The 60948-nt window shown below is 31.8% G+C and overlaps 2 protein-coding genes across 7 annotated transcripts; both read left to right on the plus strand.

Moving 5' to 3' along the window:
* The first annotated feature begins 11722 nt into the window (after positions 1-11722).
* Positions 11723-14950, plus strand: LOC124361260. Its single transcript, XM_046815306.1, has 5 exons — positions 11723-11867; positions 12168-12412; positions 12762-12968; positions 14179-14300; positions 14939-14950. Exons 2-5 carry the CDS (start codon positions 12187-12189, stop codon positions 14948-14950), a joined length of 567 nt encoding a protein of 188 aa, XP_046671262.1. The 5' UTR covers positions 11723-11867; positions 12168-12186.
* Positions 14951-19829: 4879 nt separating this feature from the next.
* LOC124360502 (polycystic kidney disease protein 1-like 2) lies at positions 19830-55361 on the plus strand. 6 transcript variants are annotated; one of them, XM_046814189.1, is made up of 22 exons: positions 19830-19988; positions 21227-21352; positions 24229-24351; positions 25429-25752; positions 26911-27060; positions 28112-28207; positions 29334-29564; positions 30841-30981; positions 31198-31337; positions 32453-32665; positions 34810-34913; positions 36858-36972; positions 38998-39116; positions 39597-39726; positions 43583-43763; positions 46032-46175; positions 46993-47201; positions 47826-47911; positions 48404-48493; positions 50087-50272; positions 50567-50796; positions 54460-55361. In XM_046814189.1, exons 1-22 carry the CDS (start codon positions 19893-19895, stop codon positions 55126-55128), a joined length of 3903 nt encoding a protein of 1300 aa, XP_046670145.1. In that variant the 5' UTR covers positions 19830-19892; the 3' UTR covers positions 55129-55361. The 6 variants fall into 6 exon arrangements, 5 of the variants coding, with proteins under 5 accessions (XP_046670145.1, XP_046670146.1, XP_046670147.1 ...); XM_046814190.1 differs by lacking the exon at positions 32453-32665; XM_046814191.1 differs by lacking the exon at positions 29334-29564.
* Positions 55362-60948: the final 5587 nt, after the last annotated feature.

A 60948-nucleotide genomic window follows, 5' to 3' on the forward strand; every position in this document is an offset into this window, starting at 1 on the left:
TTTTGCTTTAAAAATTTCTCCATTTAAATAGAAGATTTTCATCTTGAAGCAACGCTTGCGAAAATGAAGCTGTTCAAGTTGACTTCAGAAAGCTCTAAATTAGTTTTAAACTTGGAACATCCTATACACTTAGAGGAAGAATCAAATTATTTTATCGGTTTAAGCGGTTTTTATTCTGACAATTTTGTAATAAATATTAGTGAAAGTTCTCCTTATTGTATAGGATTTAGTGAGAAGAACATAACAAAATATTATGGTTTAAACAAAGGATATTATACTTTCGATCAAATAAAAAATTCCCTTAAAAATTATCTTAAAACATTCAAACAATCAGATAAATCTTTAAACTTTGACGAAAACAAGTTTGAAATGCAAAAAAATTATCTCTCTAATAAAATTCAAATAAAATCACCAGTAAGAATAATGTTTTCAGCAATTATTGTAGATTTATTAGGGTTTGTTCAAGAAACTATTGAGCCAAATCAGGTATATTTAGGAAATAAAACGCCAAAATTTAGACCGTTCGATGTAATTGAAGTGCACTGCAATCTCGTTGAACCTAGTAAAGTTTTGAAAATCATACCGAACATTTACACAAAGAATCTGAAATTTTGTACACATTTTTCCCAAATGTTGCTTATGGATCAAAAATCAGTGAAAAACCGAATGAAATCGATTATATTCCAATTAGAAAAAATATGAAAAGAATTCAAATCAAGAATTCAAAAATCGTCTTAACTGTTCAAGACTCTGAGGGAAATTTATTAAATAATGAGAGTAAAACAACAATATATTTAAGATTGAAAAAGGAATAAAAATGAGTTGATGATGATGACAAAATTCAATATTTTTACTAAAAAAACAAGGGTATCGAATCGCGACTCTTACAAAAATTACATCCTGACCCTGTTTTTATCAATGAATCTAGACTTTATACTGAAATAAAAATTACTAGTTAAATTTCTTTTCTATCTAAATGGAGTCAGTTGTAGACCTACTCAATAATCAACTAAAATTCAATAACAAACATATCTTTACGATTGTTGACGAAAACAATGTGATCTGGTTTAAGGCTAAAGACGTAGCAAAAATTCTAGAATATGAAAATACTATGCAAACGATCAGAATAAACGTTGACGAAGATGATAAAAACTTCTATTTTAATCTAAATATAAGGGGGGCTATAAATAGCTTACCTTCAAACTTCCAAAATAACACTGTTTTCGTTAATGAATCTGGACTTTATTCTTTAATTTTGAGATCGCATAAACCAGAAGCGAAATTGTTTAAAAATTGGGTTACGAAAGAAGTATTACCTTCCATTAGAAAATATGGTGAGTACAAACTCAAAAACGAAAATAAGCAGTTAAAAGATGAAATAAAACAGTTACAAATTTCAGGTCAAATGAAATCCTTGAAAATAGAGAATCAAGAATTGCGAATGGAATTAATGAAGAGAGATATGGTATGTAAAGATTTTGATAAGAAAAAACACCATGTTTTTGTGTTAATTAAGAAGAATCACATGTGGGAATGGCCTTATTACGTTATCAGAGCTCAGAAACGAGAAATACCAAACCGATTAAAACATCTAAAAAAAAATTATCCTGAATTAGAGATTTTGTTCATTGATGACGAACCAAATTCTATCAATCTCTACAACCAAATGAAAGAATCTTTGAATATCTTATACAACGGAAATCATTTTACCACAAATATGACAGAATCTCGACTGATTTATAGAATATCTAAATTACACGATGAAAATGTTAAACTCTCGACTTATGATATTTTGTTTGTAAATGTTTAGCATAACTAGGTAGCCATTGTAGAATTCTTTTTTCATATTCACAAGGCATTTCGTTTTTATAACTTTCGCTGAAAATTTTTTTAGCACAATCTTTGCAAAAAGCATCTTTTCTATCTTTACTATACTGCCAGTTATTAAATTCAGAAATATTTTTTATTTCTTTACAAAAGTAACACTTTTTCTCTTCTAAAGTTAATTTGTTCATTTTATCATATAATTCCTTACAATAACAGTCTTTTCTATTCTCTTCTTGACACTTTGTACATTTCTTTTGAGACTCCATTTAAATAGAAAAAATTATTACACAATGAAAATGTTAAACTCTTAACTTATGATATTTGGTTTGTAAATGTTTTTGATAATTATTTAACCATTTTATAGTTCTTCCACATTCACATTGAGTATCTTCATAATATAATCTATGGTGATTCTTCTTCACACAATCTTAACAATATGAGTCTTTCTTATCTCTACTATAGTGATCACTATTAAACTCTGAAATTTTTTTAGTTTCTTTACATTTAAGACATTCTTTATCTTCCAAAGTTAATTTTTCTATTTTATCATACAGCTCTTTATGATACTTCCTATAACAATCTTTACAATTCCATCTTTTCTACTCTTATCTTTATAAAATTCTTCAAAACCTTTTAATTCTTTGCACATTGAACATTTCTTTTGGGCCTCCATTTATATAGAAAAAATCTTTGACTTTCTCAATTCATATTCATAAAACTTTCCGGTTATTTCTTCATTATTTAAATCTTTTATACTATAAGTTACAGGATCTGTGTTATTAATTTGATAAATCACAAAGATTTCTCTTGACCAATTGTTCTTATATTTGTTCGAAAATGTTTGTTTTTTACTAACAATTCTTACATGATCATTGACTTTAAATTTAGTTTTCGTGTGAATTTCTGGTGGAACATACTTGAAAACCGACTCTAATAACTCTTTTTCTGCATCTTTATCTACGTCTTTAGGCTTCATTTTGATTGTGCTATGAACAGTATCGTTATATTTCTTTACGATTTCTTGAAGAATATCGATCCATTTAAAGTTTTTATTAATCTCAAAAAGAACCTTCATTCTTTCATTTTGAGTTCTGTTATATCTCTCTACAATACTTGATTTCTCTTCGTTTTCAGTATGATAAATCTTAATGTTGTATTTCCTCAAAACATCGTTAAATTCTTTATTTTTAAACTCTAAACCCTTATCTGTATGAAGTAGGTTAGGAGGTTTGTGATTGATCCTTATGGCATCTTTTACTATATCTTCGAAAGCTTTTGAAACATCCTTGCCGTTTTTTCTTTTGATAGCTCTTGACCAAGCATATTTTGAGAAAGTATCAATAACATTTAACATATACTTAAATCCATCATTTTGATCTGAATAGTTAGACATTATAACTAAATCTGCTGCCCATAAATCGTCAATTCCTAATGTTATAATTTTTCTCTTTTTAAACTTTTTTCGTACTGGTGCATGAATTTCTCGAGCTTCAATCTCTATCTCATCTTTAGTCTTCAATTCTTGCTTAACAGGTTTTGGATTTGGATTCTTTATAAACTTACTCTTGTTTGTCTTACATTTTGAACATTTTGCAGCAATTCTATACAATCCATTTTGAGTTTGAACGATTTTTGAATCTATATTTTTCGTTTTCTTTTTACACTTGTGACAGTGAATTAAATCATCTTCCATTTACATGTCAAAGTTTCCAAGTTTATTTAATTCGTCTAATATATCAGATTTTGCTTCATAGCCATACGGTACTGTATCGATCTTATTTTCTAGGACAATTCTCTTATCATCTTTAGCGTTCAGTGCCAGCTTGTTTATGGTAACAGTGTACAACTCATGTTTATAGCTTTTGATTACTGTCATCTCCCTAAATTCTTCTTTATCTTCGAACAAACATCTCTTCAAGTTTTCGATATTTATTGTTTTATTTACAACGCTTCTCTTAATTCCTTTACACCTAACTGGGTTTTTATCTAGATATTTGTACGAGTACATCTTAGACCTTAAACCACAAAATTCTTCTAAAACTTCGCTATTTAACTCAGTTTTGAATTTCCCTATTACCTTCTTATTTTTAGTAGTGAAACATTCATGATCTTTTGGATAATCACTTGTATCAAAGTCATCTATATTTTCTTTAATAATTTTAAAAGGATCTCGTTTCAGTTCTAGAAAATAACTGTCTGTATCCATGTAACACAGATTCAAATCTGGATCAAACTTCTTTAATTTGTTGTAATAAAACTCGTACATTAGCAATTTTGAGAGGTCGAGAACTGAAAATCCTATGTAAATCGGTTTGTTAAATTTAACCTTTTGTTTGTACATGTGACTCGCTATACAGTTGTCGTCAAAGATGTTAAAGCATTTGAAATTTGTTTTCTTAGCTTGTTTCATTGAAAATTCTTCATTTCCAAGCTTAATATCACATCTGTTTCTCACATTTTCCATAGATTTTCCAAAAACTGAGTTGTTCATCAGCTTATAAAAGTCCTTTTCAAAGTCGCTTGTAGCTTTGGTTCTCATGTTTGTGTTAAAATCAATGTATTCTTTCATAAAAGGCTTCTGATCGAATGCAATAACTCTATTCACATGTTTCAAAATCATACCTTGTTCCAAATAGAACTTCAAATTTCTCGAATGAACAACGTATTCAGTTTTATCCAGTAGAGTTGTGCAAAGTTTGTTTTTAAAATGTTCTGGAGCAAGAGGTAAATCCTTGTGATGTTCGTGTAAATTCGTTGGATATCCAAGATCAACTTCGAGAATATAGCCATAATCTTCGTCGCCAGTGAGTTCCAAAATTGTTTCTTTCCATTCTTCAGTTGTGTAAGTTTTTGGATCCATCCACTTGATATCACTAAACGGCAGTTTTTGCATTAGGCCATACCCATAAAGGTTATTAGCATCAACGTATAACAAATAGTTTTCGGGCTTTGTCTTATCGAAATCTTTCAAATATTTGTTATTTGCTTTAACATATCGCTTAATACACTGAGAAATGCCCCCGCGAATGCCTTTTTCAATCATCAAATACATATTATAATCGTTAATTAGCTGAAGCTCAATTTTCGTTAATTTTAACATTGCGTCCCATGCGAGACTGGGAGCTGTTAGATAGTGTGCCGGATCGAGTTTATAACAATTAAGGCAAATGTTTCTGAAATTTTCGAATATATCAGCAAGCAATAAAACATCTTGGATATTGTACAAATCAGAGTAATTTCCAAGATTTTTCTCTTTTAATTTGTTCCAAACGCTCAAGTAGTGTTGATAATCTTTCTCAGATATGCTCTCATCTGTCAAAAGTGAATAGAAATCTTGAATTCTCAATTCTTCTGTGTAATCAAGTTTTTCAATACTGTCGATAAATTCATAGGGAAATATTCCTTTTCCAGATAGAATTTTAAAAATCTCGTCGTCGTCATTTGGCTGTCTTTCTATTATCTCATTCAGTCCATCTTGTATAAAATGATTTGTATGTTTGAAGTCTTCTTTCTTGAGGTTTTTAGCTAACTTTTCAATAGACGAGGCCATGAATCTAAACGTGTCTACGAAAGAGAATTTTATGAACTTTCTAGGTTTGTCACCATCAAATTCATACCCGTATCCAGAATTTACAGAGTAATTTATATATCGTTCATCGGTGTTTGCAATCAAATCAACATTACCGTATTGTTTTGCCAATTCTTTTATGTACAAATGCGTATCGTAATTAGACATATTGTGACAGAAAACGGGAATATTCTGAGGAAATTTCAAATTCAGATTACAAATTCTATGAGCTGCACCTCGAAATTTTCCAGTCAAATGACAGTGATCTCTGCATTTTTTGAATGCATCATAAGCAGAACTCCAATTATCTGGTAAAAACCCTAAAGTTTTTTCAGTGTCTTGATACGATATTTCTTCACAAATGTGGCAAAGATTTGAATTTTGATACGAAATTTCTTCTTCGTCAGTCAATTTCATGGGCTTCATGTTCTTTGAATTATATTTTTTAGCTATGTACTTCGATAATTTATTGAGTTCTTCAAACAATTTTGCAGGAACGTTCGGCAACTCTTCTTCATTTTTTGCTCGATAACATATCGGCTTGTACATACGATTGGTCACATTAGACACTAAATATAGAGTAAAACCATAAGGAATATGCTTCTGAATCTTGGTTGTAGTCGATTTTTGCGGATTGTTTTTGCATGTGGGAATCTTCTCTAATATGCTTTCAAAATCCATATAAATAACGTACGGATGGCTAAATTTCTTTTGATAATTAGTAAATTTAGTTGTTTGACCTGGAAATGGCATAATTGGCTTACAAACTTCATGATTTTTACAAATTTCTAAGTGATCTGTTAAATCTCCAGATTTGTAAAAATGGCTTAAACATCTTCGACACAAGAACGTCTTGTGAGCATTTTTTGATATCTGTGAACTCGCTAATCTACTTAAATCTGTTATCAAAACATAATGGGATTTATCATCTTGTTTAACATACAATAAATCAACTTCTAACTTGGCGTCATAAACTTCTGAAATTTGCAACGGTACTATGTGTAGTTTTTCATCAAAAGTATAGACATTTACAGACATTTTCGGATACTTGTACTTTGCTTTGCTGCTTCGTTTTTCAAATAATTGTATATCTTTTAAAGACATAGGATAGTCGAATCCAGAAAATATCTCATCGTTCACGAATTTTTCGTATTGTTTTGCTCTGTCAACATGAGTCTCGGGTTTTTCAATAGCGCATCGGATAGAGTAAATAAAGCAATAATCATCTTTATTTTTGATATTTACACAAGCTTTTTTATCTTTGATTTCCTTTGGTAAATCGATATATGATCCTGCGTTCATAAATTCATGTTTATTAAGGCTCAAAACTAGTTGTTTACAACTTTTAAATGTCCATCCGGAACCTTTATTTGGATTATTCGTTTGTTCTCGATGTGTTAATTTATTAAATTGCTTAGTAATAAAGTCGTTTACGTCAAAGATTTCGTCTGCTTTGATAGTAAAATACATTAGACATGTTTGCGGTTCACCATTCACTAAAGTTCGTTCGTATTCACATTCCAAAGAGAGATAGCCCTTCATATTTTTAACATTTTCTTGAAATTTCTCGATTAAACTTTTAATTTCTGACCGCATAATTGAAAGATATTTGTAAATTGACATGGAATTGTCGTTCAAGTTTGTTAAAATGTATTGCTTGAAAAGACCGTGTATTGAGGATAAAACTTCTACATCAATGATATTTTCGGATTTTACTTTAAGAGTTTTATCAATTTCTTCGATCATTTCAGACTTAGTTTTATCGTTTGTTTCTAAGGACAATTTTTCAGCGATTGATTGAATTTTTTCATCATTAAATAGATTGAGATCTTTTTTATCTTCCTTAAAGCTTTTCTTTAATTCACGCAATTTTTCTATATTGTACATCTTTTCGTGACCATCGATTTGATTCTCTTTAGCCCAAGTCCTCAAATAATTTAGTTCTTTATTATAAATTTCTTTGTTCTTCAAATGATTTTTCGAATTGTAATGACGAGTATAGTGATGTTCAAAAATGTCTTTTTTGCAGTATGGGCACTCTATCTTTTTCCGCTCCATATTTAAAGAGCAAAAATTTGTAAACTAAAATTTTGAGAAGTGGTGATTTTTGTGACAACTTGACACAAATCAGCACAATTTCTGGTCAAATGTTTTCATATTGTTCTATTTAAAGAGCAAAAATTTGTAAAATTAAATTTTGAGAAGTAGTGATTTTTGACACAAATCAGCACAATTTCTGGTCAAATGTTTTCAGATTGTTCTATTTGTTATAGAAAAATCTTTTAACTAAATTTAGTTAAAAGATTTTTCTATAATAAATGGCAGCGCTGTTACAAGAGTTGAATAAGGTTGGTGAACTAAGATTCAAAGAATATAAGAAATTAGTGGAATTGGAAGAAAGGAAGAAACATAGAATCTTGAATTTGGAGAAAATGAAAGATAAGTTCGGGATGACAATAATTGCCGAGTTGGAAGATTGTAAAGTACACTTACCGAACAGATTTTTGACTGTTTTGGATGAAAAAAAGATTAAAGAATTGAACAAAAATGAAAAATTACACTTGGTTGTTACTGGAAAGAAGACTATTAAAGATAAAGACTGTGTTACAATTAACTTTGTAGAATAAAGATTTTTTATTAAGATTTTTTGATTTTTTCATTAAAACAGCTTATAAATGTAGAAGCAAACATTGAACAGTAAAACAGCTAAAGATTCGGTTATTTAACATTCGTGCTTTCCTGTTAGATTTTATTAGATTTGTTTATGGTTCAATGGACAGTATTTTACATTGATTTTCTGTCTGTCCCAAAAGTGGTCTAGAACCGGCATATTCATATCTACTCACATGTTTTTACTCACTTTTAAAGTGTTATGAAAAAGATTTTGAGAAGAGACATATAGAAAGCTTACATAATGATATGTTTATATGAACATAATTTCTAATTACTTGCAACCAAATCAATGCTTTTCAGAGAACACTTCAAACTCGTATAATGGTGTTAATCTTGTAAGGTTTTAAATCTATGGAGTTCCAAAATGTAGGAAGTTTGTTATAATGTCAACCAATAGGTTGTCAAGCCACCAGTGTTGTTGAAATGAAACTTCAAAGCTAGTTATACCACTGAAATTTAAATTAGGTGAAACATGAAATCCGAATTCCTTCTGACCGTGCTGGAAGGTATAATTTATTTTCTTTATATAGGGGTTTAGTAAATCCGTTGATTTTTATTTTTGTATGACTTGACAGATAATTTTAAATTTCCTAATATGTATGTATATATATGTTTAAGATTAAATTTTAGGGTTATTTGAGAAGAACGTTGATACTAGGTTTTTAATTTGGTTTTTCAGATTAATGTTAACACTTATAGTGGCAAATGCCATTTAGTAATTTTATCATCAGTAATGAATTTTAAACCAAGATCATGATTAATTTAAAGACTGGATTATAAATAATTGCAGTTTGTTCTAGATATATTCAACTTGCAGATTTTGTAATTACCAATTGAAAGAAGTAATTTATCTAATTCTCTTATGCAGTACCTAGTATTACGCTGTAAGTAATTGCTGAAATCGTTGATAATTACGTTGCTATTGATTATAAACAACTCATTTACAGTGCTTTATTGAAATAATGCGTTTGGAATTGCATGCTGTAATTAAAGGCGGTCCTGACAGAACAGTTGCTGAATCAGAAATTCTTACTTTTGATGCCACTGGTTGTTACGATCCCAATGAACCTCGTGATGAGCAAACGCATTTACAGTGGTCGTGGAGTTGCAACGATACGTCTGAGGATTTTTGCAAATATCGAACTGTGAGTGGTGAGTAGTAGTTAGACCACGCAAATGCTTAGCCAAATTCTATAGAAGGACATGTCCACCATTAAACACAACGTTGTATATGTAGAAATAAAGTTGGGCCTACATGTAATTTGAAGTCCATAGTGCAACTCATTATTGAGATATCCAACAGAAAACATACAGACAGAAGATGAATCTTTCCAGAACTATTAGCAACATCAAAATATATTTCAAGTTTATAACTCTACACATCATCCTTTGCTATCACAGTCTAATGCCATGGAGGAATATGTACCATCATCGAACTATATCTTGTCTATATACGAACGAACCGATGCCATAGAGTATCGAAGGACCCGACAAAACGTATTGAAACTCTTACAAACCAATCCAATAAAGTTACTTCATAACATAACGCGCTATGTTACACGTTAGATGTCACTCATAACACAACGTACTATGTTACACGTTAAAATGACACACATAACAATGTATTATGTTACACGTTAAAATGTCACACATAACATTCAATGTCACATGTTAAAATGTCATTCATAACACTACGTAGTAAGTCAAACATTAAAATATATCTCATTACATAATTACTATGTCACATGTTAAAATGTCACTCAAAAACATAACGTACTATGTTACAAGTTAAAATGTCACTCATAACACGACGTACATTGTTACACATTAAATTGTTCTTCATTACATAAGTACTATGTCACACGTTAAAATTTCACTCATAACATAACGTACTATGTCACCTGTTAATATATAACATAACGTACTATGTCACACGTTAAAATGTCAATCAGTTTGTTCACAAATGCGTTTGTTCTGATATTTTCTCATTGCCATCATGTTTATCCATAAAACGAATATAACATTTTTCGCTAACACTTATTTAGATGCCATGGATGTACATGCACCATCCCCTAACTAAATATTGCATGCAGAAATATGAAGCATTGTGCAAAATTTGAAATCTGTAGGTCAATGTGTTCGTAGGATATCATGCAAACAGACAAATAAGTGGAATTTTGTCAGCTCCCCAGAGTGATGGATTTCGCTAACGCTCACTCAATAAAATTTTTGACGTAACCTTTTTATTATTGATTACTCCAAATAACCCGTGCTTATATTTCAACTGTTGTAAGCCTAAAGCGATCGGAATTGTTCCTCGTTTTCCCATAAACTCAATAATACATTAAAGGTATAGTAGGGTGTATGTAGGATTTTAGTTTGAAGGAGATAAACCTATTCAGTATATATCGTGATCATCCTCTTTACTGTACAAAGTATACAAACAAAAAGTTTGAGATATGGTTAGACGGATTTAATTAAAGAACAAAGTGTCTGTACCGTAAATTTGTTATCCCATGTGCTCATTAATCCACAGAACGCTGTCGCGCTCGTTGGGTTAATGAGGTATCGGTATGTCGGCTGAGGTATTTTGTCAAATACTTGGCTGTTTTTTTCCTTTAAGATCGCCAAACGCATTCTTAGTTGTGACAGGAAATGAGACTAACTGAACAGCGTAACACATCGCGAATTGAACCCAGAGTTCGCGAGATGTTCATTTGGATTGTGTAGACCTGTTATGTATCAGATTAGTGATATTGGTAAAGTTAACATGTGCAAAATATTATTGATAAAAACATACTTTTAAAGGGTGGACTAAAAATCAACTTCTAGTGGATTAAGTAGTATAATGTGAACATGAATTAAATTCATTTCGCTGTCGGCACTGTCATGATTTAACAGTGTGTACACTAAATCGCTTGAACGCACAATAATTCTTTTCAAATTAAACTCTGGTTTATTCATTTAAATAATTAATACTCAATGATAATACCAATGAATAAATAATTATAAAAAGCTTTCCATAGATAAAATAAAAAATCCCAATTAGTTTCTTCAAACTAAATTTATATTTACATTGTTTTAGATGGAAAGAACGATTCCGTCAAACTTTTGGCATGACATTGTAGTCCGCCTAATCATGTATCAAGAAGAGAAGTGGACGTCTTTTGATTTAACTCCATAAAACATTGTTGAAAATTATGAACTGCCTTACGTTTAGTCGTAGGATTATGAATTATATCTAATCTAAAAATATGATTAATAAGCATCAAAACCCTTTTTCTAAATTATTTTTATTGATTATTTAGAAGAAAATTCCAAACCGCTATCTACTAAATCCTAGTACCTTAATAGGTACCTTATTAAAAGGTACATATTCTATAACAAAAGCGTTTAGATAGCCTATTAATTAGATGTTCGAATTGAGACACCTTCCATAAAACTATCATAACAAAGTAACAGCGTAGACATGCATGAGGTTTAACATTGTTCTTATGGAGAAAACCCCAAGGTCATTGGAAAAATAAATGAACATATTATTCAGATACTTCGAACTTCAAAGTTTTTTTTTTTAGTTTAAAAGTCGTTAGGTATGTCCAATTAACAAAATAATAAATATAAAGTGGGGTTGCTGTTTGTGTTTTTCAGTTGGGGTATATCAAATAAATAAGCGATTGTCTGAAGGAAAAATCTATGTATTCACCTTGCGACTAAGCACCATTACTGGAGAAACCAAAAGAAAGATAATTACACAGACCATATCAGTGACAAAGAAACCTCAGCCTCAACTAGAAATAAAGTGAGTACTTCCACATTACACTATGAACTTTAGTGAAACATAACAGGTCGAGAGGTAGTATAGAGTATCAATTATTCACTATAGGATGATGTTGTTGAGGTTGGCTGATGGAACATTGGGACATCTGGAACATTAGAACTGATGGAACATCTTTCCTTCATTAACCTCATTCCAGTGTGTGAACTGAGGTTAATGAAGGAAAGATTGGTTCTCTTTAGACATTTTCCTGTATCTCTTAAGTGCCTAAATTTGAGTTAAGCTTCCATTATTGCGATGCTAATTCATTACACAATGTTTCAGTTGCTTAAAAAATTGTGGTATGAATAATTTCAAAACAAACCCAAAGGAAGTGGTCTACCTAGAGGTAAACGTTTTGAACAAACTCGACATCAACGATGTTACCTGGCAATATTCAATCGGAGCCGGTCCAGAAAATGATGTAAACGATTTGAAAGTACCTGGAGTCGATGATCGTATCCTTATAGTGAAAGAAAACAAGTTGATACCTGGCTCAATCTACACTTTCTTTGTCAGCGCAAAATCCAGTAAGTATTACAATTATGGATCACGATGTTGAAATTAGTATTTTGTAAATCAGTGATACAAGATAGTATGTTCACTTCAATTACATTTGTTCATATTATGAAGTAAGTTGCTTTGAACCATATCTGTATTTGTATTAATCAGATGACGTATTTTTTATAACTAGACATAATTGAGCTGACGTAGAATATGAAACAATAAGAATAACATTAAATGTTAATGTCATGTTTAATTTCAACTGTTTAATATATTTTTTGATTGGTTACAATCTATATAAATGTAAATTCTCTCATTATCTCGTACCTGTGAGGACTTTGTTTATCTAGTTATAACTATTGACAATGTAATCAGATGACGGTGTGGTTGTGGAATCAAACATCAAAATGACAGTGAACAGTGAGCCCATACTAGGTGACTGTAGCATCCAGCCTGTTGCTGGCGACAGTCTGTCAGTGGTCCCACACTATGATATTGCTTGTGTTGGCTTCCGCGATAAAAATAAAATGGGTCCCCTCAATTACGAATTTTACCAAATGTCGTCAAAACATGTAGGACAAGGTAAGCCCGGCACACTTTTACTAGCAAACTTATTACTTCAAGATGCCGTAGATAATTTGCAATAGTTATAGTGTTGGCAGAAAAATGTGCGAAAAAGTGTAATATAATAGTTGGCAAGACATTCTAAAGAGTTTCGCTCATTATTAAAGCGTAGTATTAACTTAAAAACTCCCTTCTGCCCAGTTGGATTGAATGTGATATTATCATATTTTCAGTTTAGTATGTTTTGGCTGGATATTTAAGCTTAGTAAGATAATCCTTTTGCAATAATTATAATAAAAAGATAAAATTTAACGTTAAAATTTCAAAAAACATTTTTTTATTAAATATAAATGAATAAAGACTGTTTTCTACAGTGAGAATGAAATACCTGTATTGTGTTTGCAATGTTTTGATGTGGTGAACAAAAATTAATATAATTATATTCATACAACTTTCAATGAATAGTTTCAATTTTAACATCATCATCCGCAATATAAACACAATTTTATTGTAATCACTAAACCAAATAAACTATTCTTACCATTTGGTTTGTGTCCAATTACAGAAGATTTGATAATGTCCTGTTTTTTATATTGCCGGATTGTGCATTAGTACAGGGTGTTACAAAAAGTATGACCCGATTAAAACTGCTATATTTATTTATTTTTTAATGCCTCACACGTAGGTATTGGGCATTGGTGCCTCATTCTCAATATTCGATCAATGTACTACAGACGGTAGCTAAATTCGTCCAAAATGTTGCACAAGGTCTTCTCCTACTGAAAGTACTGCGTCTGATATTCTGTTTTCAAATTAATCTACATCACAAGCTAAGAGAGAAACACAAACATGTGTTTTGACGTATCATCACAGAAAAGGTCACATCCGGTGTAATGTCAGGTGACCTACGAGGTAATGAATGTAAAGTCATCTTAAATGCCGAAGAGGGTTTTATTAACGAAATGACCACCGGTGAACTATAGGCCAGCGGTAGTAGGGACACCAACTAAGGTTTTTCTGAAACACTAAATCTCAACTAGTGCTATTTTAGTTACTGGGTGACAATTTTTTCAATAGTATTACAAGTGAAAGATTCGTCATTCTTTTATAACACCCTGTATATTTGTGTTATGCGTACACATAAGTATCTTTGACATGCTATTTATTTTCTCCACAAGCTGTTTCAGTCATTATTCATCTATTTACTATAAATTTGAAACGTTTTTAGGCACATTACTAGGTTACAGCATAACAGGAAAATTAGAGAATGTGATTCTGACCGATGAAACTATACGAGTAAAAGTGTCAGACACGTACGGAACGTACGTCGACTACGTGACGACAGTACAGGCAAGTAAAATAATTACCTATTACTAAAACACATATTATGTCTCATGGTTGTTCATTAGTAAACATAAACAAGTTAGACTCAATTTGTATTTCTACAAAAATGATAATAAAGGCACTACGTGTTCATTCAATATTAGGAATGAACATTTTTAATTAAAATATATGTTATACTTTTATTAAATATTTGGTTCAATAAGTATCTGGATTCGAATTACAAATAATCAAAAGATCAATAATTTCTAGAGCAAAATTAAAGTTTGGTTAGGTTGATAGAATACTCAGTAAAATATACATATTCTTAATAATTTCAAAGTAATACTGAAATTTTATCTTATTTGAAGAAATATTGTGAGAAAACACAAAGAGAACAATTAAAATGAAATGATTCTAGAAAAGAAAACTGCGTATTTTAAATATTTAAATATGTATTGAAATATATTTATGTATTAAAATAAACGAATATAATTTAACTACACAACATAGTTGGTAATAAATAATACAGTATAAATAAATTGCATAATATACATAATATATATATATATATATATATATATATTTATTTATTTATTTATTTATTTATTTATTTAACATTTTTGTTAAATTCTGTAATTTAACTCAAATTAATTTTGTAATTCTAGAAACTACAGTGACTGACCATTACCCACTGTTCAACTGTATACACAAAAATCCACACCGTACTCAATGCCTGAATCGTTTCATAACAAATATAATTCGGCAAATGTTGACAAATAGCTCTTAGACACGAACTGGGAACTTGTTATAGAGATCTTGTATTAATAAGACTGTTGATACACTTATTTACATTTTTCAGTGGTTAATCGTAATTTGAAAACGAAAAAATACAAATAAAAAATCTTTGGATTGATTTGCTTAATTCTATTCTATAAAAGGGTAAACTCAGTAAATCATTTAAAAAGAGCCATTTAATAGGCAACCGTGAAATAAAATTTATTATTGGATGCCGAATCCCCTGATACATCGTCCTCTGCGGAGAATATCTGTGATTCTTTCAATAATATTACCTTTGCCTCTGTGGGACCGCGACTGGACGACGTGGACCACGCCGCAGACTCTGTATTCGATTTTCGCTGTTTCTATTGAGGACATTTTTAATATAGTGGCCGGACTAAGACGAAATTCTTCTCCAGGTCGGGATTCTATTAAAAAAATTAATTAAAGATAGCATAAAGCACTGTTGAAACTGCTTTATTGTATCATCAACATTAGTATCAGAACGAAAGAACTCAACGTGGCTTCAGAATTAGTAAAACTACTAGAATACCAACAGCTGGTTTTGCCATGTTATCTCTTATTGGTTACCAGTTAGTACGTGAGACACATTCAGTCCACTTTGACACACTACTGGACAAAGTAAATCACTCCATCTCTATTCATAAGAAAGTTAATGGTGGGTGGGAGGGGGACTTCTAAGACACTCGGTATATGTTATTCTGGTGTGTTTTATTTGATTTAGTAATTAGATAATATTTTGATGTATTATTCTATCTGAAAAGACATAGAATAGAGAACCAGGTTCAGCCTTATATTTAGTAGACGTGTGTATTCAATAAACAGATAAAAACAGTATATAGCCTAGGTTAGGAATAGATTACGATTAGATCTAGCGAGTCATTTACCTCTCTAATAATCGGCAATTGACTTTATTCTTTTAATTAATTATTTAGACATAGTAGTAAAAATTGCCATCAATATTACCGTGCTTTATTTACCGACTAGCAATATTATTTGTTTCATGTTCATTTAAGAAAATGTAAATATTATGTTATTGTGTTATACCCAACTTCATAAACTATTTTATTGTTTCCATTGGTTAAGTACATAATTTTTTAAACTGAGTGTACTTCATATTTTAGTTAGAGAAGATTGAACCAACGTCTGAAGAAACTGAAGCCCTGTTTTCTACTTTGTCAAATCTGGCGTCAATTGGGGACACGTCCGGTAAGAAATGATATAGTAACATTTAAATCAACCTCTGTATGATACTTATTCTACTACAGCAAAAATATTTCATCTTTCTTCAAAACTGTATGCAACAGGTTTATTTTAATATTAGTTAGCCTGTAGAATAGTCAGACAAACATTCGTCTAAGAATTTTATAAAAAGTTGCTGCGATTTTTAGTAGTAATTTATGATAATTTTCTTATATTACTTTTAAGACAGTACTTTAAAAAATTTAATGTATTATGTTGGCCTACTATTTAAATTTAAACTTTTGTGTTTCTTTTAATTTATTTCTTTTATTTTTGTTTTAATGACGAACTAGATTTTCTTATTAATGATGTAATATAATTGGGTTGGGATGTTTTGCGTCGTTGAAAAATTAAATTAAAACTAATTTATCTGCTTAGTTAATCAAACAATTTAAAGTTCAAAATTTTTCAAGGTAAACATTTTGGATAGAATGGCCAGAAATTGGTTTTGGTGATCTGTAAAACTGTTAAAGTGCGTTTTCAAACATCATTTAAAAATTGAGAAAACATGTTTATAATTTAAGAATTACTTTACTGAAAATAGCCACCACATATTTTAAAATGTAAATGTATATAGCCGATAAGATTTGTATAACTGTTATCAAAAATGAATTAAACAGAAAATAATTTTATTCGAAAGGAATTAAAAATCACAACATTTAGGTCATCAATGAAGCATTTATTTATTTAGGTCATTTATATTCAGTTCAAATGGTAGTATTGGGTATTAGTACCTAAGCATACATTTTAATTTAATTTCTCCTCAAGTTGCTCTGCTGTTTAACGTAACGGCTTAGCATACCAATATTTATGTAAATATATTTCTATAACTGGTTGTGTTACTGCGATGTACCTACATTAGCTTTGTTTATATAGGCAGTGTGAGAACGGCAGGAGCGCTCATTGACGTAATGGAGAACGTGTTGGATAAGCGCAGTCTGGTCACCAACATTCTAGAAACCCTGGAAACGGTACGTGTTTTATATAAAGAGTGTCATAAGACAACAATATTTCAAGGAGAGAGACGCCAACTAATGATCGGTCAAAATAACAAAACATGACATGAGCACAAGTTGTTCAGTTTACGAAATATTGGAATTTTTTTGAAAACCAGAAACACTTTTAATCTAGATTAATATTTTATGTACTACTGCTAAAAACTAGGACATCTGTTATTAAATTTTCTTCGACTAAAGTCTTAATGACAGGAAGTGTAGATCAAACTAAAACCAGATGAAAGCCTTAGTTTTCTCATTACAGTGGAAAGTACTGTACCTCATTTACATGTGAGGTATTTGTCATAATCATTATTGTGATTCAAAAATGTGTGTACAAACTCAAGTAGTAAAAAAAACACTGTATTTAATTTATTATTTATTTAATTATTAAAATTTTGTATTTTGCCACTGAATAAAAAACAGTAATTTTAATTGTTTTACTACCTATCAACTCATTATATTGATTTCATTTGGTAAATAATAAGTCCTATTTAAGCCCAAATGAGAAACTCAGTGACTTGTTTATCTGTTCTGGACTCTCCCTCTCCATCACTCTCATCTTCAGGTATTGCGACCACTTCACTGTAAAATGGTGATTGTTCATTTGTCATTTGTGTGTTTACCTGTGCTTACTGCTCAACACGTATTGTTTGTAATTGTATAGTTATGTATACTCTGAAATATAAATTATTTTATTTTTTTATTTTTATTTTTTATAGAGACAATTTACACTTTATTTAAAAACCGATTTTAATGTGTGAGTTCAGTCCTTGATCTAGATTGGGTACACTTTATTTACAAACCGATTTAAGGTGTTTGAGTTCAGTCCTTGATCTAGATTGGGTAAGCGATAGCGGTAGTTCCTCCTCTTTCCAGTTTTAGATCGCAGGTTTTTATGAAAGAGTTTGTGCGAGAGTGACACAACAAAGATCACCTTGCGTTCACGCTTTGTATGTGAGATTAAAGTTCTAGTGCTACCTTCCGGCATTCTATTTTTAAGACTTGAAGAAAAATTTCACATAGGATTTTAAAACCGTAATGATTTAGCTTTCACCTTTAGTGTAACCGTCTTATTTTCCGTTAGTTTAGTTTCTTATTTGTACAATATTAGGTACTATAGTATTCAAGTTACGAGTTGCAATTTGTGTTTTTACTGTATATTTTGTTTATTAGTTATCAATCCTGTGATATCTATGTCCATTAGTAATATTAATCAATCGTACGTTACACGTACCAAAACCTAAAAGAGTACAACGTTAAATTATTTATTACAGGATAAAGTAAGAGACATCTACGACGTCAAACTGTATTCATCCACTCTTAGAAAAATTGCAACCGAAGGAAAATCTCAATTGAAAGATGGAATTGACAGTAGAGGTGTCAAGAGCATGGGCTCTTTAATGTTGTCAATGTCGAAAGGACTATTATCATCTGTTAAGAGCACCAATAAGGAGAATTCCCTTTTTACCGGTGAAGATGTTAATGATATTGCTCTGTACGTTTAGAGATAAGTTTAAATAAGTTAAGTTAACCTATCCTTTGTTTGCCTTTGATGCTTCTAAGTATATTCCAGTTATATTAATACAACTTTTACACGATTAAAAATGCTCATACTTACGCTATGTAGAGTATCCCTTTAATCCCATCCAACATTAATTATACCAATAAAGCCCTTCCATTTTATTCTTTTATGAATCTTGTTTTTGTAAAACCTTTAATTCAACCCACCAAATAAAGTATTAAATTGTCATTCCTTATAGTCTTGACCTCTTACCAAGGATATTTCTTTATACTTTGAGATTTCTTCGTGCCAATACTTGTTTATTAATTCAAGGCACGATTGTATTAGTTTCACAATCTGTTTTCTCTACGGATTGCTTCCATTTAAGATTTGTAATGCCATATTTAATTTCGAAAACAAACGTTTTCATTTTTTCAAAGATATAAATATCGTGATTGTATTGTGATATATATTGTATTGTGATTACAATTATATAATTCATAAATATGATTATTATTCAATGATAAGATCATGTATAGGCCACTAAATTACAAACATTATTCCTATTAATTCCATTGAATTTATCCACAATTCAATTCAATTTACTCACAATACACAAAAATTACTCTTCCCAAAAGGAATCCTGTGTTCATACTTAAAATACAGATAAATTGTCATTTTTATTACCTTTCTTGTGGGCAGTGCTGTTTGCTGTTTTACACTCTTTTATTTCATAGGTTTTTATTTACAAAATAAAGTTTTAGGTGAAAATGATTGAAATTTTAAATCAAACATAATAACTAACTTATATTACGATAAACATTCTCGAATATTGTTTTATAGTGTACCTATCTATAGAGTCCTGTAAAAGGAGTAGAGGGGGTTTCGAGTATAGTATATCGTGTCTGTAATTTACGTTTTTTCCTCTTGTTTACAGCTAACAATACTATATTTAATATTTTAATAGAAAATGTTGTTTCTTATTTTACATTTTTTTCTTAAAACCGAAACGAAAAACATTCATATATTAAAAATATGTATTTTGCCTAATAGCCATAACTTATTTGAACTTTCAGGTCGATGTTAGATTGTACTGATGGTGTAATAAACAGTCAAGATGAGTCGATATTTAAGGCTTCTATTGGCTCACTTGCTAAATTTTCTATCCAAGAACAGGTAACTATGTACAGTATGTGTATAATCTAACCTTAACTTTTGTATATCTGTTATTAATTTAATATGATATTTGAACATTTAGATGCTTAAAATATCTGACAAAAATATTGTTTTCGATTTATGTGCTTTTCTCAACACTCGTCTCTACCTTTGCACATCACAACGCCGTCGTATCATCGTTGGTAGCTGTCGAGTCTATGATGTGTCCTTGCACTATCTCAACACTCGCAAAGAGTTGCACTGGGAAACGATAAATCAATCGTGAGTCAATTTAAATTAAGATTTAAATCGTTAAATCTTCTGTTAATGGCACATCAGATGGACTGCCCGATACGTGTATACCCAAATTTAGAGTCCCATTCATTCTCAATTCAAACCGTTTTATTCCTATAACTGTTAAGCTGTACAATGTGCTCTTACTTAATCGTTTTAAGAACTTATGGTGTAGTTACAACACTTACTGTTAAACCGTACCACCACACCACACTTCGTGGTAAGGATTTCTCGCTACGGTACTCAAGAAAGAGACATCTTATAGGACCTTGCCTGTAATGTACATAGCTGCTTTGCCTCCTTCCACTTTCTCTGATTGTTTCTGAATAATAACTCAATAAACTCATAGTAATTTCGAGTTGTTTCTATACCCTTACACTTATTGAAAATACTCTATCACAGATCCCGTACGAACTAATATCAATATTTTTCACGAATTATTGGGTGGTTCAAAATATCTTTTGTATAATTAATTTGTAAAATTTCAATTTATGACATTTTTATGATAGTAATGAAATCATACATGTGAGAATGATTTCTTTATAAAATATAAAATAAACTAAAATAATAATAATGCAATCGTATTCTGTTTCGTGTTTCCGTCCAGAATGATGTATACCGGGGTTGTACACCCCTTCAGCTGAATCTATTGAGAATATTCCTATCTCCTTTGGCATTATATGTAAGACTACTTTATGGATTTAAAAATCATTCTCCCCTTTTCCAAAATGTGTAGTGAGGAAAAACTAAAAAAAATATTAGATGGGATGAACTCACCCATTGAGTAATTCTTCAAATGAAAGAACGAGACAAAACCAACGTCACAAAAAACAAATTTCTGACCAACTAGTCCTAAGTCCTGTAAATACTTTTACAATCTTTAATTGAAGCTTTCATAACATTTAATATTGCTTGGCTACCCAGTTATGTAACTGCAATGAGAAATCACTGTTTTCTCTGTTTAGTACAAGGAAGGGACTTCTAACGTTGTCCGAACACTGGGTCTTACTGGATTGTCCATTATTAATAATTTGCTTCCGCACGAAGAGGAAACCGTCATAACGTCCAACGATACTCAGATGTGGCTCAAGGTAAGGTGGTTTTAGTTCCTAATGTTCTTAACGCCTTTGCAATCGTATTCTTTGCAATTATCAGAAAATAACACACAAGATGCAATTACTACAGTAAATTGTAACGTACATAATATTATTAAACTGCGGATGAAGGGGGATGCTCCCCAATTGAGATGGATACTGGTAATACTTTTCGTATTATACTTTAAAATGTCTTTTCTATGCTTATAAACATTTCATTCAATAAATTCAAATAATGTGCTTAGATCTAGGAATTATAAAATTGCACTACTTTAGTATTAAACTTAGCAAGAGAAAGAGTCCCAATTAGCTGGATCTTCCGAGTCTCCATATTATGTGATCACGTGATGTTAGGTATAATCTACAAGAACCACAATTTGGCACAACTGTATCACCTCAGTGGTAATTAATGTTTATATTGCAATTCTCATATAGTGTTCCTAATTGCTATTAAAAAAGCACTATGTCGTAGAATTCCTATCCTTGCACTTGTTACCGATTTTCAATTGTGAAATTTTTGGGTTTGGAAAATATTTTGTATTTTTAATTCATAGTTCTTAATATACTTCCCTGAATACAAAAAGACTAGATGCATTATTATTTTTTTGTCACTCCACGTGGAATTACAGGTATTTTAAGTAGGAAATATAGGTAATTTTGTAATTAATACCAAATGAAAATAGCCGAAGATAAATATGTACAATTTGTACAATATGTAATGAGTTTTATAGCAGACCCAAAATCGATTGTACCACCTTAATGCCCAAATTCAAAATCACAATTTATTCAAAAACCGATTGACAGGACAGCTGGAACACATATTCTAACATGTCTCAATGACCTACACGGGTTATGCATACTATGTTAATATGCTTATATATTCAATAAAATATACTGTATACATTATTTTAAAAGAGTAAAAATTAAAAATGTTATATTTAAATCATAATTTCGAAAATAGTGTGTAGAAAAGGTTTGTTAGAGAATACTGTGATGGCTGAACAATTATTCAACTAACTATCAAAAACTAATGAGGATTAGAAACTTTACATGCCCATGTCATACATTCATAACAAAGAACTTTACTAAACACCTACTGGAAACGTCTCTACTAAGTTGCACAAATGAAGTATTCATAAAACTAATAATAATTTCTAATACCTGTTCAGTGTTTTAAAATGGTTTCAGCAAATTCATGGCTTCACTGTTTGTCATGAACTGTAAAAATAATTCAACAGGATTTAACTCATTAACACTCTGCGTAGCCAGTAACATTAGTTAGATAAACCAAGAAATTAGATCACTAGTTCCAATGAATAGTGCAGCGACCACAGAATAACATGGACAGGGCAAGTGCGCCAGTGAGTAAAGCCAGCCGTAGACGGTTAGACCGAACAAATATGGCGGCGACAGAGCGTGAGTCATGCCAGTCCCTATTGCTGCGGCCGGTGCCTTTACACCAACCAAGTAAAATAAGGCAGAATGAAATAAACGATATATATATACTGTACTCTTCTACACCGTGATGTAAAACATTAAACCAAGAAGAGCTAGCAATTTGGGTAAGTAATGAAGATGATGAAGAAATAGAATTTTCTTGATATTTTAGGGTCAACATCTAATAATGCCTATGATGTAATCGAGTACGTAGCATGTTACGTAGCTAGATCACTTACGTCAAAAATCATCTGTGAGCGATGTGTCAAACTTATGACAAGTAGACCTACTCCATAACAGAAAAATAGTTTTATTAATCGTAAAAAACAGAGGTGGACAGATCCAACCATCCCCAGGTGTAACTAAACTGTCCTTGCTTTGTGAATCTACTGTCAAGTATTTCGTTATAACTGGTTATATATCTTCAAAAACATTTATGAGAAACTAAAGCTAAGTGTGATCAGAAAATTTGTTGGCGTCAATTTGTTGAGCATTGTTTCGATCAGGAACCGGAACAAAATCATTTGATTCTGCTGAATATGGATGGATAAAGGCTATAACCATAAAATATTTTACTATGAATTACACCACTACACGAAATGTTTGTACAATAAATAATGAAGACAACACGTAACATAAGTGGTCAACTTTTTAGGATAGTAAATGTTTAAAGATTTAATACAGTGTAATTATGTAGCTGTTGTCTTTTTTAGACGAAACATTTTTTATCCAACAATATAGTTTAACAACATTTTACCTTATTTTATTTGATGAAGTTGTAATCATTGTATGGAAATTACTGCTTAATTATTGTTATTGTACCAGTCTTTTGTATAGTTTCAAATAAATACTTATCGTTGACAATATAGTAATTCGTAATATTTTACCTTGTTGATATTCATTTCTCATGGAAATTAAATTCTTTATTGTAGTTTAGAATTACGAAAATATAATAAACAAACTTAATAAATCAATATAACCTTTTCAGAACCGCCGCAACCCGGCAAGCGGCAATAATGCTTGGAGCAGCGGAATTTAGCGTTTACAGAACCATATTTTCAACTTACTGTAAAATTCAAAGTAATTGAGCTAATTAAAACATTAAATTTGATCTGTAAAATTCAACTCCTTAGTTCAAACTCTCTCGATTACACTTCGCCTCTACCCTAAAAATAAAAAAACAACTTTTTCATGTCAAAATCCTAAATGTAATTGAATCGTTGGAATAGTAAGTATGGTAGCGTTATGATTCTGCGCATTATATAAAACCACACACATAATAATTTTTTACTTTCTTGATTTATTTTTCATTATCTACAAGAGCCAAAAGTTATAAATTAAGGAATCTACCAATCTTGACAGAAGGGAGAAACATAGAGACTTAAGATTGCATCATATGCGTTTTATATCTATATAAATATAAACGAATTTTTAAGGTAGAGAGTCCAGAGAATTTGGCAAATCTGACAGGAATCCCAAGCAATTCATCCACAAAACTTAAAATATCGGAACAGCTCGGAAAAGTGTTAAAAGGAAAATCAGAAAATGTTGCTATGGAGGTAAGTAAATAAAAAAAAAACAAAAAAGTTTTCTAACTAACAATATTCTACTGTAGTAAAATATATGTTGCTAAATAATACCATGTTTAAGATGGTTATCACTGATTTCAGTCGTTCCTTGTAAAAGTTTGTTTGTCATACCATCTAGAATATAGACTCTACGGTACTCTGTGGATCAAACGGATTGATAATATTGTGTACAACAGCTTTGTTTAGTATTATCGTACTAGGGGTCCGACAATGACCGTTGTTTCTTTCTCAGATGAGTTCATAAAATGGCATGAGGGCCAATAACAGCAGGCCCACAGACCAAAGAAAGGAATTTTCTCACTCAGAAGCAAAAAACTATTTGTGGGTTGGTAATTTAATTTAAAGTCTTACGCAATTTATAGTAATGTTTTCATTTCATTTGCCATTAATAAACATGTGTTCTTGGGAACCAAAAGTGATACATTTTCCAAACGTTGGTAATACAGTTTATATGAGTAGCACAATTACCATCCCATACTAACCCGCACTAAACATAAGCACTAATTATAAAATATAATATAAATATAAAAGCGTTACCATTGCGAGAGTAAAATTTTAAGTTCTTTGTTTGAAGGAATTGAAGAAAAGGAGTAGACTATATTATTCAAATGGGCTATTCCTTTATTTTATTGAACTTGGTGAAACCCATGGATAATCAACTAAAAAATATCCTTTACCAAAATCGAGTTAACGGAGTAAACTAAACATTCCAAACTTTTATAATTTGTAACATGACAAGAGTGGACTCTTATTGTTACAAATTTGGATTTTTACAACTCCACCCTAATATTAAGTTCGGGGTTTCCTCAGCTCAATTGTAATTGATATTCTTCTGTGGTTTGGGAACATAAAACGGGAAATCAAGAGTTAAGTACACAGTACAAGTATGACAAGAATACAGTATCAACCAAGGGAATTTGTGGAGAAAACTCATGGATGAAAAGGAGACAAACCATTAGCTCCAAAGACCGGAATAATTGTTGTAAACCATCTTTGGGAACATTTAGTGAGTGTCATGTCTGATTATATGTTGGATTCTTGTTGTAGGTCACAACCATTAAAAATAATCCCTACTGGTGGGATGAGAGCGACAAAGATGTTGCATCTGAAATAATATCTGTACGTGTTTGGGACTCGTCATCGTCAAACATGAAATTGATAGATGAAGTTCCGGAACCACTGGATATTTATTTGAACGTTAAAGATTCTAAATCTGAAACACTGACAGGACACGTAACAATGCCAGACCCCTCTGACAACGACGACCAGAAGGACTCAGCAGTTGTGGTTCACACCTTTGAAGTTCCTCAAGAAAACAGCAATGGGAAACTTTTTGTAGAGTTTACTAATCTAGAAGACACAGAGTTGATGGTAAACACTGCGTTCTTTATAGTTTAAAGAATAATGTAGGATTTCGTAAATACATAAGTAACAATAAATATTAAGCGTTCCATATAACTATAGTATTCGCCATCATAAAGTGTGTTAAGTGACCATTCACACACACAAATTACCCTCGAAAAGTCATCGATGGTGCACACTGACTACCCTCGAAAAGTGATCATTGGGACACATGAGTAACCACGAAAAGTGATCACAGGGACACACTAATTACCCTCGAAAAGCGTATTCTGATATACACTAACGTTTCTTCTAAGATTTAACTAACTCACACTTTAACTACCCTCAAAACATGATCTCTGGCGCACACTAACTACCCTCGAAAAGCGTATTCTGGCGCACACTAACTACCTGCTAAAATTTAACTAATTCACACACTTACTACCCTCAAAACATGATCTCTGGCGCACTAACTACCCTCGAAAAGCGTATTCTGACGCACACTAACTACCCTCGAAAAGCGAATCTCTGATGCACACTAACTACCCTCGAAAATTTAACCCTCTAGTTTACACACTAACCACCCTCGAAAACATGATCTCTGGGGCTCACTAACTACCCTTGAAAAGCGAATTGTGATGCACACTAACTACCTTCTAAAATTTAACTAGTTCACACACTAACCACCCTCGAAAGATGATCTCTGGCTCACTAACTACCCTTGAAAAACGTATTCTGGCGTACACTAACTACCTTCTAAAATTTAACTGATTCACACTAACTGCCCCCGAAAAGCGTATTCTGGCACACACTGATTACCCTTGAATAGTGTCCACTGACATAGTTTAGTTTGTCTTTTTCTCAGAAATTCTGATCACCGGACCGGTTAAATTGACTATCCCCAGTAGATTATGTATGGTATTAGGTATTTTTCTGTAATCGAGGGCAATTGGTAGGGGTCAATAATAACTACCCACGCTCACAAATTCAGAAATCAATTAATAAACAATAATATCCTTTTCTTACATTGTTTTTTTTAAAGTTTTTTTCTAGCAGTTTTAAGAATTAATATTTCCAGACGTCGAACTGATTGAATAGTTTGTGAAAGTTTGAATTGTGTACTTAATGTAGTATCACTGTGTAAAAGCTTATGGTTATAAACTTATATGTTTCTCTATTCTTCTACAGGTGTTGATGTCTATTAATTTACGTCCAGATTATGAATTGATGATGAAAAGTGCGAAAAAGATCACCTCAAAGGAGCCCTCAATCAGTCAAGCGTTCGAGAATGTGACTGCAGATTCATTGCAATTCGTAGCGATACTTCCAGGACCAAATGTATGTACATCAATAAATCAAGTTGTCAGGCTAGACGGGACATTTTTCAATTATTCAGTTCATATTTAAACAGTGTAAAACATCTTCTGAGTGCCAATTTAGTAAACAAGTACTTAAAGATTAAAAATAGTAAACACATAAGTTCCATGTGCCAACTAAATAATTAAAGGCAAGAAGTGAATTTCCACGTCAAATAAAGATTATTTCATAAGCTTGCAAAATTTAGCATCGAAGGACAAAATCTCAAGCTTTTCTTAAAAATCAAAATGCAGTCTGTACTTTGTACGATTAAATTAATTATATACATTATATATTGTATAATGTATAATAGTGATATTGTATAGTTGAAGAGGTAATAATTATTTTATGAAATGCTGAAATAATTCATTATAAAACATAGCACTGACAATAAAGGTGTGGATCAGATTATTTACTCAACTCAAGCTGTTAAACAGAGTAAATTTGGATTATGACCATGTACCATTTGTTTAAGTTGTCCTATGTATTAGGTAGATTTACATTTAAGTATGTTTAGATTCGAAAAAGAGACCGCAGAATTGGCATACCTGTTCATTAAATCTGATGAAACTATTTAAAATGTATTCCCTTTATGTGGTGTAGGTGTTTGCTTTTTGTTTCATACTCACAGCTCTTAACTGTTACAGCTACAAAAGTTACAAATAGTCAATAATCAATTTTTTATTGCGGAGACAAAATAAATTTGTATAGCAAACCCCAAAGCACACTAAAATTCGGACATACAAACCATATCTAGCTCTTACTTAGATGTACATTTTACCAATTGTTTCACATTCATTGATCACCAATGCTTCCCACTTTGTACGGTATACAGTCTTGTTAATTTGTGGTCTCCCAGTTATGTAAATGTAAAATTAGATTGTGGAGGAGATAAGTTAGGTACTTCTGTTTATAATGATGGAGAAATCAACTAGGTTTACCAATTTCACAACTGTAATACTTAGTACAGATACTAGTTTTTATTTGGAAAACTAGGATTTAATATAGTATAAAATCTGGTTCTAATCTACAGGTTTCTCCAAAAGAAACAGTCCAGTACTCGATGGATGTTTACACTATACAATGTAAAACTCGCCAGATTACGTCGTGGTCAAGTCCTGCTTGTACGGTAAGTATGTTATATAATCACTTTTAACTGTACAATATTGTCAGTGCGTACTATGAGACTGACAAGATAACATTACTGGTGAAGCCAGAGAGTATCACTTGGACGAGGCTGAGGAGGTAGAATGTCTAGCATAGCAAGTCACACTTTGAGGCTGACAAGGTTTAATTGTTATTAAGCCTGTGGGTACTGCTATGATAGACTGACAACAAAGCAGTACTGATGAAGCCAGTGAGTATCACTTTGGCAAGGCTGAGGAGGTAGAATGTCTAGCATAGCAAGTCACACTTTGAGGCTGATAAGGTTTAATTGTTATTAAGCCTGTGGGTACTGCCATGATAGACTGACAAGATAGCAGTACTGATGAAGCCAGTGAGTATCACTTTGGCAAGGCTGAGGAGGTAGAATGTCTAGCATAGCAAGTCACACTTTGAGGCTGATAAGGTTTAATTGTTATTAAGCCTGTGGGTACTGCCATGATAGACTGACAAGATAGCAGTACTGGTGAAGCCAGTGAGTGGCAAGGCTGAGGAGGTAGAATGTCTAGCATAGCAAGTCACACTTTGAGGCTGATAAGGTTTAATTGTTATTAAGCCTGTGGGTACTGCCATGATAGACTGACAAGATAGCAGTACTGGTGAAGCCAGTGAGTATCACTTTGGCGAGGCTGAGGAGGTAGAATGTCTAGCATAGCAAAGTCACACTTTGAGGCTGATAAGGTTTAATTGTTATTAAGCCAGTGGGTACTGCCATGATAGACTGACAAGAAAGCAGTACTGGTGAAGCCAGTGAGTATCACTTTGACGAGGCTGAGGAGGTAGAATGTCTAGCATAGCAAAGTCACACTTTGAGGCTGACAAAGTTTAATGGTTCTTAAGCCAGTGGGTACTGCCATGACGATGGCGAGACTTAATTTTTAAACTGTTCTGAAACTGGTGAGATGTCTTGACAAATCTGTAGTTATAACCATAGCCAGTATATACAGAGTGAAAAATGATGAGGGGAACTATTGGAAAACATGCATTTCATTGTCTGTATTTAAAATGACCAAATATTGTTTTAACATTCCATAAAGAATAGAACACACGTTTTGCTGATGATGTAAACAAATATATTTTATATTTTGTAGATTGGGGAAGAAACTTCTAGATCCGTTGTTCATTGCAAATGTTCTCATATGTCCTTTTTTGGAAGCAGTATATTCATTGCTCCCAACACGGTGCATCCTATCAATGACATGTATTTATTCTTATCTTTGAAGGACAATTATCTGGTGTTCCTTATTGTCACGACGTTGTTGATATTATATGTGATACTATTGATTTGGACTCTGGTACAGGACAGAAAGGATAAGGTGAAGGTGAGCTTTCTTGAGTTTTACTTAGTGGCTTTGGATTTTATAGTCTGTTACTTTTATATTAATATTCACTGATTTTTAAACCCAGTTTTTAATGTTACTTTTACTTTACTATTACTTAATGTTACTTTTATTTGCAGGATATCTCTAAAGCAACATGTCTATGAACTAAAGTTGTAAATATTTTATGAAACTAACTGGTTAATAATATTAATAATAATATTATTATTATTTTAATTAACGTATGAGATATGTTTGTCAACAAAATCATTTAAAATATACGAGGCGCAGCTATTTGAAAAACGGGACAATCGTCAGCTCGTCAAACGGCGAAATAATAAGCGGATAAACGGATAACTGATTATCTCCTCAAGTACTGATATCAAAGTCCGTGGATATCAAAGTAACATCGCTCAGTGCAATAGTCTGGTCAGAGACGTTTAAAGTGCACCAAGTGAAAATCGTTTGCCGAGGAAATGATTCGTACAAAGATTGAGCAGCGTGTTGTTAATAAGTTTCTGGTTAAACTTAAAACATCAGCCACCGAATGTTCGAACATATATAATAAAGTGTTCGGTAACTCAATTAATTATGTCGCGGGCTCGAGTTTTTGAATGGCAAAAACGGTTTCGAGTGGCCAAGAAGACCTTGGTGGAAGATGACGAGGTTCCCGGTTGCGCTTGTACTTCAACTACCGACGGAAACATCTAAGAAATTAAGTAAGCTTACACCTAGAGGTTCTTGCAAAGTTCAGAGAGCGAGCTACATAAAACATTCTGAACTGTAGACAAAACAACTCGTGGGTTCTGCACCAAGGTAATGCACTAGTCCATTTCGCCTTATCCGTTCAGAAGGTTTTTGCAAATAAGAAGACCCCAGTGTTGCAAGATCCAGCCTATTCTCCTGATTTAGTATCATGTGACATTTGCTGTTCCCCAAGATCAAAAGTCTACTCAAGGAAACTCATTTTCACAGCGTTGATGATGTAAAACAGAATGCCGTACAGATTTTGAAGGCGCTCTCATAAGATGACTTCCCGCAATGCTCCAACAAGTGGGAAATACGGACGCAGCGGTGTATTGAGTACGTTAAAGAGGATAAATAGGAGGTAATGTAAAACTTCACCAATTTCACTTTTGACAAAAAGTCTTCATTTCGAATAGAAGCGTCTCGTACTTTTAACACCCACATAAAATAATATATGTTTTTTCACTTGACATATAAACTGTAAATTTCACTTGAGCATTCTAACATTGAATTCAATTGAATATCTTTTCAGAGAAAAGTGATTGTTCTCCAAGACAATTATCCAGGAGAAGAATACGCTTACTTGATTGTTGTCTATACTGCGTTCAATATTGGTTCAGGAACTGACGCTAACGTCGGTATACAGTTGATTGGCAGCTATGCAACAAGCAGGGTAAGTTTCTGCTATAGTGTGCAATGTTCAAACCGTTTAATTTTCTTCTACGCTACGCCTTGTAAAACTATAGCAATAAATCAATTCACTGGAAATTTAATTAATATATTTACAATAGTTGCAGTTTTACAATACCTTTTCCTGTTCATGAATGAATCTATTAAATTTATTATAATTGTAATTTTGAACAACCGCAGCGGTTTTATAATGTAACAGGCCCATATTCTGCGCAGCAATGAAAGAAAAGTGTTAAGAAGAAATTCGGACGATTGGTTCCTTATTTTCACACGAAGACATCTCGGCACTCTGGAGTATATGAACATTTGGCACGATAACAGCGGCGTTCACCCTGACTGGTCAGTCCCTTTAATTACTAAAATTACATTTTAAGTATACATCTATACATTATGTTTAATTGATTTTAAAACTCAAGATATCATTCAAATCATAAATAGTAGGATTTACCATCACAATGAAATACATATACTGTGGTACTTTCATGGTGCTGTAGTATAAAACGTATATAGGTCTTGGGTTGGATGAATTTTGAAATTATATGGTCACAACGCATATTTAAATAAAATGTCACCTTTAAATGCAGGATAAATTGAGCGCTATTTTGCCATTTAACAAGGAATTGAACACAGATTAAGTAATAATTTAGACTACCAACACGGTTCACAGGAATATGGTCAAATGAAGTTCTAAGAAATTTTTCAAGTATGAATATGTACATGAGTAAATGGAATGAAATGCATATACTCATTTCCTCAAATACTCCTAAAAATTACATAAAAATTAATTAACCTAGGGACTGTAACACATTTTTTTTTTAAATAACCCCATCAAATACCTATTAAACCACTATAATTGGTTGGAAATGAAACAGTACGACACATTTAACGTTTAATAACACATAAAGCGTTAGGTTTTTGAGAATTTTTCTCTGAAATCAAAGGTAGCGTATTCTCGTTGCAAGTGATTAGAGTGCTTTAATATAGTATTCTATCTTCTCATTCAATGCACAGCGAACCGAAATTTGTTACTACCGCCAACACTGTAAGTCTAAATGTTGTCAGTCGTAATTACCGGATACACCTACTTGTACTTTACCACTTTCATGGCAGCATGCATTGCACAATGATGAACATGCTTTTCTTATTACCACCAACACTGCAATTCTAAATGTTATCATTCGTAATTACTGATTACCTCTGTCTGTACTTTTCCACTTTCATGGCAGCATACAATGTACCTCCATAATCATTCTTCAGACTGACGTGGACACCAGATTTCAGCAGTCAGTTTGTGCCAGTGTCAGATTTCAGACGCTGCACTAAGTGGGAAGATAATATTATACCGGCTAGTTTAGTCAAACCTTACAGTTCAGCATTACAAATATTCATATGTACTCATCTCTACATAGTGCAGTCAGTGTTACCTTAAAATCAATTGTTATGTTACCTTTTAGGTTTTGCAAGAAAATAATAGTGTTTGACATATCACACAATCGCGGTTACACATTTGTGGTGGAGCAATGGCTGTCCGTGTGGCCGGGGGAGTACACACAAATCGTAGTGGATGTCTCAAGTGTCGATGGCGTTTTCGAATGGAAGCGTGTTATAGTTCAGAATATTATATGCAATTTACAGGAGAAGCATTTGTGGTTCAGCATTTTCTCGTCGTAAGTATATGAATCGTCCTACGAGATTTTGTAGATAATTTACCTTTTTACTCCAAATGCTATAACTACAAGTATTTATAAATTTGCAGTAAATACATACTGTAACACATGTACATTATTAGGTTTATTTGTGAATTCAGTGAACTAAGAGGCTGAGGTCATAAGCGTGTAAAGGAGAGTTTGGGATCCTGTTACACAAGACAAGATTATATAATATGTACTTTTTCGGAATGACAAGTCCATGTGCAACCCGTAGTGATTTTATCAATTCTACCAAAAGTCTAAAAGTAGACATATTAAAATTAAATATTTATAAAAACGTGTTTTATAGTTAATCTAACTATATAAATTAAATGACTATTAATAAGTCGGAAGTTATGAGTTGATGTATTTAGTTGATGTAATACATTTAAATAATCAAATTTTCACACATCTGTACGTACAAAACCAAAGTAAAAGAACAGCATTGTCTCTTTTTCGTCCTTCTTTTTTAAGCTTCAGCTTTAAGCTACGCTGGCTTTGATGTACACTGATATTTATTTTATTACACTGGTACCGTATTTATTCTCAAAATACACTATCAATCGTGTCTATGCCTAATGAACTTCCCCAGGATTTGAACCCGTGATCTCTCAGTTAGAGAGGCGAGAATATATCCATTAGTTTATGGAGGAGGACAACGTGGTCTCTTAACAAAACATCTTTTTTCCATGTCATCTATAGATCTATCATGCTTTTCTCTGACATTTATGAAATCTGACAAAGGCCACTCTGTCAGATCTCAGGTTGTCCTTGTGATAATTTGTCTAAAACTGTAACCAAAAAGAGTATTTGTTATCAGAAGTAACGTAACATCAAAACACGTTCAAAACATAAAAAAATATATCGATTTTTAATCGATTAATATTCGTCCAACCTGCGTTCGTTCATCGTTCCGAAAGTTATTCCCGATCACTTAAATGTGTTTGTGCCATGCTTTGTGTATAAAACCCGAAATTAAAAGATAACAGAAATAAAAAGTTATCTTGCTTTGTAAATACTAGTATTTAACTAGAAGTTTAAGGGCGGACCAGTGTTGTGAAGTCCAGTCAATACAGGCTCTTTGTCACAGGCTGTCAGCTTTCTAATAATATGATGCTGTCTTTTACAATCCAATTATTTTCTATTGTTGTTTATTTCCAACATTTCTCACACTATTCCTGGATAATTTTATGACGATTTTGCAAGTACTTTTGATTTTTGAAATAATATTTCATGTTTGTTTCTTTAACTGTAGGCTAGCTGACTTTCCTGTATTCTGATGTTTTGTATGCGTTATGTGTCCACAAAACCCCCGACATTACGAGACACAAAAGAATAAATAATTAATAATAGACTGTACATTTGTATACATTACCTCTAACAAAACCCCCGACATTACGAGACACAAAAGAATAAATAATTAATAATAGACTGTACATTTGTATACATTACCTCTAACAAAAACCCCCGACATTACGAGACACAAAAGAATAAATAATTAATAATAGACTGTACATTTGTATACATTACCTCTAACAAAACCCCCGACATTACGAGACACAAAGGAAAAAATAATTAATAATAGACTGTACATTTGTATACATTACCTCTAACAAAACCCCCCGACATTACGAGACACAAAAGAATAAATAATTAATAATAGACTGTACATTTGTATACATTACCTCTAACAAAACCCCCGACATTACGAGACACAAAAGAATAAATAATTAATAATAGACTGTACATTTGTATACATTACCTCTAACAAAACCCCGGACATTACGAGACACAAAAGAAGAAATAATTAATAATAGACTGTACATTTGTATACATTACCTCTAACAAAACCCCCTACATTACGAGACACAAAAGAATAAATAATTAATAATAGAGTGTACATTTGTATACATTACCTCTAATTGTGTGAGCATCCCGTGTATATTTATCAAATACAGCAGAACAATCTAAGACCGCTTAAATCTTAATTATGTTTAGCAGTATCATTAAGGAAATCTATTAAGGATAAAGCTACATCTAATTTTATCTTAAAGCACTCACATTGGAATATGAATTCAAATACGGTAGTAATAACTTTTCATACTCCTATTGTGTTGTTGCAGCCACCCTAGAGCAATGGTATCAAAAAGTAAGCGTTTGACTATGGCTTTCTGCGTCATCATGATTACATTGTTAACTGGTATCATGTTCTATGGAGTTGCAAAAGGTAAGTACTCGTAGATGAAGCTGCCTAGAATGTACAACACCTGTCGACTCATAGCTATTCATAGGAGCAAATAAAAACACTATGCAGTTCTAAGAAGCGTAAAATGTCTTCTTTATATGCTTACTATGAATGAATTTTTGGATATGCGACTCTCCTCTTCACAACCCTCCTTTACACGATACCACACAATTGTTACTAGTGATAGCATACATATAACTCAAATAATATTCATAGCTTGTCGTATCATTTCTTATTGCATATTTCCAATACAAAAATAAATATTAAAAAAACTTACAATTATTTGTTAGTATTAAGCTGAGTTTACACCAAAGTCGTCCACTAAGTTTTCTACAAGTTACGGCAATTTGTTACTTTTTATACAAAATACGGTAACTATTTCTGTCTTCCACTTGTAGAGAGACAAATCTTCCACTCAATTTTGGTTTCTCGCGGAGTGTCGATAAAGATAAAGAAAGTTGACAACTAAAAGTGAAAGATTTGTTACTGTGCACTTTGTATAATAGTATCACCCCGCCCCACTTAACCCACGTGTGTACTTCAGCAGCAGATGTGTTCGGTAGTTTCGTGTGTGTTTTCGTTGTTTGTGTCAGGATGGAAGGCTGTATGGAAAACGAGAGGACCAGGACCAAAACCAGTGAACTAATTAAACTTTATGGTACAGGCAGCCGCAGACGAAAATAAATTTCGTCTTCGTCCGACATCCTTGACACTACTGCCAATTCTTTGGCAACAAGTTTCCCAGTTCTTACTCTAAATTTGAGAAGACCTCCTTTTAGTTTTCTACAAACAATCTTTTGTCAACTTTGCTGTAAACTCGCCTTTACTATATGATACAGTGAAGTAGCTTTTTGAGAGATTGAAAAGTCTGGCCGAACCGAGACGCTCAGCCTAACTCTATTTACAAGATAAATAAACTTATTTATATTGTTGTTAAAGCTTGTAATGTGTTTAAAATGGAACTTAATGTAATTATTTCGTAAGCTTATTGTAATCATTGTGCATATACTATTTTTATTTAGTTGCTAAGGGGATTCCTGAATGCAATGACTATAAGTCTCAAGTAAATGTTCTTTAAATATAAACTAAGGAACAATGCAGTCAATGGCATATATTCAATATACCAATATGGTGGCCGGCTCCCATTTTGTTAGTTGTAATTATAGAGGTTTTGAGAAAAAATTGTTTACATGTGTTCCAATTCTTATAACTTTGTAAAAACTTGATAAAAATCATTTCAGGCAGTACTTTTTTTTTAAAATTATATAAATAAAAATAATGCTTTTCAAATAAAGTAAGTACTGGAGAACAAATTTTGCAATATTAAAAAGAATAATTAAAAAGTTAATAGTGTGACAACACTAATTACGATCATGCATTTCTAGCAGTACCTACTCAATTTGGGTGGGTGATGGATTATAGTAAAAATAAACGTCGGACAAGTATTCTGTGAAACATAAAGTGAGTAAAGGGCTATACGAGGCAAAAGAAATGCGTATATCCTGTTTTACTCATATTGTAGATAATATAGACAGTATGTTTACTTTTAAATACCACACAGCCTGAGTGAATGCATTTAAAATTGACTCAAACCTACAAAGTATAGATAGGCAAACCTTTTTGTAAATATGTTTGTTACTGGTTACCAAATTAGTTGACAGAAATTTTATTTTCATGGAGTCATTTTGCTTTAGATTAAATACATTTTAAGTAACATTCTACTGATTTTTTCATCCCATACTCCCAAAAACAGATTAAAACTCAATAATTAAGAAGGTGCTTTTTAGTTTGTTTTTGATTTTATAGTACTTCCTTCCTCACAGTTTTGAATCCAAATTTTAGAGATAATGTCAGACTCCACTAATGTATTTTATATAAGTTATATGTGCTAATGCTGACTTTAATTAACTTAAAACTTTATTTCAGGAGGTGCTATTGAGGATGAAGCTACTTATGAAATAAAGCTAAGGCAGATTATCATTGCTGTACAAAGTGCAATCATTGCTTTCGTACTGAGCTCAATAGTCTTCACATGTTTTAAGTAAGAGCATTTTCTTATAACATGCAGAAATAACTGCCCATAGTTCTAAAGAGTTAATCGGCTAATTTTAATAATTTCTGGCCTTTTATTTTCACGTTATACATAAACTATATTATTTTTTAAATAGACTCGTGTTTTTTTACACTGAGTTCCTAAACGGATTTGAATTATTATTTACAGAAGACAACTATGAATTGAATGTAACGGCTTGTAGAAATATAATTAGAAAGATGGCACGTACTACTATCACGTAGAAACTGAATATTAAAGTCATTGTCAGGAAATGCCTTGGGTTAACGATCTGTTTTAGTGACTGATACAGTGAGAGCTTAAAGTGTAAAATCTTACTAAAGTTAAAGTATTTACTATAAAATTTTTAAAAAAATTTAAAAATTGTATCACTACACTTGATTTTTATGAATCAAAATGTAGCCAAGTATTGAGTTTTTCAACATCTTTATGTTAATTTAAACCAGTGTAAACCATTATAAAGATATGTATATAATGTGTTATTGTAATATTTTCAAAAATAAATTCTATTCTATTCTATTCTATTCTAAAGAAATAAGATGATAAGTTAGTTGATGATTGGTTAATGATGGATGTTACAACAGATCAACTGATATAAGTTGGTTAGTACATTCAGAATAACTTCCTGAGCACACGTGTTTTAATAATCAGCTGTTTTTAATTGAAATACATTATCATAAGATTAATACTAGAAGCTTGTGGGTACAGCCTTATTTTTGGATGTATCTAAAATTACAAAAGCACATATAGAATGTAAGGGATTATATTTATTCTAAATACACTCATAAATTAATAAATACCTAAACTGATGAAAAAACAAGAAATTCTTTTAATAATGTATATAGATTTTAAAGTTTTTAAATCAGCATTTATTACCATTTTACTTTCTTCACGTTCTTATTGATGTTACCATACATTTAAACGTTAATAGAAGCAATAATTCAAAAATATTTTTTTTATTTGTTTGATATTTAGGTTATTGTGGTGATTTCTATAATTTATTTCACGTTGATTCATCTGTTTTCGTTGACTATGATTTTTTAAAAATGTGTATTTGAAAGCAATGGCGTCGGGAACTGCTTATTTTAAACATTGTCCTATTGTTTCTACAATATAGATAGTAAACATTTTGGTCTCAGGCGCAAAACTGTAAATTACATTTCACAAAAATGGAAATTCCATAACGATTTTATGATATGTGATGGAGAGTTGCCGTACTCCAGACATTGTTTTGACAAGTACCTAAAATATGTCCCCTTCCATTTCAAAATTACAGAGCCCCATCATTTATTACTTCTTAAGTGCGTTAACTGAAAAGCTAAGTACTTCTCAACTTTAGGATTTCTTCACAATGGTTTAAAACAGTTCAAATGTTACCGAAGTCGTTGGAGCTATTAAAAAAAAAAAATGGAATATTAGACATGCATTTTTTACTTCACAGGTTATTATAAAAACTGTTTCTCTCTCCGACTCTATATCCCCAAAACATAACTCTTTAAACTCAAATCTGCAATGGATCAGGAGGTTGGAATATATTTCAGTCACTGCCACTTACCTCACGAGTGTTTGTTTGGAAAGTAATTTGAAAGGAATATGCAAACGCTGTCTGTTTTTCAGCAGGATGTTACGTGCAAAGCCACGCGTAGCTGCTTGTTTTAATATAAAAGTAATATAACAACTTATTGATTTTCACATTCGACCAAAAGTCAGTAAAACATATTAAAATCTTAAATTATAACATCTGAAGCTTGGTTAATTTTATGACAATGAGTTGAGATACCCGTGTACCTTTTCAGTCAGATCAGACCGCTAATACTTTGCGAGATAGTAGAATGTTTGTGTTTGATCACATTTCGATACACTGTAAAGCTTAATTGCGTTAACATATATTACCACTACATCCATTAATAACTTAAGGACACACGAATATACCTCTCTCCGTAGTTTTGCATACATACAAATGCATAATGTATATAAAGCTGCAAATATTTTCAGACGAAGCCAAGTTATAAAATCAGCGCAATCCACAGAGGTAGTAACGTACTCAAATGTTTCAATTGATGTGCAAGATAAACAGAAAGAAAATACAGATACACCAAGAACAAAGAAAAAAGGTAAAGTGAACTCTGTAGAATGTATTGTTATACATTAACATAAGTATCTCGTAAGCTAACTGCAGAGGAATGATGTATTTGCAACTTGAAGTATAAATAACTAAAACCTTGTTTTATGTAGCCTATGTTTTTATCACTTAAAATATAATGTTCTGCAATTTTGTTATAATGGTGTTAACAGTAAAGAAAATCAACACTTCTACTTTTGGTAAATTGTTTGTGTAAATCAAATTGTCCTTCCTCCTACTGAGCATCAATGTATAATAGAACTTATAGATTCTATTATACATCTGTGGTTAAAAGCAGTAGATGTATTCTATAACACTTGAAATATTAATATGGTTTAATTTATAAATGCAGGATTCCAACTGTATATGTACAAAAACAATTTTTCTCTAGGCTCATATTTATGAGCCCAAAACTTCATTATTTAATATGTAAAACATATTTTTGATAAATGTGTTCAGCTTGTTGTTACAGGTATTGTTGCACTGATACTTTCTAAGGTTCTTCGTGGATTGGCTAAAGGAAAACCATTGATTCCTGTTATAGTTGGTAAAGAATCTCCAGAATCAATAATTAGAAGGAAACGGTGGGCAAAATGTGGTTGGTATGTACAAATATATATCTATATATATAAAAGAAAGTCGTGTTAGTTACACTATTTATAACTCAAGAACGGCTGAACCGATTTGGCTGAAAATTGGTAGGGAGGTAGCTAAGGACTGGGAGAAGGATATAGGATACTTTTTATCCCGTTCCCGATTCAGGATTCCGCCCCACTGGTCTCTAAAATTTACGGAAATACCCGTAAGAAATGCATTGCAGCAAACATATGTTATTAAGTGAAAGAGCCTGTTCAAATTTAATCAGCTGTTGTTTGTAAACATATATAATGCGACAAACAAATATGTTTATATAATTTAATTACGATTTTAAATTTCTTTACATTTATAGTTTGAAAGCATAAAGTAAGCTTAAGAGAATCAGCAAATTTTGTTTCAACTGTTTCTGCAATCACTGTGAAGCATGTAGACTTTACTATCCAGATAATACAATTCAAATCTTACGTAAAAATTCACCTTTAACTGCAATATTTTTCTAATATAAACCATGCTCGTGCTTGATCAGAAGAGCAATGCAGATATCAAAATTACTATCTTACGTTGGCTACAAATATAAAGTATGTTATAAAACCTACCTTAGATTTTTTAAAATTTTTTTTACAGAAGTTCTCAGAACTCCGTGCATACAATATATTCTCTCGATCGAGACAACAAAGCAAGCTCAATAATGCCATCAGATATATGAGTATAAATAATTCGATCCAGAAGTAATACACGCGCAAAGCCTAAAATAAAAACCATACGCAATTTCGTTTAACATCTGGAGCTCATAATCATTAGACTGTAATAATATGTACCTAATATACGTATGCCTATTTTCGTTTCAAAATTACATTGAGCGCCATCATTTATTACATCGTATGTGTGCAAATGAATTCGACTTTTAACTCCTGTCCACGCTGGGCTAATATAGTTCAGTTGTATACAAAAATCATAGAATATTAGAGAAAAATTTCAGTTATTTCACAAATGCATATTGAGACTGTTTTAAAATTTAAATCTGGAGCTCATGAGCTTGGAGTATCTTTCAGTGACTATTTATCTCAGAAGGGTAATAAGGACGTTCAAAAGAAATATGCCTCCTATGTCCCAATTTTTCTGCAGGAAATCGCGTGTGAAGCCGTGGGTAACTGGGTATCTGGTTGTAATATTGGTATTTTATTGAAAATCAAGAGTTTTCGTTATAAAATACTACGAATGTATTGACGAACTAGCTGTTACCCACGGCCAATCGCGCATAATTGCTTTTACTAAGTAATATAAGGACGTTTCTAAAGATTGTGTGCGAAGCCGCGGGTAACAGCTAGTTATATATATACAAAACTCAGTATTATTTGTAAAAATGTTATCAATTCTAAAACTTTTATCTAAGGTTACTATAGAAGTACTCATTATTAAAATATATTACAGATATTTCAGCAGTTTTGTTGGACTATGGCGTTTTAATTTCCTGTAGGTTCTTAATTTATTAATTTTTTACTTTTTAAATCTTCTTCTCCTTTAGATGCTGTAATTTTAGTAACTATAATGGCTACAATTATCTTGGTTCCAAATATTTCGGTTCAGCAATTGTGTTATTACTTAGGGTTCTGTAAACAGATGTTCGAAATGTAATCTATTGTTTCCCCAACAGGGTTCTACTTTGGAACTGAAATTTTCTACAGCCCCTAAAACCTTGTCTCCGTTCATTGATCGAACAGTAATCCGATTCGTTGCATCATGTCCTCTCAAGTATGGGCCTTGATGCAAAAACCAAGTCTTTCAACCTTACCCACATGTAAAAGTCTATACACGTTAAATCCTGGGATCTGGGTTGGTAGGTGACTGGTATACCTTTCCCAATACAGTTCTGTAAACATTCACCTTTCACTATCAACGTCGAGAAAGCTTTTCATCATGGGTGAATGCCATATTTGATAGACAACAAATATACGTACATGACAAAAAACTGATTGACTAACTAAAAGAAATAAAATGTGATAAGACATGATTATCATATATCATCATTTCTTCATAAGTTGTTCAAAAGGGTTCAGTAGTTGTTAAAGATAAGCTATCCATACCAGTAGAAAGTTATTGAACGCACAAACACAGGATATAGCTGGCATTCAGTATATATGGAAGTGCTTTTAAAACAAGTGGTATACACTTTTTAATAACCGTAGAACACAACAGTGTACTAGATGTAGATGTATATATTGTATTGTATTGTATATGTATTCAACTATCCAAGATAAAGATAAATTTTAAATACAAAACTTTTAGTTTCTAAGAGAGCTATTGATAGGTAGGTATAATGAAAGTCATACCTTGCTATTTGATTTTTTATAATTTTTAATATCCTAAATTAGAACTATTTTAAAAATTGGAATTGTGTTGAAATGTGACAACTGTAACATATTTTTATAAAGAGTATTTCTTTGGTAACCTTGGTAAAAACTGGAATTTGTTAAAATTTGTAACAAGATAACAGTAAAAAAAAAACTGTGAACCATACAACTTTAAAATTTTGGGCTTCCTGTATACATGAAACGAAATAAATTAAAACTTTTTAATTACTAGTGAATCCTTTAAAGTGAGATAGGGTAAAGGTATTTCTACATTTGAAAATACTACCTCTCCAAAACCGCCATTTTGGGGTATTTTTGGGTGTTACAAATTATTTTCTCCAATTTTTTGGGGTTCCTCGGAAGTTAGGTTTCTTGGTTCATCCGCCATACACCGCAGATGAGTGTGCTGACTCAACTTGTAGTAATACCATTCTGACATAGCACAAAACCTTCAGGTTACTGCATATTTATATTATTGTGAAATTAATGTAATTGAGTACAACCGTATTGTCATACTAATGACAACTACGAGTATATCATTCATTGTATATTAGTAAACCTTTAGAAGCAAATGCTTTCAAAATCCGAATCAATATAAATTTATACTAGACGGAATATATTACTATCACCTTTCTGTTTATCTTGCTTTTACCATCCATAGTATATGTAGTTTAAACCAAATAAAACTTTAAGATTTTGCTGTTTATTGTATTTAATAGAAATGTTAGCTCTGATGTCATCAGGCAAAGTATATTATAACAATCCAACACTTGGCGTTCAGCAACTCTTCCTGAACAAACTCGATCTGATATGGTACTAGTTCTAGATGTATTAAATGGTCTTTTCATGCTTTGAAGGTTATTTTTGACGATGGAAGGATTATGAAGGAAACAGGATTTTTCCGGACATTTGCCATCGTTCAGTGAAACAAGAAATCAGTTACACTACGTTTCGAGATCTGCAATCTGATCTCTTCTTCAGGTAAAGAACTAACCGAATACATAATTACAAACTAGGTTTGCAGATCTCGAAACGTAGTGTTACTGATTTCTTGTTTCACTGAACAATGGCAAATGTCCGGAAAAATCCTGTTTCCTTCATCGTCTTTTCGTGGTTTAAATACATGTAATACCTTTGTATACAATAGTTATAATGTAGGGTTTTGGGTTGGGTGGAAACCCAAATATGCACACTACTCAAGTATGCTACCTAATTACTTGATAAAACTATATATAAATTATAAAATGTAATTACAAAATTTCCTTTAGGATTTTTTCTTGAAAAAAAATTCTGATTCTGAATCTAATGACCACTGACTCGATGTACTGTTCTCAAAGAATATGTCATTAAAGTATATTGTCTATTGTCTATTGTCTATTGATTGGTAAACATTTATAATTTTATATTGCAATATTAAATACCTTATAAGTAATATTTTTGTAATTAGTATTGTTTCAAGCAAATACAAAAATGATCAAGATAAGAATTTGTGATGACATGTATTTTTCAGGATTACTTCTCAGATTTTCATTTGGGGAAGTGGGTATTTGACAATTTTGTATGGCCTAAAGTTGGGAAAAGTTGTCAGCCAGCTTTGGGTAACGTCAGCATCATTTTGTTTCATAAATAATATATTTTTTAGTGCTCCTATCAGGATTATTCTTTTCGCCTTTATATCTTCTGCATTTGGGGTGAGTACAATTATATATTTTTTATGTTTAATTGTTTCATGTTTTATAAGACATTAATGGTCATATTATCATAGATATTAATTTGGTCTCCATGGGCGACTTAGTTGTCAGATGTAATTTGTTGCAATTGGTCTTTTCCAATAATTTGTTATTTTCAATATTTTGTACATTTTACAGTCTTATTAATCACACTAAATCATTACTTGATTAAATTTTCAAGTAATATATCGTTATAAAAAATGTTTATCTATTACTTGCTTAAGTAGCATTTAATTACTTATATACCCAATTTTTTACATTTTTGGAATGATTTAAATAAAGTTCAACTAACAAACTTTTAAACATTGCTGTTACCAATAAACATATACAATTCCAGTACTAAGATTTTATTGAGATTGATCATGTTTTTTGTGACTAATATGTGCTGACACTGGTCTAGTTATTGACGTATTTCTACCCATCCACATGGGCCCCTGGCTTGTGCAAGGATTTAATCGAAACAGTAAGTGAGAGAGATTGTACAGTACCAAAGTCAAGAGTATTGAGCACATGCTCATGCCATGGTCACAGACAGGACTTGTTCTTTTTCTACTGAGATTGAGATTTGGTTTTTGACTTGTATTTCATTGAGTTCTATTTACTTTATTGATGATGAGTGAACGAGAGAACGAATCTAACCATCAGATAGTGAAAAGTTTTGTGTGTGTGTGTGTGTGTGTGTGTGTGTGTGTGTGTGTGTGTGTGTGTGTGTTTGACAGTCAAAAAGAAATAAACATATAAAACTAAATAAGATCATTTCCTTAATGAGAACTATAGATACTTACCAAGAGATCCTTATAATCGATATACTACAAAAAAATATATATGGTTGATTGTATTGAATAGTAGTATATTCACTACAAAGTTCTCATATATAAAAGAAAAGTAATTTTTAAAATGTATGTGTAAATAAATCACGTTTTGTAAAATGTTCTGTAAAAACAAATGAGTCTGTGTCTATGGTTATGATTTACAAATTGACAATATCATTTTGATGGTCTCAGCCTTTAGTAGTGTACATTTTATTTAGTTGTTTATAGTAGTATGCCTATTTAATTCTCTTAATTTCTTCTTTTTATTTGTTTGTTTACTAAAAAGCACTGATTTGAGGCCAAGTGCATTATATCCTTACGCAGCGAGACAAGCCCACCACTTACCATAGAGATGATAGGGAAAATGTCGCTTTTGCGTTATGGTTCTAGGTAACCACCCTTTTGGAGATTTTACTTGTGGGATAGTACAGTGTAGTATGCTATTATATATTTTTCCCAATGACCTCCATTTTGGAGATCACGTAATATGACCTTAAAGCAACAAGATAGTCAAGGGTAGAGATGAAATTTTTGTCCAGTATCTGTCAGTTAACCTATTAATCTAAGGAGCATTTAAAATTGCATGATTTGTTACCAGATGACCTCCATTTGGAGGCTACGTGTATTCCATCTCGAAGTAGTGATATAAGGTAGTGTGCAAAGATAGAAATTTCTTCCAATGTTCAGTACTTATCTTAGAGACAAGAGAGAATATTTCATTGTTTATGTTTAGGGCCAAGATGATCTTGCTTTTGAAGTCAAATTATGAAGCATCTCAAAGCAGTAATGTAAGATGGAATGCAGAGATGTGACTTTCTCTTGAATTTCAAATATTATCAAAGGAATATTACAGAATAATTTGCTGTTTATGTAATGTTTCTTATTGACCTCCATTTTGAAGGTTACTTAATGTATGTCCGTAGAACGAGAAGTTATTCTGTAGTGAGAAGATGATGCCTCATTCTGTCTCATTCTGTCACTTAATCCAGAGATACTAGGAACATGTTGATTATATGATCTTATATGATGAACACCAGCTGATCTTCATTGAAGGATGGGGGAGTATGACCTCCTTGCAGGAGTGCAGGGAGTCAAATAAATTAAGGAATGAAAATTTACAGCACTATTACAGTTAATAGTTTGTACAGGATGAATTGATTCTTTACAATAATTAATTGAACAGTAGAATTCATTATTTAATCTGTTCATATATATATATATATATATATATATATATATATATATATATATATATATAGAGTATATGTAGTTTTGTAGATTTAATGTGTAAAGAGTTCACTTGTCTGTTATTGGAAAATGAAGTTACAACTGATACAGATTTAAGACTACAAAGTATAATGTATTTTTCACATTATATAAGTGCATATAACTGTACTGATTATATTTATCTCTCTAGGAAATGTATAACGTTATGACTTTTGAGTGTGAAATTAAAGCTGTTTCACAAAAAAGTAAATATGGAAATCAAGATCATCTTAATTATTTGCTGAAGTTGAGGTCACATCCAATGTACCGACCTCTGACGGAGAAGAAATTGCAGGTGAAATACAAACCCACCTAGTGATAAACTTAAACTACTCTTATAATTGTTTTATTGTTGTGCATTATGGGATTGTTTACTCTTTCCTTCATACTTATTTCACCAATATGAAAGTTAGTGTGTTTCATGGTCTGAAAATGTTAAAAACTGTAATATGGTCATACCAATTTATCCAGATTTCATATTAAAAGACAATATTTATGATACAACATTTAATTAGCCATGATTTTATAAAATCAGGAACATGAACAGTTTTTAGAAAGTTATATTAAAATTATATTACTTTTTTACATAATATTGGTAACAACAATCACAGTAGTTTTTACTATATAACAAAATTTAATAGATTTAAATAGTTGATGTTCTGTTATATTTGATAAAAAATATGATTAATTCTGAATAAGTGACTTTTAAACCATCCTTTAAATGAACAATTTGTTCTTGTGTGTAGGGTTCAAAATGACTGATGCTATTGGTATTGAATTACTCCTAAGTTACCATTTACTAGATGTATTTACGTGTTCATTTGTCATGTCTATTGACCTCAAAACACAAAAACATTGTATGTTTCAATGTAGTTAAGAAAATTAATTAAGTGATGAGAATAGTTATAATAAATCAATAAGCAAATGAGATAGTGCTGATTTAATTAGTTTGCAAATTATATTGATAATGACTGATAATGCACTTTTATATGAGATAATGAACAATTATTTGTGATACTTAGAATCTAGTGTAATATATTACTAAAAAAATTCAAATGACATAGATTTAAAATTGTTCTGTTCGTCAATAATCCGTTTAACTGTCTATGTAGGAACTGAGAAAATCTGCTTTGCGACGAAGCAATATTCTACACTTTGTAGAGTTTCTAGGAACTGTACTTTTTATTTTGGTTTTGTTTAACATTACTGGTGAGCTTTGGAAAAAAAGGAATTATTACATAAACTCACATCTTAATTCAACCCTCTCAACTAACAAGAAGACGTCAGCCGTTGAGTTGCAAGAGGCAACGAATCCTTCCAGGTATAATTAGTTTAGTAGCTATAACTTTTATTGAGAAACTAAGTTGCTAAAACTCTTAATTTGAATAATACTTAAATATTTTTGAAGACGATGGTATGTAATAAATAGATTACAGAAGTTTTAAAAAAATTAAGAAAGTCACTCTTATTTGAATTGAAAATAATGCACCATTGAAAATAATATTGTCATTAGTCAAAAATATTTTTGTAACAACTGTGTAGTTAATCGTAGTATTTGAGGAAATGTTAAAATATTTTTATTTTTTTAAACTCAGTGTTGTTTTCACAGAGTCACTTTGTGTTTTATTAATAACTGTCAAAATATGCAGTATAGAATACAGAGATTTCATCAAGTATATCTAAGGAATAAAATGGAATATGTGAGCTTTAATATATAGGAATGCTTTATTATGTTTTAAGAGATTTATTAAACTAGTTTACTAACCATATAGCTGAATGAAGCGAGTTGTAACAAATCAGAATATACTTTAGATTTCTTTTCAATACAATTTAAGAATAATATATGTCATTTATTAATACAGTACACTAAATACATTTACCCCTCCGAAAGATTGTACACTAATTTTATTTTATTTTGTTTTAATATTTTTTAATTTATTTCTAGCCTCATTGATTATGTTATAAGTACACTTGTTCCTGCCATATACAGAGAAAAGTGGTACAACAAAAAAACAAGTCTTACTTCTCCAGGTAAGTAAGATATGTAGTGTGTATTAAATTAAATTTGAAACACATTTTTCAAATGGCGATTAAAATGATAACGCGGTTTGCAGCATTTTATTATAATATATAATGGATATATAAATGGCTAATACTAATTAAAATCAATCAACAGACACAGGCAGAAATAGGGATATGTGTTCTAACAAAACTATTGTAACAGTGATTTAGCATTTATACATTGATTTAGATTATCTGTGATCAGTTGATAGACCATTTTTATTCCAATAGCACTTAAAAATTAAGATAACTTAGTTTATTTTAAAATAATTTACATTGCTCAAAGATCCTCACAGTTTAAATCTAAAATGAACTTATTAATAAATTATTTGGAATTATACCTTATACGGAGTATCATAAGTTTAGGTCTAATGATATTAACCTTAATTATTATTCTTTCTGATTCCTTTAACAATGATATTATGTCAATAATAACACCATAAAAACATAAATGTATTGCAGAAGAGACACTTGGTGCTATGGGCTGGGTCGAAGATGCTGCACACAGACAGATAGGAGTACCACAACTCAGACAATTACGTGTTAGACCAGGTTAGTTCAAACATGTTTGAATCAATATATATTTTATATAATGCCCACTGAAACCCTCCTCTTTTAAATTTTGTTATAAAAAATGTATACAATCATATAATTTGTATTAACACCGAGAATGGTTGGTATGCTAATGTTTCTGTTGGAATGATAATGTTCTGATAAAAAAAAAAAAAACTAAGGACTGGAACTAAAAGTGAGCTGTTACTGAATCTAAGATTGTTGACTTCAGTACTGAATTAGAGATATCCCAAGTTAAAAACCTGTCTGTGACTGTTACACTTTTTATTTGTACCCTTGACCTTGTTCTCTACCGACTTTATTCCTTAGAAGTCAGAAGTCAGAAGTCAGCATGCTTTATTCATGAACTTTAAGTACAGAATTTGCGTCATAAATTAATAAAAAACAACATATACTATCAATAACAATAGTAAATAGAATGGTGAAAAATGTTTCTTCTAGAGGATCAAAATTCCTGTGATTGTCGCCATCCGTAAAACTCAGTCATGGAGTAAAATGGGTGGTCAAGAAGCCAGTTCTTCAACAAGTGACGAAACTGTTGAATAATAACACTTCTCTGATAAACTTATTCTGTTTTATGAGAGCCTCTCACAGGTCAGTGGCCTTTCAGGAAGGCAGAATTAGACAAAAGAGGGGATCTGCCTCTACCTTAAAACAAAACATATTTTCTATTTCATATGTAACAATTAAGTAGCTCAGAATGGAACTAAACAGAATTTAAGAAATAATTTTTAATAAACATGTAACTAGCACTTGGCTAAATTCTCCCCTAACCAGAACATTTGATGTATATTCTGTAAAACGTAAAAAATTTAATTACAATCATACAAAATAAAATATAAAATTCACCTGGTGCAATGGTATTCACAATTTATGTTTTTAGTAGAATTCCTATAAACATATTTTAAGAAAAGTATATTTTAAAAATTAGGTATGTGAATTTCAAAAAGTATTTAATGTCACTTTTAATTTAACAATTTAAGTTTGAAACATCTCAGAGTATTTTTTTTTTTAATATATCACTGTTTAAAGTAAAAATTCTGGAGAGAACTTTCAGCAGTTGACAAATGGCACAATGATTTCCACCAAAATCACAGTTATTTGTGTGTACTTATAACAAATGAAAAGTCATCTTTGTTTAATTTTGTTAAAATAATAAGGCTTGTGAGACCTGGATATGCTCAAATATAAGTAACATATTGATTTTTTCTGTATGCAGTGACAGTTCAGCTAGGAGGTATAAACAAACCATCCAAAGTGAACTCTCATGTGGTGGTATTTTCAGTACAACTACAATCTATTTATATTAAAACTGAATAGTAATACAGTGGAACCTTGATATATTGAACCTCAAAGGGAAATGTAAAACTTCAGTTTATCAAGAATTTTGATATAATGCGGTTTGATACATCAAGGTTTAGATAGGACACACTTTGATGTATAGAGGTTTACAATTTTTGTTCTGTTATTTATTATATATAGGTTAAATTGGCAGACAGATATATCAAGGTTCCACTGTAACATAAATAGTAATTACAAAATAAGTGCCCCTTAACTACTGTTTTATTTCAGAGAATTGTACAACTAGTCAAATGTTCAATCTGACTGGGATTGTGTGCTTGTCAGCCTTCAATGATAAAACAGAAGACAAGAGCAACTATGGACTGAACTGGGGTCCAGTCAGTAAATTTGTAAATAAACCGGAGCTTGTACCTTGGAGTTATACAATTGAAGTGGAAAATGAATCACCAATGTATGGTAATTATGATCTTGTATACCTTTAATGTTTACCTTATTTTGCTATCATTTATATTATTATAATAAAGAGTTGATCACAACTGTAACAAATCTAATGTTCAGTACTCTTTTGTCATGAGTGAAACCGACAGTGAATTATTATAAAAAAACAGTAAGACAATTTATGTTATCTTCTGAAAATTTATTTATTATTTTCCATGTCCCATTTCAGAGTTACAATATTTCTTGAGGATTAAAAGAGTGATTAAGTGAGTGACATGATTGCTGTATTACAAATTTCTTTATGCTCAACAGGTAAATCTGGAAAGTCCTATCACAGTGGAGGTTATATAATGAGGTTAGCTAATACTCAGAAGGAATCTAACAGGATAATATCTGACTTGATAGACACTGGATGGCTGGATATCCGTATGAGAGCCTTCATCATGGAACTTAGCCTCTACAACACCAATACTGACACTTACAGTCTCATATCTGTTATTATTGAACATCTTCCTTCTGGAGCCTTTACAAGTAGAGTCCAGGTAAGCTCATTATCAGCCTTCATTATGGAGCTTAGCCTAATACAACACCAATACTGACACTTACAGTCCCATTTTTGTTCTTATTGAACATCTCCAGTCTTGAAGCCTTTACAATTAGAGTCCAGGTAAGATCATCACCAGCATTCACTGTGAATCTTGGCCTAATACTACATAAATACTGACACTTACAGTCTCATTTCTCTTCTTATTGAACATCTCCAGTCTTGAAGCCTTCATAATTAGAGTCCAGGTAAGATCATTATCAGCCTTCATTATGGAGCTTAGCCTAATACAACACCAACACTGACACTTACAGTCTCATTTCTGTTCTTATTGAACATCTCCCGTCTTGGAGCCTTTACAAGTAGAGTCCAGGTAAGCTCATTATCAGCCTTCATTGTGGTACTTAGCATCTACTACACAAATACTGACACTTACAGTCCCATTTTTTTTCTTATTGAACATCTCCAGTCTTGAAGTCTTCATAAGTAGAGTCCAGGTAAGATCATTACCAGCCTTCACTGTGAATCTTAGCCTCTACTACATAAATACTAACACTTACAGTCTCATTTCTCTTCTTATTGAACAACTTCTCCAGTCTTGAAGCCTTCATAATAAATTAGAGTCCAGGTAAGGTCATTACCAGCCTTTACTATGGATTTTAGCGTCTACTACATAAATACTGACACTTACAGACATACTGACGTCTTATTTCTCTTCTTATTGAACACCTCCAGTCTTGAAGCCTTCATAATTAGAGTCCAAGCAAGATTATTATCAGTCTAATATATTATTTTTCTAAAATACATTTATCAAATAATTAGCAAAAAATGTGTATTTGACTAAATTTAGTGTTTGATGTTCAGAATGCATTACTAACTAGTAAGCTAAAGGGATGGATCCAGAAATGTTATAAAGCTGCTTGAAACATGATATACAACAAGTACTCATTCAAAAAATAATTGATTACTTAATATTTAACATTTTCCTGTCATTCTAAGATCCATTCTTTTGCTTTGGGTGAAATATATGTTTTTATTAATAATGCTTGTTAAAAGGTAATAAATAAATGCATGAGAAAAATATTTTATTTCATACAGAGAAAATGGGTAATGCATGGTAGTGATTTCTCTTGGAATGAAGGTGGATGACAATCTTATTCAAGTGAGTAGCATTGATTGACACCGTGTCATATCCAGTATTCGAGTTTCAGGAGTATGGCGAGGAAAATACTTCAGTATGGATTTAATGAAAGGCAGTTACTAACTTTTTTAATATTATTTAATTTTTATATTGTTTTTTTAAAGTAAAACTTAGGAAAGTGAATAAAGAACTTAAGCATATTTTTTGGCCATTGTGTATTATCTTGTTTAACTTCCTTAAACAACATTTGAGTATTTGTGTTATTAAGGACCTGACAGGGTCTTCTTGAAATTGAGTCATTGTCTATCTATTTGTGCTGTGTAACTCTTATTAGATAGATTCTAGAAACTTGAAACTTGGTATCTATATGGGTTTCTCTTGGATCAAAGAAGAGATAGCTCTATTGATTTTAGGGTTAACAAGCAATAGAGCATTTTCCATCCCTCTCTCCATCTGTGTGGTACCTTTTTCTTTATGTTTTGTCAGATCCTTCAATATTCTGTTGTATTGGTTTATTATTTAAAATGTTAATAAATAAGAGGCACAATAATTCATGCGTTGCTCATTTCATTAGTTTAATATAAATATATCAAATTAGTTTAAATATGTTATATATAAAAAACTATTATAGATGTATTTTATTGAATGTTGTTGGACTGGAAGAAACATTATTAGTCATTAGTCATTAGATAGATCAAAACTTGAGTTTGCAAGTATTGTCTGGTCTCCTCATTCAGCTTTATATATTGAAATGATTGAAAGAGTTCAGAAACGTTTTTTAAGAACTTTGTATTTTAAGGTACCTATTTGGATTCCGTATTTATCCTATTTACACAGTCAAATATGTAGAGCTCTTAGAGATGTTTAAGTTCCATCATTTGGATGTAAGGAGAAAGGTCGCAAGCCTTGTTTTTCTTAAGGGTGTCATGTCTGGGTCCGTGGATGACCCCGAGCTGCTGGCGTGTGTGTCGTGGCATGTGCCGAGACGAGGAGGCCGAGCAAGTAGGTTGCTCTACGTGGAGTATGGTAGAACGGTGGGGCATGCCACTTCACCAATGTTGACGGCATTTAATTTGCTAAACAATGTTGCCAATAGTTTAGATATATCTTTAAAAACTATAGATTTTAAGAGAAAATTTTTTAATATTATTTCGCAAACCTTATAAATGTAGTATTATTTTTGTATGTAGCTCTAGTATATTTAAAATAAAATATAATGGTACATTTATGTAAATTGTTATTATAAAATTAAGTACTATATTATAATATATGTATACAATTTTTTTGTGATAGAAGTAATAAGTTTGTGTTAATTTTACCACTATTATTTGTAGTTTGGCAGACTCTTTTACATAGATATTAGATTTATTATGAAAGTTGTTGTTTATTCAATTTGATATAAGGATTTTATTTAATTTTCGTTTTACCGGGGAGGTAAACCTTAGCATAGGGTTCCCTTATAATTGGGCTTTATGCCTGTAAGGGCTACCTTTTGCGGGAATTTACATATTTAAAGTATATATTTTAGTAGTAATTATTGTTAGTTGTAAGTAATTATTGTTTATTTATGAACTGTTTTAATCATGTGTTATTGTTTGATTTCATTTGAAATTGAGTTTGTATATTCCTGCAATGAAGAGAGTTTTCTATTCTATTCTATTATCATTATTGGTTCACAAAAAGTGCCTTTTTCATAATGAGAACTCAAAATTTAATTAATCTGGAATTATAAACGTTTATTGTCGGATATTTCCATGGCACAGTACACAGTAAATGCTAGAAATAAAACCATAAAATACTCCAGGACAGATGATATGTAACAACAACACGGGGTAGCTGTCTGCACTGCGTGGTTGAAGCGAATTCACCAAGGTGTAAACACTCATGAAAGAGGACCAAGGAAGTGCTGACATCTAGTGGAACTACTTGTGCAATGCGGGGATGCCATAGGAATAATGTTTCTTATGCAATATTATGTCAAACAACAGAATAGAACAGGAACAATGCATAATAATACGTCAGTAGCACATTTTTACGCAATCATGTAATATTACAACAAAAACCGTGAAGGGGTTAATCACCAGGAATAGGTTTTGTTTAAATGAAGATGATATTGTGGAAATGACTGCCTGTTTTGCAGATGTTTACCTATCCTAAAATTTTAGAAAGAGATAGAAAATTTGATTTTGTATAAAGGAAAGTATGGATTCAAAATCATTGTATATATATTATATATATATATATATATAATATATATATATATATATATATATATATATATATATATATATATATATATATATATACAAACAGGTATATATATAAACACTGTGGCCTACACCTTACTGTGATCTCACTAATTGCACAATGTTCTGAAAAATTACATTTATAATTAATGTTTAACAACTGATTTATAACAATTAATACAAACAAGTAGAATTATACATATTTAACAATACATTTCAAGTCAAAACTTTAGCTGTAGTCTGCAACAAAAGTAATAAATTTTGTTTGTTTCAGGTTCTGACCATCCATCTTTCTTTCCACACAGTTCTTATCTCCATCTTTGGATTTTTGTTGTTACTGTTCAACATTCATACCGTTAAAGTTGTAAATAGAAATGGTCTTACTGAAACACTGTGTAGTTTTTGGGGTTTATATGACTTTGTGCTGTTCGGTCTTTGTGATGTGACCATTGTTGCTGAATTGGCGAAAATACTAAGATCATCTACAGCCGTGCACATCTTCCAACAAGTCGGAGACAGTGACTTCTTTTACTTTTCTAATATTGTTCACTATCAAAGAGTCTCACTTACTCTGTGGAGTTTGATTCTGTGTCTAGCTCCAATAAGAATAATGAAATTTAAACCTTTAGTTGACACGTGTAAAACAGCATGTTATACTTTGTACAAAAATAAGAAACTATTTTGTACGACTTCTTTTGTTGTAATATTTATATTTTTGTTACAGTTTCATGTAATCAATTTCTCAATATGTCCTACAAATCTAGCTTACAATGTAGATACTAAATATTTTGAGACAAGTACTGACCTGAAACAACGCAGATCTCCCAGTGGTTGTATATTAACTGTTTCACTGTTGTTCTCTTTTACCTGTTACATAGCAATTGTTATTTTTCAGACTATTGTAATATCTTCTTATAAAAGAGTGAATCTTCAATTCTTTTAATGAATATACTTTTACTTTCAAAGTTACTCTTTCAATACTCATTGATGATAACTGATTAAAATTAAACACTACATAGAGATATACCTACGTGCAAGACCAATTAAGCTTTAAATATAGTAATAGTAATAAAAATACTAATTACATTTTATTTGTTTAGATGTAAGAATTACATAGTGACTTTCCTGTTCCTGTGAAATGTACGGCTATGAATTTAATAAAAAGATGAATATGGATTTCTTCAATGATTTATTGCATGGTGTCAGATATAATTCCACTTAGTCAACATATGAGAGTAATACAACATACTACCTACTTATAGCAGAGTTGCTACAATGGTGCTTCCTCTAAATTTGAATTAATATATTGAAATGCCATGGTATTTTAGAAATTATTATTTTGTTCTTATTTTTTTATAAAAGCTAAACAAAATTGAGAATACATGTGGGTCCAAAGTACACTGTTAATTTTGTTTCCTCTCATCCTTCAAAGGTTTTAGCTGTGTATTAATGATTTTGCAGCCAGTAATGAAGGTTTTTTTATATTATGTTATTAGAAATTGAACCAGTTGTTCTTCTAGTGCAATAAGAGTGTACATTCTTAGTTCTTGGGCAGTTGGTAAGATTACACAGAGTATAGCTACAGGGCAACACTGTAAAGAAGGTAGAGTGATGACAGTTAAAAGTTTCTCTGCAGTTAACTGTATGTCATATAAACTTATATATCTGGCCAGCGAATGTTTTAACAGTTTTTTTCTAGAGGACCAGGAATTTGTTACGATTGACCTCAGATGTTGCTCCACATTATATTAACCCGTACTATACCAAATACGGAATCCAAACATTGTATATTAATCTGTCTGTGTTGCATCTCCTATCCACATGTATCCTTCTTACTAGATTATAATCCAGGTGAGATTGTCTTGGTCAAAATACTTATATGATCTGTCCAAAAAAGAACAGTGGTTAGACTGTGGTTTTGACTTTTCCACTAAAGTATCATGAATATTTGAATGGTATTTGCTCATGTCCTGTACTAAAATGTATCTGCATGGTTTTTAAACGGATTTTTGACATGTCATTTTAAAGACAGCATTTGAGTACCTTATTTATCAAGGATAAAATGTTTGCTGCTGATTAATGTGATTAATTATTTACAAATAGAAGAGATGTATCATCTGCATACATTATCGATTAGCAGAAATGTCTGTCCAGGACTGAGACTTGTGACAGTCATGTGATCACTGGCAAACATTTTTGTTGAATTTCTACAATTCATTCTTTCACCCATCCAGTCTTTAGCCTAGCTATCAATGCTCAATGCTTAATGTTTTCTCTGCAGGAGGTTTTGATCGAAGCAGTTGAAAGCCATACTACTTGTATAGTCAAGTTGTATATGGCAAGATCAACTGATTCTTGCCATTTTCAAAATTATCCACGCTAAATCAATTAGGTATATAACGACTGTAGGGGGCCATCTTGTGATGAAACTGACTTGATTTTTGCCTATTTTATGTCTTAGCCTTAAGGTGACGTAATATTCTTGACAGTGTAATACTTTATATTATTTTGAGAGTTATTTTATTCTGCATGTGTTTCCACATACATATAACTGCAGAGAAACTTTTAACTGTCATTACCTCTTTACAGTTGCTATATACTCTGTGTAATTCTTCCCAACTTTATTAAAATAGGGCTGTAATTTTTTGCTTTACTTAAAGATTTTTTCGTGTTCTTTGGACATATTTTTACTATTTTTAAGGGGAAGGTAAAATGTCCTGAACTAAATTAATTATTTTGATGCGAAGTGCAGCTACTTGTTGTTTGGCACAATGTGTGACAGTTTTTGAAGATACTTTACTTGGATATTGAGGAGTCTATTTTAGCAATGATTTTTTCAGTGTTTGTTTATGTTATACTTAATAACTTAGTATTATTTTCAGGAAGGAAGGTTAGATATAGACAATAGACAATATCCTTTATTACAATTTCTTCAAGAAATGTTACTGCGTCAAATTTAAGTCAAATTAGTATAATAGGTACAAAGTGAAATGAAAAGACTTCTTCAGTGTTATGTGGGGTCTCCCCAAGTAAAGAATTCATTTAGGGTGTAGAAAGCCTTGTCTAGCAGCCATCTCTGTAGCTTCCTCTTCATCAACACAGGGCCCCCAGCTTTCAAGTGGTCTGGTATCTTGTTTAGCATATTCACTCCTGCATACAATGGTTTCCTTTCATACATGGCTGTTCTGTGACCTGGCAGTACATAGTTTCCTGCATATCTGGTGTTGTATTCATGCACATCACTTTGTTTAGGGGGGTCTTTGGTCACACAGTAAAGGACAGTGTCTAGGATGTAGATGGAAGTGACCGCCGGGATGTTCAGGTTCTTGAAAACATCTCTACAGCTTTGTCTTGGACTTAAGCCTGCTATTACTCTGATTGCCCTTTTCTGCATACCCAGGACGTGGTTGAGATTGCCCATAGTGGATCCACCCCAGACAGTAATACCATAGCGTAAATGGCTTTCAAACAATGCATAGTATGCAGTCCTTGTTGCCTCAGGGGTACTAGTTGCCTTGATTCGTTTTATGGCATAGAGAGCTGACCCGAGTTTTAGGCAAAGATTGTCCACATGATTATTCCAGGATAAATTTTCATCAAGTATGACACCTAGATATTTGATTTTGTTAGCTGCTGTCAGGTTGGGCATTTCAGATACTGTAGACTTTTTATTCCCAAATGACATTTGCTTGGTCTTACTTTCATTGAGAACTAAGTTGTTTTTCATACAGTAGTCTTGTGTCATATTGAAGGCAATAAAAGTGTTCACTTTTAGTTGATCTACGTTTCTGTTTGCAGTAAGCAGCACAGTGTCATCCGCATACATACATGACCATCTTACTGTATTCCTCTAGATGTTCTGGAAAATCGTTGATAAACAGCACAAACAGAATTGGCCCTAGTACAGAGCCCTGGGGAACTCCTCTGTTAGTCGGTACCAATTCAGATCTTACAGTACTTGTAAATCCTCTTGTTGTGTGTTTTAGTTCTACCATTTGGCTTCGTCCTTTTAGATAACTTGCAAACCATTTTAGTGCTGTTCGTTGGATTCCTAAATTTTGAAGTTTAGCTAGAATAAGATCATGTACCAGGCAGTCAAAAGCCTTGCTTAGGTCAAGATACAGGCTGGTGATAGTGTTGCCATATTATTATGTTTACAACTGATTATACAGGGTGGAAAAAAAGTATGGAAACGCTTTCACTAATTTTGTATGGCTTCACTTATAAAAATTAAATTTTTGTACATCACCCACTTGTATTAAGAACCCTAGTTTTTGAGACCAGTGGGGACATTTTATCTTTTCAGGGGGGACGGCCCGTGAGGAGTCGGACGAAAAATCTTTAAATGTAAGCATAGGCCGAGTTTGGGTATCAAATTAAAGGTCTAGTAAAGAGAAACTCATTACCGCAAACCGCACTTAAAAAGGTTGACCCTATCCAGAGTACGGGCCGTATGAATTTCATGACAAAGAAATTTAGTAATTTTGTCTTGTGAAGTAACTAATTTACTTTCAGTAGTATGTTTTATGTCAGTTAATGTAAATTTGAAAAACAATTTCCAACAAAAAAATTATTTTTTTTACCTCTACATTTGTTGGATAACAGTAAATAGGGGTTTTCCTGTCTTGTCTTCAAGAAACTGAGAGTATTCAATAATACCACCATAACTCCTTATCAACATGAGGTCAAGGTCCCAGTCCCTCCAGCCCTTTTATCTCAGGCAAACATAAACTGGTTTAGGCAATACAAACAGTACTGTCACAGCAAAACTCCACAGTTTTGTATTTTTAATATCAGCTTGGTTTTTTAGTCTACGTTATAATTTCGTCCACGTTAGATAAAGTTGAAAGTCTTCACTAGAAGGTACTGCGATAGTTATACATTTTTTTACTTAAGTGTTTTACATTTTATTCTACTAGTTTTAAAAGCAATGTCACTTAGTGAGTTTGAGAGAATCACGCTGCTTATGATGCGTGGGTATGGATATCTAGTTCGTCCCTATGAAGAAACAGCGCATTTGTTTAATGACACTTTTCTTGATAGACCCCCAATTAGTAAGTCAACAGTGTTTAAGGACAGTAAAAAGATCTGAAGAAACTAGAACAGTCAAAGATCGCGAAAGAAGTGGCAGGCCTAAATCGGCAACAAATGAACAAAAATCTTTGGATGTACTCCAAACATTTGTTGAAAATCCAGCACCTCGGCCAGAGTGGTGCAGAAGATCTTGATATGAGCCATACCTCAGTGTTGAATGTTTTACACAAAAACAAGTATCACCCTTTTAAAGTAACCCCTAACCCAAGAACTTGCAGAGGATGATTTTGATCGAAGGACTGAATTTTGCGAAATAATGATGAGAAAGTGTGACGAAATTCAAAAATTTTTAAGTTCGATATTGTTTTCAGATGAAGCTACATTCTTTGTTAATGGACAAGTTAAAATAGGCATAACTGCCGTTACTGGGCCCGACCATAATCCACACTGGATGATAGAAGGCCACACACAAAGGCCTCAGAAAGTGAATATATGGGCTGGAATAATAAACAATAACATTGTAGGACCGTTTGTGATAGATGGAAATCTAACAGGCGAAATTTATTTCAATATGTTGACAAATAACATTTTGCCAGCAGTGCGTGCTCTTCTTGGGGCAAATTTTAATGCAGTATGGTTTCAGCAAGATGGAGCACCGCCCATTACTATTTGCGCGTGCGCAATCTGTTAGATGAAGTGTTTCCTAACCGTTGGATTGGTCGCAGGTGGGTACCGTTGAGTGGCGGCTAGGTCACCGGATCTTAATCCACTAGATTTTCTTTTTGTGGGGCTTCTTAAAAGATAATGTGTATAAAACTAAACCAGCCAACATTGAGGAGCTGACAGAATCGTTTATTAGAAGAAGCAAGAAGAATTACACCGAGATGATTCAAAATGTGACTGCAGTAGGTTTTTATAATAGACTAGCTCATTGCCAACAAGTGTTCGTGAGAGCAGTTTGAGCACCTCATTTAAAAAGGTATGGTTATTTTTTGTAATACATAGATAATTTTTAATTTAATTCTTTTGGATAATTTTGTTCCATAAAGTGTCATTTTCAGTCAGAACAGTTTACTTGAGACTGTGAAATTGTGGAGAAATAATAATTAATCAAACGTTACTTATGAAATTCAAACGGCCCGTACTCTGGATAGGGTCAACCTTTTTTAAGTGCGGTTTGCGGTAATGAGTTTCTCTTTACTAGACCTTTAATTTGATACCAAAACTCGGCCTATGCTTACATTTAAGATTTTCGTCCGACTCCTCACGGGCCGTCCCCCTGAAAAGATAAAATGTCCCCACTGGTCTCAAAAGCTAGGTTCTTAATACAAGTGGTGATGTACAAAATTTAATTTGTATAAGTGAAGCCATACAAAATTAGTGAATGCGTTTCCATACTTTTTTTCCACCCTGTAGATTGACTGCAGGGTACTAGTTTGTGACGTTTGTGTTAATGTTGAAGTGGTACTGAGGTACCACATGCATTGCACTTAAAGTTGTTTTTCATTATTTGTCACCATTTCCTTTCAAAGTTTGTATTTTATGTTGGTACATCCACTACGGTCCAACATTGAAAAACTGGGTTTGTTAAACAATTATTAGGTTGCTAATTACCATATGGTTTAGTAAAAATAAAATGCTTGATTCTATGATAATCATAATAATTGACAGACCAATAGAGTAAATGTCAGTCTTTTATCCTGATACTATATACAGAGCATGGATATTT

This window comes from Homalodisca vitripennis, chromosome 4 (genome assembly GCF_021130785.1).
Source record: "Homalodisca vitripennis isolate AUS2020 chromosome 4, UT_GWSS_2.1, whole genome shotgun sequence".
NCBI classification, from domain to species: domain Eukaryota; kingdom Metazoa; phylum Arthropoda; class Insecta; order Hemiptera; family Cicadellidae; genus Homalodisca; species Homalodisca vitripennis.

Excerpts from the sequence above, each read along its gene's own strand:
- LOC124360502 (XM_046814189.1), top strand. The coding sequence starts at position 19,893 with ATGTTAGATTGTACTGATGGTGTAATAAACAGTCAAGATGAGTCGATA. Across the intron at positions 39,117-39,596 it reads ACCAAGAACAAAGAAAAAAG|GTATTGTTGCACTGATACTT; the intron begins GTAAAGTGAACT and ends TTGTTGTTACAG. Across the intron at positions 47,202-47,825 it reads GAGGCAACGAATCCTTCCAG|CCTCATTGATTATGTTATAA; the intron begins GTATAATTAGTT and ends ATTTATTTCTAG.
- LOC124361260 (XM_046815306.1), top strand. The coding sequence starts at position 12,187 with ATGAATAATTTCAAAACAAACCCAAAGGAAGTGGTCTACCTAGAGGTA. Across the intron at positions 12,413-12,761 it reads CTTTGTCAGCGCAAAATCCA|ATGACGGTGTGGTTGTGGAA; the intron begins GTAAGTATTACA and ends CAATGTAATCAG. Across the intron at positions 12,969-14,178 it reads GTCAAAACATGTAGGACAAG|GCACATTACTAGGTTACAGC; the intron begins GTAAGCCCGGCA and ends AAACGTTTTTAG.